Source organism: Sinohyriopsis cumingii, chromosome 9 (assembly GCF_028554795.1).
Source record: "Sinohyriopsis cumingii isolate HCF-2022 chromosome 9, ASM2855479v2, whole genome shotgun sequence".
Lineage (NCBI taxonomy): Eukaryota > Metazoa > Mollusca > Bivalvia > Unionida > Unionidae > Sinohyriopsis > Sinohyriopsis cumingii.
The window spans coordinates 2,887,544-2,954,930 of NC_142969.1; the positions used below are offsets into that span (position 1 = coordinate 2,887,544).

The 67,387-nt window shown below is 38.3% G+C and overlaps 1 protein-coding gene across 1 annotated transcript; it reads left to right on the forward strand.

Moving 5' to 3' along the window:
• The first annotated feature begins 15,420 nt into the window (after positions 1–15,420).
• On the forward strand, positions 15,421–59,799 carry LOC149791178 (FAST kinase domain-containing protein 4-like). Its single transcript, XM_089969628.1, has 9 exons — positions 15,421–15,556; positions 22,270–22,420; positions 32,240–32,373; positions 40,836–41,944; positions 47,238–47,368; positions 49,366–49,483; positions 50,326–50,404; positions 54,802–54,919; positions 57,932–59,799. Exons 2-9 carry the CDS (start codon positions 22,313–22,315, stop codon positions 58,043–58,045), a joined length of 1,911 nt encoding a protein of 636 aa, XP_089825754.1. The 5' UTR covers positions 15,421–15,556; positions 22,270–22,312; the 3' UTR covers positions 58,046–59,799.
• The last annotated feature ends 7,588 nt before the right edge of the window (positions 59,800–67,387 follow it).

Here is a 67,387-nt window from a genome sequence, read left to right on the forward strand (position 1 = left end):
TATCTCCTAAACCGTGTCCTCGCTGTCAAGCAACCCCTCGGTACACTGAATACATGACTTACGAGTCGTGAGAGAACCGTTTTCGAAAATGGAGTTTCACCGTGACTTTTCCTTTGGTGAATGGAATATTTTGTCCCAGATCTCCTTTTATAGCAATGTTGACCGTGTCCAAATACGACTTGCTGACAGGCAGATAGTGAGGATGTACAAATTCGCGGTGAACGTGGTGTTTCCACCTTCCTCGTCAGCGTTCGTGGCAGAATCCACTTTGAAAGGAATGACACGCAGTAACGGCACAGAGGTGTGTCCTACCACGTTATACTCCACCACATCGGAGTACACAAACATCAAATTCAGTCCTTGGTTCAGTTCTACCGGGGCACGAAATAACTTGCTAAAAGACTCCTTGTCGTAAATGATTGGTAATTCGTTTTTCTTGAGCATGGCCATTCTCATGTCCATGTCTCCGCCCAACATGTCAACAATTCAGGACAAAATAAAATGGACACGATTTTACTCCCGTCAAATTTCATCAAGAAGCGACGAGCTGCTTTGTGGTATTCCATGGTGACACCTTTTTTGACACTTTCCAAAGCTTTCAGAAACACGACATTAAACCTGGAGGCTATGGTGCTCACCAAATGTTGACCACTAAAATAATAGTCTGGGGAAACGAACAAGTGATAGGTGGTGTACTTTTGATTTTGTGTACCAGGGGTTTTGATGTTATATTTGCCATGGGTATCCAAGTACAGTTGCATTTGCTCGTCATAAACTTCCACATCAAAAACGTTTTGATTGGGAAGGACATTGAGGACTTGGGTCGGGTGAATGATTTCTACTAAAGCCACTTCCCAATGGGCTTCATGATCTCATGGGATGGTCTGAGGTAATTTGGCCGTGAAACAGCACAACGTGTTGTTGGGAAACACCTCCATGGAACTGTCACTGGGTAAGGTTAAGTAAAATTGGTTTTGATGACTCATAATTCCAGAGTTCTGTGGCTGTCCGAGGGGTTACTGGACGTCAGAGGCGTGTCTCCGCCCAAAATAGGGTTGTTGTTGTTATTGGAGTGGTGACTGACACTGGCACTGGACACAAGGTTCCCGTGGTTCCCGTTGGAAGAGAATTTCAGGGAGGGATTGGGAAGCAGGTAACCGATGCAGCTGCTCAATAAAATGGTCCACAATTGTTTGTCTCCTTGTTGCAAACTTAAATTGGCGATGGCTGCCCCGATGACACAATACACCACGAAGATTTGGCAGAAAAAGACGATTTGCGTTTTAGGCACACGTCCTCCACACCACACCCACAAAGGTTGTTTTTGTAAATCTTGCAGAGAAGAACTAGGTGAAGGAGTGGTCGACGTAGCTGCGTCTGTGTGAAAGAGCATGATGGTCATTTCTTTTTATAGTCGATGACTTGCGAAGCGTCGATCCAAGAATCAAAACTGGGTGGATATCCTTTCCAACGTACTTTGACTTCTTTGACACGTCGTTTACCCACTTTACGAGTTCTGCGTTGGAGAATGCTTTCGATGTCGTACACGTCTTCGTTTTTGGTGACACGTTGTAACTCGGGCAAATAAAACGTTCCTTTGAGCACTTCTCCGTTCATGTCTTCCAATTTATAGACGGCAGGATGACGGCCATGCACTCGTCCAGTGACACAAAACAATTCGTTCGTCCAGTTAGGTAAGTAACCTTTGTCGAAAGTGCATTTGGTTTTGCCAATGCGTACCCAATCTCCTACGGTCACCACTCCACTTTTCTTGGGGGCAGCCCTCGTCGGGGACGTACCAAACAGGCGCTCAAACACCAGCACTTCGTTCTAGGGAGTCACTTCTTACAGGGCACGTCCGATGCTTCGATGGTAAGATTGGTTGTACGCTTGCACCAGGTGCGGTAAGATGTCGATGTACTTCAGAGTGTGGTGATGCGTAAAATATTTCCACATACGTTCTTTCAAAGTGCGTTGAAAACGTTCCACGATGCTGGCTTTGGTTTCGGGATTCTCGGTGGTAAAAAAATGAATGTCACGTTTCTTTAATTCTGTTTGGAAAGCTTGGTTCAGAAATTCGGTGCCTTTGTCCGTTTGCCATCGGAGAGGGTGACGACCACTTTGTTTCAACACTCGTTGCAGGGCTCGCACTAACTCGCTGCTCGATTTGGAAGTCAAGGGCACGACCCAGGCAAATTTGGAAAAGACGTCGATGACACAAAACAAATAGTTGTAGCCGCGATTGTAGCTGGCCAAATGAGAGACATCGGCTAAATAGGCTTGCCATTGATGATCGATGCCTTCCACTCGGGTGCGACTTCTGGCAAACTTGCGTCGAATGGGTTTGTGTAAAGTGTAGGTAGCTTGTTCTTGTAACCATCGTTGCACTTGAGGTAAACGGAGACTTTTCAGTTGAGTTTTGGCAGCACGATACAATTTTAGAAATCCTGCGTAACCTGCAGGATGCGAGGGATCGTAGTAAATGCTGGCTAACACTTTTTCCATTTTGTGTTTGTGTGTTAATAAGGCACCCACTCTTGGAAGATGCTACTCTTTTTCTCTTGGGGTACTTTCTTGGATTGCAATGCTTTGCGTGTGCGACCAGCAATAGGTGTCGCAGAGGAGATGTCGGAACAGGGGATATCGGTTCTTCTTTCACTTCTGTCTTCACTTCTGTCTTCACTTTCTTTTTCTCTTGTGATGAAGAAGGGGTGGTCATCATCTTTTTAATCCATCCAATTCTGGAGGTAGGTGGTGTTGTTAACTTGCGTACTTTTTCTGTTGGAGTTTGAAACCCTTCTTCTTCTGCTCCTTTTTCTGTCTTGGTCACTGGTAGTGGTGGTGGTGGTACTGGTGATGGTGCTGGACTTTTCATGAAGGTCTTAAAATCTTTCAGAGTGGGTAGAGCGGTTTCGTCTAAAGCTTTCTGGTGAAAGAGTTGTAGTCGTTGCAAGAGTTGACCGTACTTTTGCGATTTTCTGTTTCGGACAAATCTTGGCGTTCCATCAAGGACTGCGATTCGGGTTGTAACTGGGACATTTCGCTCAAATGGGGATTAGGAGGTAAATGCGGGGTGCGTTGTTCTTGCCAACGATGGTATTCCATCCATCGTTTGTAAGGCACTAAAGCTAGTTTTCGTCCTTCCATGGGGTTGTCAAGGGTCGATCCTGAGATCTTGGGACTTCAGAGGGCCTTTTTTATCTTGCTCCCATCAGTCCTCCCAACATGGTTCCCAAGACTCCTTTCAGCAATGGGCCTAACAAGAGGGGTAAATGCCTCCACGTTGGACCAACATCTTCTTCTTTTGACGAAGGGGGATTTTCTTTTGAACCATTTGGCGAAGAACGTGACGATGTTTGCATAAGCATTGTTTCTAGTGTTTGGAAAAAGGGATCGTGCCTTTCAATACGTTCAAACAACATTCGCACACGGTATCGATGACCTCTTTGGAAGCTGATTGAATGAGTTTTTTTCGTAGAGGTGGAGAAGCTTTGGACAGGACAGATAACATGTCCCCATGTTTGACTAAACGTGGACGCAGTCCTTTCCTTTTCTTTCCTTGGGGTTGTTTAGAAGAGGGATGTTTTCTGGAGGGTGACATCTTCAGGAGCACCAAAACACTGATACCCTACTTGGTCACACACCTTTTTTATACTGGAACGCGTCGCCACTGATTGTCTTTACGTCGTATCAACTTGAGGACAGGCATGACACGTCGTGCAGGGGTACGTAACGGACTAAATCGAGCCAGTTCGTGCTTGGACAAATCCAGTAAACTTTGTAACATGTCCGATCTTTCTTGGACTTTGATTTTGGGAGAAGGTACTTTGTGAGGAGCGGCCACTGCCACTAAATTGGAGGGTCCTGCCACTGGAGAAGTTCTTGGGGTCATCAACGGAGAAGTTCTTGGTGCGATCAACGTCTCCAAGTACTCTTCAGTTCTTGGTGACATCACTAGAGAAGTGAATGAACCTGAGGCTACCGGAGACGCGGTCACCGCCGTGGCAGGTCGTGGCTTGCGAGTGTAAGGTTGCGTCCTGGCCGAAGTGCCTCTCTTGCGACTAGTTTTCTTCTGTGGACTTTTCATTTTCTGGGGGCTTTTTCTCTGTTTCTTTTTCTGGGGGCTTCTTTTCTTTTTCCGGGGTGGTGACTGGTAAGAGGAGGGTCCCGCCACTGGAGAAGTTCTTGAAGACACGGGTCTCCTTGGGGACCTGGTCTTTTTCTTCTTCTTGGAGCTTCGTTTGACTTTTTTCTTGGGGAGAACTTTGGGGGCATTAGGATCCCATCTTAAGAGAGAGCGAATGATGACCCCTCCTAGAGTACCGGTCCCTCCAGGTTTCAAAATGATTTGTTTTTTGGTTTGAGTGTCGATGTGAGGATCGGCCAGTTGGGTCAAAGCGACTTTGTTTCGATCAAAAAAGCGTTTGGTTTGATGAGGAATCTGAATGATCCCTTATAGTAATTGACGTGCTGTCACCGTGAACCATCGTAAGTCTTCTTTGAGACTAGCTTCTAAGACACGAGCCCGTATTTGTGGATTTTTTTCTCGACTGATGCCATACAAGGCACGAATCAATTTGACGGGAAGATGCGACTGAAGGGACGTCATGTTCACACTGTGTGAGACAGACGAAAAAGGGTCTGAGGTTTTTATAGATTTTTTTATGGGGAGTGAAATGAAGTCGAGGACGGAAACGTGTACAGGACAGGCCCTCCGTCTTGGCACCAGTGGTGAAACAAGTGGGTACGAAATCGCAAATCATCGGGGGTCGTAGGTTTCAAATCGACGAGTAAATAGGCGTGTGGAGTTTGAGTGGCACCGTCGTACGCCTGAGTTAGCCAAGGCGTTCCTAACTGTTTGGCTAAGACTTGCACTTGCGATTTATCTCGAGGGCTTTTAAACAAGACCACGTAATGCGCATTGAGACTGATGGTGCGATGGGGTTTACTTTGTTGAAACAAATTTTGAGCAATGTAAACGACACTGTCATTACGGTGATGCCCTTTGCGCGTGAACCACAGTTTAATTTCTTCTTCGTCTTCTCCTAACATATCGTCGAAAATGACCAAATGGGTTTGACGGGAGTCAGAGACGATGCCGTCGTCTTCTTTAGGAATGCCTTCCACAAACGCGATGGAATCGCCTTGACTTTCTCGCAAGAGGCTGTACGCCGATTGCCACTCTTTGTAACACCACACGATGCGTTGAGGTGGACGATCGATCAAATGATGTTTGTGTTCGATCAAACGTTTGATGAATTCGGTTTTGCCTGAACCGCTAGGTCCAGCAATGAGCATGTTAAAGGGATGGTGAAGATACAAAGCCTCCCAACTGGCACGATCTAAGTGTTCGTCGATGACTTTGACAGTGGAGGAAGAGGGAGCAGAGACAGTAGAGGTAGCCATAGTGTTAGGAATGTCACTTGTGACACGAAAACAGACAAGACAAGAGTTTATATACTTTTTCAGGACACGTTTATTGAATGTTTCGAATATGAACAACACGAAAGACAAAAATACATAAAAGCCAAATAGTTATGTACAGGAATAAAAAAGCACATGAAAACGATCAAAGTGGAATATAAACAAGTCTCTGTACAACATGTTTTGGGTAACCAAGATGTCCTAGGGACAGTGTGTAATGTTCTTACAGTCTCTACATGAGGTATTGTCACACAAGTGTCCTCCGGGAATGACCTTTCAGGAACGTCCATGACATTCCTGTCCTGAAGTGAGTGGTTGTTCTCGGTGACGGGCTCTTCTGGCACTGTCACTAACACAGGTTGAAAAGTAACTTTTTTCCTTGAACAACTCTTGTGCATACTGGGCCACTTCTTGGGTCCGAGCCTCAAAACCCCCCTTTTTCCAGTCACGAACATCTGTCCAATGGGGATGTAAGTCACAAGCTACACACACATCGTCATACACGTCTTCGGTAGCTAAAAGTTGACGAATCTTTTTTTCCTGTTGAGGTCGAGAAGTATCCAGATGAAAACGCAAGGCTTTAAGAAAAAGGAGTCTTTCGTGACCATTTAAGGCCATTGGGGTGGTAAGTACTGTTCGTAAAGAGTCCACAAGGAATCGGCTGGTAAACGAAATCCCAGAAAACAAGTCACTAAGACACACACCACTTGTCGACCCAAACTGAATGGATACAGTTCTTGTAATTATTGATGGTAATGATCCACGGTTTGAATATGGTCATTGAGTTCCTTCCACGGAATCTGTTCAATTACATGTGATAAAAGTCGTGGCATGGCAGCTTGTTTTTATACTCTCTTTGTTTCGGAAACAATACACATACTTTCTACCCAGAGATCTTCGTTCTCCAGTGGGGAATCTAAATCTTGCATACTGTAACCTAAACTTCAAAGTTTGTTTAGAAGTTTCCTCTTCCTCTAAGTAGATTCCACGTAAAATATGTTGGTAATCATTTAACTTGTCTTCCTCAATGCGTTGCACTAGGTGAATCTCGAAGTAACCAAAATGATCAACACGTGGATCATCGGGGGCCTGGAAGTATTGAACAAGGTCTGACCACTGAAACAATTTCTGACGAATCAGTTCTCTTATACCATTCAGGTACCAGTGGTTAAAGATATGGTGACGTAACGGATGCAGCTGTTCTTTACGTTTCACTTGTGTTTTGACCAGCTCTCGGTAAATGCGTTCTCTCAACTCCACAGGCAAAGCACGAATGTTCTCTTGTAAAGCATCCATGAATAGGTCAGTCCGTACAATTCACAATCTTCTCCTAGAGCAAAAGTAATCCACATAGTGAGTAATTTCTGACCACTGCCATTCAGGGTAACGTCCAAGAAGGTCACTGAACTCTTTTGATGTAAACGGTCTAGAGTAATATAATAGGACGAATGCACACTTGACCCAAAGAAATCTAACACTCTGGTTGACTTTTTTTCACTTTCCTCTTATGAATTTCTCGACACAAAAGTTCTACAGTGACCCATTGAGATTTCACTCTGGCAAACCCCTGCCAAACTTCCCTGTAAATCTTCTCTTGCAGTTCTTTAGGTAATGATTCAATATCGTTTTTGAAATGAAGTTTAAATACTGGTCTCGGTGATGTCCAACATTTGACTCCTAACCAATCTGGTTTCTTCTTCGTCAACGACATGGTAAGTTACTTCAATGTCTCGGTCCCACTAAGGGTAAGTAATGACAATTCGGTGACCATCGAGCATGTTCTACATAGGCCGAATCTTGCGGTTCCCAGTGGTGAAGTGACACACCGCAACTGAAGCACTTGACTTTATCCCCTTCGCCCATGTAGAGCAATCCGGCTCTGGCTAATTCTTCGGAGGTTGGTCCTCCCAGATACTTAGGCCATTTTCTTTTGAACGATTGAAGACGATTTTCAAAGTCGCAGTATTCCGACAAACGCACAACAAACGAATATTCGTCTTTCACAGGTTCGTTTTTATGAGGGTTGGGTGACATGGACAGGAGTTTGCTCAGCGCTGGATGACATCCGTAGGGGGGGCAGACGTGAAGGTGAACATCCACCTTTAAAATGAAACCCAGTAAAGTGTCCAAGAGGACGAGCGGCATCGCTTTCGCATCCCTCAGGTTTGGCACGCACAGCATCACTTTCCATGATAGGGGTAGTGAGAACAAAGTTCCCATGATGCTTTACGGCATCGCTAAGGTCACAGCGTACAGCATCGTTCCCATCGCAAGGGTCACAATCGCATTCCACTTCAGAAGTCCCACACTTGAAGTGTACCTGTCTGAACCTGTTTTGTGTTTCTCTGAAAGTATTCATCTTGTTCGCTTGGTCTTGGTAGTCACAATGAACTATCGATCTTGCCTAGGGTCCCTTTTTATATACAGACCAATACCGACGTGTCCATAAGGTAAGGTGAAATGATTGGGAAGTCGCACTCGCTTCTGGTACAAGATTTGACAGACTTTTTCCAAGGGTCAACTGATGATGTGGTGAGTGGGTAAACGTACAATCTTGTTGGATTGATAGGTGATCACTTTAAAGTGTTCATCTTCTCTAGATGCAAGGCTTCTTTCAATACCCCAAAGTTGACCACACTACTGGTACGATAATTCAGAGTCAATCCTTTCACTTTACACTTCGTGTGCACTTCTCCTTGTTTGTCCCGGTATTCGTAGCCGTAATTTTTTGGACCGCCACTGACGAAACTTAGAATCTTGTCGTCGGGATGCTCGTCTGTCCAGGCTCCCAAACGGTCTCCTTCGATGTCAGGGTGATGTTGACTCGGGTGATGGATGTAAATGCAACTGTCCGTGTCAAAGTACAGAACACGTTCCCCTAACAGTTCTAAAGCTTCGTACAATTTTAAGCGAGCATGAGCTGTCACGTAAGCCGCAATGATGACATTTCCAAAGGGGTCGTCTTCTACAAAGTCCAGATCTTCTTCGTAATTGACCAAGATCAAATTCTCTCGAACGACGTCCACGTGTTTCATGAATTTGGTTTTGTAGTGAATCATCTGGAAATAGAGGAAAGGTTCTGTCAAATATTCCGTCTTGGGTAAACACGGTCGTTGTGCCATTTTACCCCATAAGCAATTTAACATCACTTTGGCAAACGATCGCCTGCCTTCGTTTTTCTCGATGTGGTCTAAAGTGATGCCTTCTTGTTCCCAGTATTTCTCTTTGAATTTTATTTGGTCTTCAGGAGTTGGACACCAGGACGGATAGCAACTGGCTTCTTGCTTCAGTTTCAAAAAGGTATCCACGTAGTCTGCGAAAATGCCTTTCTGACTTGGGTCACCCTTGTGGTATTGTTGTGTCTTGGGAAAGTGGCAAATTTCGTACACTTCTAACAGTTGGTATCCCATGTCCAGAGCTTTGAACAATTCTACGCTGACCCACGTCCCCGTCAAGGCCCGTTCTTCCTGGGTGTGATGACAAAGTTGATCCTGGTTGCACGTTTCGGCACAAGTACGGCACAAAGGAAACATCAGTTTGCCTTGACAATGGTGAGGTAAGACGGGATGGTACAAGTCCGGGGGAGGCGAAACTTTGCACTTGATGAAGCCTTCGTATTGTCGAATGTTTTTCAGATCGATGTGTTCCGTGAACAATTGCGGGTGCCCTACAGGAAAGCGACAATATTTGCACACGTAGGGATACAGCGAACACACGTCCAAGTATTTGATTTCTTCTCCTTTCTCTTCGTCGACTTGGTATAGCAAACAGGTGGCATTGATCCTTCCACCGTACAAACTATCCCTCGCGTTCAGGGGGTCCATGAACTGGTAACTTTCCACGAGGCGTTTAATTCGGGATTAGTTTTCAAACGGTGATCGTCTTCGTGTTCCCACATTTCCACCACTTGGTATCCTTCCTGTTCTAACTTTAGGCGTCGCTGACAAGTGGCCTGGTACAAGTCTTCCATGGTTCGTTGTAAAAACTGATTTTTAGTGCCACGGTCAGGGTAACAGACGGGACATCCGTGAAATAAGCAACCGTTAAACTCGTACACGATCTTGGGGTTTTCTAAGTCCCAGCCATCGACCGAATGCGTTCCAATGGTCTTTTAGCCCCCTCAGTTGCGGGCATGCTGAATCCATTTGTCTTCCTTGTCACACAAGTAATGTAACCAGCGTAGGGCTTTGACCGAGTACTGACGTTTGACATAGTTGGTCGTTTGAGGACTGATGACAGCCACGGTGTTTTCAGGCATGAATCGTTGTCGGTACACTGAGGAACACGCTTTGGCAATGGTGCAAGCTTCTTTCAAAAATGTTTACGTCGGAACGACAATACTTTAACATTTCTTCCTGAAAGTCAAAAGGGTTCGAGGCATGGGTCTGGTACCAAGCGTAGAAAGCGTCTCGTTGTTGGGTACGCATGTTGTCGGGGTCGTAATAGTGAGCCTCAGGCAAATGGGGTAGAACGGCGTGTTGATTGGCTTCCGTATTGAAAAAGTGTGGAAAGTACCCTTTAGCTATTTCTGTCATTCCAAACGTTTTAGGCATTCGACTCAAAGGCATGGCCAAGTAACTCATCGAATCTTTAAACTGTACTTGTCCCACTTGCAACAAAATGATTTTGGCTCCGTTCAAAGTGACTTTAGGACGTTCGGTGCCATGTTCCGTATAGTATCTCAAAAGAAACTGTCCATCGTATCCGGAGAAATTGTGAGCCATCACCGTGGCATGACGATGACAATCTCCGTAACGTTCGATGTCCTCTTGGCTCCACGTCTTGTCTATGGGGTCTAAGACCCATCGGGCGAAATCGGCTAGCTTGTTCGGTCCCCGAAAGATTTTTTTACGCCCTCCAGGAATCTTACTGCAGTGAGGGCAATGACTGAAGATAGGTTCTTGAATGCACTTTTCGCACGCTCGATGAGCCACGCAGAAATTAGGAATGTGAATCCCGGTCTCTTGCATGCATTCGAAATCGAAAAAGATGAAATTGCCTTTCTTCTTGTGACCATCGTCTTTCTCTGGTGGGGGATGGTATTTTTGCACGTAGCACTGGTGTTCCAAGTCCACGATGTGGTGACAAATGTGACATTGTTTCTTTCCTGAACATACGTGTGCCTTGGCACTATTGGTACGTATGCCTTGTCCACAGGTAGGGCACAATCTCAGCAGTTGAAAGCACATTTCTGCTGTGAACCTTGCGTCTTCAGATGTTGTTGGTAACATGCAGGGCTGACAAACGTGCGCAGACAAGCAGGACAATGCATTGGTTCTTGCCCTTCGCTCAGACAGGGTGGAGAAGCCAAACATCCTGAGCATTTCGATCCGCAATGCTTGTGTTGCTCTCGATTGTTATAACCATAGTCACATTTCTCACAGTAATAACCGTATCCCAGGAATCCGGTGATACTGGTAATGGTATCGAAATGGTCATCGTGATGATAGACATGAATGTATTTTCCGTCCTTAAAATCTTTCCCTCGAAACAACAGAGGCCCACGCATTTCTTGAGGGTGCACTTTCAAGGTGTAGCGTGGAGCTAGGACATCTTGCAATGTTTGCATCTCAGGAATGCCACAGGGTGTGTCTGTGGACAGGCCGGCTTGTCGAAACTGGAGTTCTGCTTCACTTCGTTGTTTGGCTGGGTCGGATCGTTGAATAGTTTTCCAGGCTCTTTTCCATTCTACCGTGTCGTTCTTGTTGGCATAGGTTCGTCCCACCACGATAGCCCTGGCTAAACACATCTGATCTTGAGGGTTGTGAATTTGGACGAGGTTCTTTTTGGTGCTGCGAAGGTCGTTCACCAATAAAACCTTATTGCGTTGTCCGATCCCTTGAGGAGGAGAGACGTGGGTCATGTCCAGTGTGGCTTTTCCATCGGTGATGTCAAACTGGTCATTGGATTCTTGCACGTGGTGAGTGTTGTCCATGACTTTGGAAGCAGTCAATTCTGCAGGGCTGCTAAACTCGATCCAAACAGGGGATTTCAAACCGTCGTGTTGTATGGAAAGTCTCAAGCGATCGTCTTCTTTGGGTTGACATTGTCGCTTGAGTGTGGTGAGCAAAGAATCCCACACCCCGGTGATGAACCCTTCTGCTTTCTCTAACGGTACTTCAGCCTTGAAATCTTTAAACTTCACCGTGTATTTGTAAGCCGTGGTTCTAAATTTTCTAGAGGAGCGCTTTTCCGTCTCTCGAATGGAATAGTACTTTTCAGGGTTGACTAAGGGTGGTGAACTTTGTTTAGAGGGTTTGGCTTCTGGTTCACTCATGTCCTCTTCAAAATCACTGGCATGAATTTGTGCCAAGACTTCAGCCTTGGTACGAGGCGATAGATCACGTTTCTGCCTCTTACTTTCTTCTTATTTCTTCTCAAATGAATTGGATCGTTTCATCTTCAGTGCAAAACGTCAAATGACTAAAGTTTAAACACCACAGACTAATTTATAGTTATGGCAGACCAGCGTATATAAAAGGGTGTGTGTCTTGTCCTTTCACTATTCATTTCACTCTCAAACCGAGCACAACGAAGGAAGAGACTACACAAATCGAACATTTCATCAGAGCTTTGCGAGGGGTCATTAGAAAATTCTCTTCAGACCAGCCGACGGGCTACTCTCCTTCCTTGCGAGATAAAGGTCAAGATATTTGCTATATCTGTCAGAAGAAAGGGCATTGGTCTTCAGAGTGTCCAGACCGTCAAAAAAGAAAAAAAGGGGCTAGAAAAGACAAAAGTCAAGATACCTGTTATTATTGTCAGGAAAAAGTACATTGGTCTCCAGATTGCCCAAAAAAGAAACAAGAGGAGTCAGAAGAAAAGAGGGATTCTTCAGAACAAGAGAGGGATTCTTCAGAGGAAGAAAGCAGCCAGGTAAAGAAAAAGAAACAGGAGAAGAAAAGAAGAAGGGAAGAAAGTGAGGAGGAAGAGGAGGAAAAGAATGTGACGGTGAAGAAATTTAAAAAACAGAGAGACTAAACAATGAGACAAAAGAAGTGTATGAACTTTTTAACGTACTCTGTTGTGAATTGTGAATTGGATTGTAAATATTTGTAAAAGAATAAATTAGGTATAAAAGGTAAGTGTCTTTGGGTTTTGATTTTAAAATAAGAACGTACACTCACACACTCATACACAGACACGTACTATCGGGGTAAAATGTTGTTTTGTTTTTTTTTGAGTTATTGGCAATTGAAAGTCTATCTCTTTTCGAGAAATGTGGGTGGCCCTGAAAAGGGCCTTTTTTGGTGTAGGGGTGAGTTTAAGCAATCAACTTTAACTGCCTTAAGCCTTTGCCACGACCAAGGCCTACATCTGGACTGCCTACTGTTGATGATGATGATGATGATTGGGTTGAAGTCACTAAGGGTGGCACGGTAGGCTTGGTCACAGGGTTGGCGTGTTTAGCTCGGGAAGGTCGTATTCTCTTCGGTCGTAATAAAGAAGTCTGATACATTTGTTTCAGACTTCTTAACTCCGCTAAAATGTCTAACAATACCGTGACCGTTTGATTTTCACAATCTTGTTTCTTTGCTGCTTCTTCTTGTTGTTTTTTTTCTTACCTCTTCTTCTTGCTGTTGTTGCTGTAGGAGAAAAGCTTGTTCCGCTTCCTTTTGCTGTTGCATAAATTTCTCCAATTCTTCTTTCTGTCTCTGTCTAAAATTCTCCACGTGCGGTAATGAAGAAGGAGACGAAGGTTCCGGAACAAATTCTTGCGAGGTAAGAAAATCCACAAAATCCCAATTCACCTCTTCTGAAAGTAAGTCCGGGTTCCCTTGGGTGGTCTCCACTGCTGGTGCACCCCAATTGATCTTTTTCTGAGTTTCCGTCATGTTGAATAACTGTCGCATAGATTGACTGCACACAGGCGCTAGCGAATCTATATAGACCACGTGACGTCACAGACTGCTCTCTTCGGATTGGATGCGGGCTGACTGAATTTTGTAACGCGTGTTTGGATTGGTCAACAAACTCAATCCGTTTCAATCCTACCTCTACCTATAAATAAGTGCAGTTCACTGCATTGATTCACCTGTTCTCGGCGCCTCAACATGTGGACCGACGTACACTCTTCCACCCTTGTGTTAACGATGATGTTCCGGACGGACATACCCATGTATGTCCGATCCAACTGGACAGTTGTCCATAGGACAGACACCAGTCTGTGGATACGTAGGATCTACTTAGAAAGACAAGGATGCCTCAAAAGAGTCCTGATTTACGGTCCTACAGTGAGACGCAGCCTAAGGACAAGAAGACCAATGCGGTGCCCCTTATGTTAATGGATACATTAACATAAACCCAAAGGCCCTTTTCAGGGCCACTCCAATCTCTCGAAAAGAGATAGACTTTCAATTGTCCACCCTTTTTTTTATTTTTTTTTATTTTTTTAAAATAGGGTCCCGACCCTGTTCCATTTTCCCTTGTCGCTCAACAGTCCCAAAATATATTTCCCATGTTAATTTCCCCTTGTCGCTCAACAGTCCCAAAATAAATTTCCCACGTTAATTTCCCTTGTCGCTATATAGTCCCAGGGGTTTTCGTAATGTTAAATTTCCCATTGTCGCTATATGGTCCCAGGGGGTTTTGTAATGCTAATTCCCATTGTTGCCAAATCGTCCCCATTCACTACTTAGGTGACATACCCTGTAGTTTTTAGAAAAAAATATAAAGGGATGACGATCCCCCCCACCCCCCAAGATTATGTGCGTTACTATCTGCATAAACGTCAGTATAATGTGACTTGGTGGGACATCATGCTACTTGTCTGCAGCATGATATGATGACCCAGTGCTAGACATCACTATAAACTGCCACAGTGCAGACATCGTAGCGATATGACTGAACAATTATTAAGCTACGTCAAAAATCCAAATCACATCTGCATAAACGCGTCTATTGCAAATATTTTCGTATTTGTTTGAACTGAACTCGAAACATCGATTTCGATTAAAGAGAAACCAGCGTTACCTTCTGCATAAACTGGCCTTTTCAAACGTTTTATAAGCTCCATATTAAACAGCAACGAATCTGAGTACGGTCATCTTTCCATCGCATCATTTATGGTAGTTATAATACATTTAAACAGTTTCAAAGTGCGCATGCGTACATTGTAGTTACGCAAGATTTGTTGTTCTTGAATTGCGCGTAAAAAAAAAAGATAGCGTTAACGTGTGCAGTGAAACTTTAACTGTAATAAGTCAAGTCATATTTGATTAGGCAAATAAATATAATTAAAATTTTAAAAAAAATGTGTTTCCAGTTGGCGGAATGTCCTTGTTTCTCATTGCCGACCCTAGACTTTTCCCCAATGGTATAAAATTTGTGTTTAAAAAAATCAGTTTGCCGAAATTGATTTGCGTATATATACTCTTACTATTGTCTGTAAACCACCCCACCCCCCACCGATTTCAATAACGAAAACATTTAGTGTGATAAACGTGCACAGAACTAAGTCAACCGAATCACTGATTTTTAATTTCTAACCTGACTGACCAGAATGGAACTAATACTGGCATCCCCTGCACCTTTCAGGCTTAACGGACTTGCCAAACAAACAAACGGGTTGGTATAGTCAGACTACAATTGAGGCAGTTTTGCCTAGTACTTTGAAGTGCTGGAAATATTATTTAATTAATAGTTAATGTCTATAAAAAAATGGGGAAAAAAAAACAAAAAACAAACGCCTAACCTAATTTTAAAATCTGTGAAATATGAAACACACATCACAACTTTTTTTCAGTCAAAAACAATATTTTATTTCAGAAGCCATTTTTAATACCAATTTGTGTCTATATGCTTTTCTTACTATTATTTAATACCGAGTTAAATATTACTTTCATCCATCATGAAATTGTTTGTTTTCATTTAGAACTAACTGCAAGGTCACAAGTTAACCTCTTGTTTACTGGCATTTAATACAGAGCCGGAAAAGGTTACTTGTACGTACAGGCTCTGCTAAGCAAATGGCGGCGCTGGTGAAACTGTTTATTGGCGTATTACTATAGACTGGTTTCAGTTTGTACTTACCTACTTCATTCAAGTATAGGAACCAGGCAACCGGTAGAAAGTTCCGGTCGCATGTGGGGAAAGGTCAAGCTTGCAATTACAACAAACTGTTTATTTTTCGGTAATATTATGATTGTGTTATGTACATACTGCATTCATATAAAACTTTCCATGCATTAGAAAGTAATATATATACATAACCGTCAGTTTTAAAGAGATAAATACCTTTGTTGACTCCTAGGTTTCAAGGTGTTACATGTTTTCGTTTTCGCTCCCTAAAGGAACAAGTTTTGTTCTCTGCCTTTTTTTTTTCTTCCAACATGACTGGCTGAGAACAAGTTCATGAAGACACGTTTCATGCTGGAGGATCCACTTTGTAATTCAGTCCGATTATCGCGCCGGCTTGCTACTAATTAATAAATTTGGACTTTCCCTTTTATCAAGACGGTAACATTTATATAATTCCACTTCTATTCAACCATCGCGTTAAATTGATTAGAACTTTTTTGGTATTAATCCCTGTCAGAAATGACTCGCATTTTAATTGCTCATGTGCGGACAAATGCACCACCTCATGGCAAGAACCATATTTCGTAATGATACAGCAGGGCCTTTATCACTGTAAACTGACTTAGGTGTAGGGCCGTTGCTTGTGTAGATTTTGTTTATTTTCCTATCTTCTTTCACATACAGTTTAAATTGCTGATATATGTGTGGAAAGTAGCGTCACCAAGAACAATGCATCTTAACTGTATTGTCAGATTATTAGGGATAAGCTTCACAACACATTTTCATTTGACTATCATCACCATACAGTTTTGATGCAGAATATCATTGGCAACTTCGAACATTATTTGAACCTGCTTCTATGGATTTTATACACATAATTGTGATGAAGAGCACTCCAAAGTCATGTGAATTTTATCAGATTCCTACATCTCTGCTGCTTGATTGCTTAGATTTGATATTGCCTTCACTAAATGATGTTATTATTTCCCATCATTTTTCAAAACTGCTGTTGTAAAGCCTCTGTTGAAGAAACAGATACTTGAACATAGCAGCTTATGAACTTCAGCCCAGTTTCTAAACTCCCATTCTTGTTAAAAACTTAGAAAAAGTTGTTCTATCCCAATTTGTATCTAATCTGAATCAGATAGTCTTTGTAGCAGTGTATGATCCGCATATCGCATAGTACTGAAACTGTCCTTCCAAGAGGAGTTAACGGACAGAGGTCGTACTAGGATTTTAAAGCTAGGAGTCCAGGACTCCTAACTTGGTACAAATCAGAGTCTCACCAGCAAAAGTTTCTGTTCCCTCCCAGAAACATGCTGAAGTGGCTAATGTCCATTAAAATGCCAGGAATAAAACAGACACAGAACTTTGTCAGTTTTATTTATTTGTAATCATTTATTATTCTATAAAAAATATGTATTAAAATTGATATGTACAAATATCATATTCTTTAAATGCAATATAGTTTACTTTTGTCTATGTTGCATTTCACAAAATTGTCTGATGCTTGGCTTTGGATTGTACTCCTCCACACTAGGTCCCTCTTCCTTGACTCGTGTCATTTGTTTTAAGGTCTCATGTTTTATTCTGGATCTTCCCTTAGTCTTGATTTTGTTCTGCACTCTGAAGCCTCTCTTGCATGCCATGGATGTTACTGTTGATACCAACACAATCACAGTTAGGACTGCAGAGTCTGGAAATCTCTGTACTCTTGAAGTAGAGTTGTACAGGCTGCTGTCAGTGCACAGTTCAATGATTTTATGACTACCTAGCAAGTAGGTGGTCTCAAGATGTTTCATGCCTAGAAAATGCTTAACTTTGCAGATTAGATGAACTAGTAGTTGCCATTGAGTTTAATTTTAAACATTATTTACACCATTGGCATATAGCTCTTGTTTGTCAATCAGAATGAATTTTGTCAATACAAGGTAAGTTTTTATTCCAAACACTAAGCCATGCATCATGCGCTTTCTTACACTTGGCTACTGTCACATCCAAACTATCAGTTCTAGCAACTTTAGCAGAGCTCTGAATCTCATTAAAATCTTCATCTGTTTTCTGTTTAACCCAAAAATACTTATCCAGATTTGAACACAGCATTTTGTCCAAGTCTCGACGTGCCTTGATTTTGAGGTCGCGTGCAATATTTGTATGGCTTCAATCAGAAATGAACACAGTAACAGGGGGCATGCTGGACTTCACCACTGTCGCAAAGTGTGATTTTTTTGGACTAATTAGAGACAAAATTTGTCATTTGGAGATATTTTTGGTGGCAACATTTTTGGCTGATAAAAACTATATACAGTCTTGGCTTTGTTGTGAAGAAATTCAAAAGCATCATGACAGGTCTTTGCAAACTTGGATATAAATATGCACCGGAATCTTTTGTTACATAAACAATTCTTGTTTCAAATTGACAAACCCACCCCAACAGTGCATTGTTATATCATAATCTGCTTATGCTGATGTCTGGCCTTGGTACTGTATGCTGTAATATAACCAAAATAGCCATGCAACTGACTAGCTACAATCGACCACCTCTGAACGCAAGAAGGGGAAATGACCAGATGACAGCAATTTAACCCTTTACCTCATAGAGCATATTCACAAAGTGCAGCACGCTATAAATAGAACACATGTTACCTAGTCGACAGCATACACATAGGCCTGCCTGTGAACTGTTAAGCAATGTAGTGTATGTTACGTTTAACAGCAACCATTTTACATTTTTGCTACACATCTATTATATGTGGAAAAATTTAAGAGTAAAGTCCGATTGTTATAGCTGTGTAATTATTTTTCATGGAAGAATTTTGTATGTGCTTTAAAATCAAGAGAGAACTCGTTCACCGTCATGTCAGTGAGGCTGCATGACCAACTGTAGCTGCCATTTCCCATACTTGAAATTTACATGTTTTTCGTCTGCGTCTACATCACTAAGTAATCTGAATTTGATAATCAATAAAAAGTAATTGCTGCCTACATAAATATCAGAGCCTTTACCTAAGTTATTGAATCTTTCATAGTTGTGATTCTAATCATGAAAACATCGTAAGTACTGAATGAAATCCTGTCTGTGAACTGTTAATCAATGTAGTGTATGTTATGTTTAACAGCATTTTCAACCATTTTACATTTTTGGTACACATATATTATATGTGGAAAAATTTAAGAGTAAAGTCCAATTGTTATAGCTGTGTAATTATTTTTCACGGAAGACTTTTTTATGTGCTTTAAAATCGAGAGAGAACTCGTTCACCATTATGTCAGTGAGGCCGCGTGACCAACCGTAGCTGCCATTTGCGATACTCGAAATTTACAAGGTTTTCGTGTGCGTCTACATGACTAAGTCATCTGAATTTGATAAATTATAAAAACTAATTGCTGCCTACATCAATATCAGAGACTTTACTTAATTTGTTGAATCTTTCATGGTTGTGATTCTAATTGTGAAAACTTCATACATCCTGAATGAAATCCGCGGCCGCCATTTTGGAGAGTGGAGATTAAGACCCAGTTACTTTAAATAGCAGATATCGACCAGTGCATGAATAGCGACCACGTGATCTGACGTAATTGTCATTCTCAGAAATGAATGTGGTATCTTATTATAGGGGGGTTTTCCACAAAGGTGGCGCTACGAAAACCAGCTCAAAATGGCTGATGTTTACAGCAGGCGTCAAAAGGCGCATCCATGCGAATCTTGTAGAGGCATCAAAAGGCGCATCCATGCGAATCTTGTAGAGGCGTCAAAAGGCGCTTCCATGCGAATGGAGTAGAGGCGTCCAAAAATGCTTGCATGAGGTAAAGGGTTAAAAAATAAATGTAACAGAAAAAAATAAGGTTCCTGCAACTTCAAAGAAAACTGATTAGCTTTCAAGCACCGATATATTCCAGGCAAATAAAAAAAAATCTGTTTCAGTGTTCTACAATTATTTTGATGTTGCCACAGCAATAACAAATGGGTATTTGTTTGGGTATCTGTTTGGTCCTTCAAAGAGAGCTTTTAGTGGCGCCTTCAGTAACACATGCACCTTCATCAATATCACGGAATTAAACTCTTTTATTTATTGAATACATGCACTCGGGTTTCGTTTTTTTTGTGTTTAACGATACCCGAGGGTGATTAATGTATATTGTGTTGTATTTCGAAATAGTGAGTTCGGTTCATCCTATGCCGCACGTGCGAATTGCTCTCGATGGGACGAACTGATAGCCTATAATGCACAGAATGTCTGTGGTGTATAAATATCACACCGTACGTAAATTTCTTTACAATACGGATAAGTCTTGTCAGCCAGCAGTCTGCTTCAAGGACTTGCACATCTTCAGCTGTAGAGCTGTCGAGTGTCCAGAGGGTCTAATGTCGAGTGTTCGGAGGGTCTAATGTCCAGGGTGTCCAGAGGGTCTAATGTCCGGTGGTTCTAATGTTTCTAGTGTTCTAAGTGTTTTGAAGTGTTCTGAGTGTCCGGAGTCTGTAGCAGCTGTGGAGCTAAAACAGTGTACTGATGACGGAGCGTATCTCCGTACATGTAATTTGTTAGCTGTGGACTTGCACATCTTCAGCTGTAGAGCTGTCTAGTGTCGAGTGTCCAGAGGGTCTGATGTCCGGGGTGTCCAGAGGGTCTAATGTCCAGTGGGTCTAATGTTTGGAGTGTTCCGAGTGTTTTGAAGTGTTCCGAGTGACTGGAGTCTGTAGCAGCCGTGGAGCTAATACAGTGTACTGATGACAGAGTGTATCTCCGTACATGTAATTTGTTAGCCGTGGGCTGATTTTGGGAATCGTAAAACCCAGTGCATCTTTCGGGACTGTAAAGATAACTGTCTCTCTTCTTTATCACCATAATTTCGCTACCTGAGTGAATGCATTTTACTACATGAGTGAAATTTTACATCGTTTACTACCTGAGTAAACTATATCCATCATTGCATTGTCAAATCGTTGTGAACCATTCATCCCTTGTCTTTGTATTTGCTAAATTAATTTGTTTGTATTTTTCATCATTAAGTCTGTGCATTCTTATGTTAGTTAAATCCAACATTTTGATTATATATACACACACATATTCATAATTAATTGCTCATGCAAGTCATCCATTATTAAACATTGTATTAATATCATCGCCAAAAGTGTTCTGTTGTGAATCCGAAAATCCCACCCAGTTATCTTGTTAAAATCAAAACAAGCCAACGACCTTTGATCAAAGAAAGTCAGCAACAAACTTAAATAAAACTATTGTTTCATTTTTCATTGTGATTAGAACATATTTATTGTGCTGTGAAACTTTCCTGTTTGCAGCAAAAAAGTGTGTACAGAGGAATCCTGCGTGGGTTATTTTCTGCGTCCCAGATAAAAAAAATTGCATCCAAATACGTTTAATTTAGCACTTCTGAGATCTCTGAATGGGCTTCTATCTTCCTTTGGATAATGGATGGATTAGAGTTCTCACTCTCCTTGACTTTGTTTGTGGCATTTGACCCAATATAATATAGTATATTACTGCCTCCTGCATGTATTTGGTATTGATGATACATCCTTATTGTGGTTCATGTCTTACTAAGTAAACAGGAGACAAATTATCTCTGTAAATGGAAAACATTCCAGACCAGTTGATCTTTGTTTTGGTGTTCCACAAGGTTCTGTTCTTGGGCTCATTGTTTTCATTCCATACACTTAGCTGCTCTCAAAAACCTTAGGTTGATATCTGGTGTCCCGCTAGTTGTACACTGATGGCACTCAAATATACAAAACTAGCTCCCTAACTGAAGTTGAAGCTATCTTTCAAGGCATAGAGAGGTGCATTTGCGCTGACATGGATGACAAGTAACAAGCTGCAAATGAATGATGATAAAACTGATCACTTTCATTCACATCCTTTACCTCACACAGTAAGTATTAGTAATACCAATATTGTATTCACATGGGGAGAAACAATTCATCGATATGTTGATGGATTGATACTTTTTCTGAAATGATGCACATGAAAATACAAGAGACAGAGAATCGGTACAAAATGATACTTACCGTATGCATGTTATTTTAGTCTTCAGCAGTCATGAATAATTATTATTGGCTGCCTTATTATTCTGTAAAATTATAATCCATCTGAAACAGCAGTCACAGGCACTCATTTTTATTAGTAAAAATGATAAAGATTATATGAGTCTAGAATACCCACTCGCCGTATTCAAGTTATCTATTTGAATTATGACATATATTTCCCAGTATGCATATTTGCATTTAACATTGGCTGTAAGTGAAAATTTATTTTCAGGTAGAAACTTTTCTGAGTTCTGTCTATAGTATACACACATTAAAAACTATCATATTCATATTCAGTGTATTTTGGCAATATGCCTTAAAAAGAGAACAACAGAAGCTATACATTGTAATGAATTTTAACTGAGTAACTAGATTACAGTATTGTAATTGCAAGTTAGTACAAATACTTAATCAGCTACCCTTAATCAAGAATTTGTTTCTTTTTACTTTCTGACAGTTCATTATAAAATGGCAGTTAAAAAAATTATAACTTGTTTGAAACAACCCCAGCACCATGTACATGACAGAAAATGCACACATCTTTCAGATCATACTGTTCATCTTAATTTCTTGGTTGCTGATAAAACTTTACTGTTCATAGACAACACACTGAAGAATATGAATCAACTAAACCTTTATTTTCAGCCGAATCCACACAGGCCAGCATGCAAATGCATCCAGTTTTAGAAAGAGTTTTTTAAAAATAATGTAACCACTGACTTCATAGCTTCTTCTCTGGTGGCGTAGATTGATTGATTTAGTGCTGTTTGATCTTACAGGAAGTAACCTTTTTCTTATGGCTGTACTGTGAAGAAAAGGAGCATGATGATGTCAGTTCAGATCCCTAGAGGAATGCGGTGGATCTGTTTAACTACCCTCAGAGGATCCAGGTGTGTCCTACCACCATGTGGTCACATCGTAAAAGGAAAGGTATTGACTAATTGACAAATTATGTAAATAGACTGTTTTAACTAATGTAAAATATAAAACGGTTTGAATGCAAAAGTGAAATGCAGAATAATTTTCTTTATTATAAATATATATATGTATATGGTTTTCTTGTTTTCAATGCATATATAGTGGTTTTCTTTATTCGATACATGTAGAATGGCTTTCATTTCTTTGTACATGTAAAATGGTTTTCTTTCTGTTTGATGACAATTCTTAACATCCAGTTATCATGGCCTATTCATGGGTTGATTGGCATAGAATATTTCATCCTGGATGTCAAATAGTATGAATAAAAAATGATACTGCCCTGCATTAGGGAGAGTGGGATGCAACAAGATGGCATGTTGTGTCCAGTTGCCATTTTTTTAATTATAATTTATTGAATTTCCTTTTTTGGCTTGATTTTGAAGTAGACAGTGAGTGCTGACAGTTATGTCAGATATATTTAGACGCATTTCAGACTTAGCATTTTGCTTTTGTATAATTAGTTTTTCTTTTGTCTTAATACCTTCAATTGTTTTTGTTTAATTAGTTTTTCTTTTGTCTTAAATACCTCAATTGGTTTTGTATAATTAGTTTTTCGTTTGTCTTAAATAAAACTTTCACATTTTACTTTCTTCCATTAATTCTTCACTTAACTGATTTCTGTTTCCAATGTCTGTAGTTACCAAATTATTATGACTTGGTGACATAAAATTTGAAATTTTCCACTTAGATTTTCTAGTAGGTTGCCATATGACCACTAAAATTGTCATATAGGTTGTCATGAGGCCATTAAAATTGTCATATAGGTTGTCATATGGCCATTAAAGTTGTTATATAGGTTGTCATAAGGCACTAAAATTGTCATATAGGTTGTCATATGGCCATTAAAATTGTCATATAGGTTGTCATAAGACCACTAAAATTGTCATATAGGTTGTCATACAGCCATTAAAATTGTCATATAGGTTGTCATAAGGCACTAAAATTGTCATATAGGTTGTCATAAGGCCATTAAAATTTTCAAGTATTATAATTACCTCCCCTTTGTCACCACTGGATGCTGCTTATATACTTGATATTCTTCATCTAAAACTTTTTTTTCTTGACTTGATAGATTCAAAACCATATTGGTATACTTCTTGAAATTTGTTGGATTTTTCTGAAAAATATAATCCTCTATCTGAAAAGTCAGTATTGTTTACTGAATTATCTTTGCATAATGGATTGGTAACTTTATCTTTTCTTCTCATTTTCAGTTTTGCATACGTTTATATTATCATGGATATATTACCTTTCACTATATGTTTTTTTTTGTTGTTGCAATTTTATACCCAAATAACATTGCTCTATAGCAGTCACTTTTGAGATTCTTTTTTGTTTCAAAAGATCCAGCTTTTATGCTTTGTGCACAGTTTACACCTGTTTTACATGACTTTGTCATTTTCCATTGCCATTACAGTTGACTTAATTCACCAAATATTAACAGTTTGAGGTCATAGAAGACACTTACATGATCAGTGAATTAAATGTACTCATTGATCCTCTAGTGCCACTTTGCAACTTGAATCATACGAGAAGCCTGATCTCGCTTAGCTCCCATTTCCATGGCATGATAGAAACAAATAAAATTATGAAAGTGCTGTCAAAGAACAACCAAGCAGCCAACTAACATGTTTCTGCCTGCCTAATGGACGCAAGTTTCCCCGCATTCCATAGCAGGATCAGAATTCATACAAACCTATAGGGAATTCAGCTGTTGTTAATTTATGCCGTTAACACCTGGGAGTCCATTGTAACAGATTGGTCTGTATGTATTCCATTCCATTGTAACAGTTTGTGGCTTACTATGGGGATTGGCCTGGTTGGTCTGTATGTATTCCATTCCATTGTTACAGTTTGTGGCTTACTATGGGGATTGGCCTGGTTGGTCTGTATGTATCCCATTCCATTGTAACAGTTTTTGGCTTGCAATGGGGATTGGCCTGGTTGGTCTGTATGTATTCCATTCCATTGTAACAGTTTGTGGCTTGCTATGGGGATTGGCCTGGTTGGTCTGTATGTATTCCATTCCATTGTAACAGTTTTTGGCTTGCAATGGGGATTGGCCTGGTTGGTCTGTATGTATTCCATTCCATTGTAACAGTTTGTGGCTTGCTATGGGGATTGGCCTGGTTGGTCTGTATGTATTCCATTCCATTGTAACAGTTTGTGGCTTGCTATGGGGATTGGCCTGGTTGGTCTGTATGTATTCCATTCCATTGTAACAGTTTGTGGCTTGCAATGGGGATTGGCCTGGTTGGTCTGTATGTATTCCATTGCATTGTAAGAGTTTGTGGCTTGCAGTGGGGATTGGCTAGGTTGGTCTTGTATGTATTCCATTCCATTGTAACAGTTTGTGGCTTGCAATGGGGATTGGCCTGGTTGGTCTGTATGTACTCCATTCCATTGGTGGTCCTCTCATCAATCCATACTCCACTAATCAACTTGGTTAGCAAGTTTTTGTGTATCTTGTGGACTGGCATCCTTTGATGATGCTGCATTCTCCCTTCAGCTGAGTTTAGCTGACTGAATACCGAATAAATCAGATTTTTAAATTGACAGACAACTTTTTACCCTGTACTATGGATCATGATTGTTGGTTGTGTCTATACAATTGATATTTGAACAAAATGAAATTTGTTGATACATGTTCTGCAGCTGTATATTGCAGTTGTGGTTAGAACTTAATGTATTAGTAATTTTATTATATGCATTTGCTCTTTCATTAACAAATAATTCTAGACAAGATATGAAAACTACAGTTCTCTCCCTTTACATTCTTGAAAACTGAAAATCCAACTTTGGTAAATGCATTTTCATTTGTTCCACATGAGTACAAATGTAAGGAAGTGATGGATGCTTCATCTAAATGTATTGACAAATGTGAATGGAATGCTTCGTCTAAATGTATTGACAAATGTGAATGGAATGCTTCGTCTAAATGTATTGACAAATTTGAATGGAATGTTTCATCTAAATTTATTTTTGAAACCTTAAACATGACAAATGTGAATGGAATGCTTCATCTAAATTTATTTTTGGAACCTTAAACATGACAAATTTGAATGGAATACTTCATCAAAATTTATTTTTGAAACCTTAAGCATGACAAATGTGAATGGAATGCTTCATCAAAATTTATTTTTGAAACCTTAAGCATGACAAATGTGAATGGAATGCTTCATCTAAATTTATTTTTGAAACTTTAAACATGACAAATGTGAATGGAATGCTTCATCTAAATGTATTTTTGAAACCTTAAACATGACAAATTTGAATGGAATGCCTCATCTAAATTTATTTTTGAAACCTTAAACATGACAAATTTGAATGGAATGCTTCATCTAAATGTATTTTTGAAACCTTAAACATGACAAATTTGAATGGAATGCTTCATCTAAATGTATTTTTGAAACCTTAAACATGACAAATGTGAATGGAATGCTTCATCTAAATGTATTTTTGAAACCTTAAACATGACAAATTTGAATGGAATGCTTCATCTAAATGTATTTTTGAAACCTTAAACATGACAAATGTGAATGGAATGCTTCATCTAAATGTATTTTAAAAACCTTAAACATGACAAATGTGAATGGAATGCTTCATCTAAATGTATTTTTGAAACCTTAAACATGACAAATTTGAATGGAATGCTTCATCTAAATGTATTTTTGAAACCTTAAACATGACAAATGTGAATGGAATGCTTCATCTAAATGTATTTTTGAAACCTTAAACATGACAAATTTGAATGGAATGCTTCATCTAAATGTATTTTTGAAACCTTAAACATGACAAATGTGAATGGAATGCTTCATCTAAATGTATTTTTGAAACCTTAAACATGACAAATGTGAATGGAATGCAGATAAAGTTGAGACGAAATGAAAAAAAGGAATGCAGATAGGTTTCAGATCAAATGCAAACCTGAATGGAATGCAAATAGAGTTCAGATGAAATGCAAACCTAAACAGAATGCAAATAGATCTCAGATGAAATGGGAAAAAAAGGAATGTAAATAGAGTTCAGATGAACTGAAAAAAGAATGCAAAATGATTTCATATGAAATGAAAAAAGGAATGCAAATAGAGCTGAGATGAAATGAAAAGAAGGAATGCAAATAGATTTCAGATGAAATGAAAGAAAGGAATGCAGCTAGAGTTAAGATGAAATGCAAACCTGAATGGAATGCAGATAGATTTCAGATGAAATGAAAACATGAATGGAATGCAGATAGAGTTTAGATGAAATGAGAAAAGCAATGCAAATAGAGTTCAGACGAAATTCAAATATGAAAGGAATGCAAACAGAGTTCAGATGAAATGCAAATGAACTTCAGGGTTGATAAAATTATGTTTCATAGTCCATATCTGTGAAGACAGTGGGGAACCAAAATACCAGATCTTATCTTGGTCCAGGATATGCTTTGCTGGTGCTTTAGGTAACATGTATCCCAAGCAGATGCAATGTCCTAGCCATGTTATTACCAAGGAGTGATGAGATTACATGTTGAGTGGTTTCTGCAGCCAGCAACCATCTGATTTATGCTCATAATGGTCATCTGGTGTTTGATCTTTTCACTGCCAGGTGGGATGTAAGCTGTCCACATTTGTGTTGCTGGTACAGGACCCAGAGACCTCGGTTTTGGATGTTCTTTATTTGGGATGGGATCAGAGGATATACCTTCCACCTTTGGGAGAGTAGATTTAGGTCAGGACAGGGATCTGTCTTATTGATGAACTTTGATCTGAACTGGTCCTGGTTATTGGCATAGGTCTTAGGATGGAATGTGCCTTAAGTTTTTCCACGGCACAATTCCTTTTTGTATAAGAATTTTACCAGGATGTTACTGAAGGTACCGTCTTACAAGTTGTGCTTCATGATTGTCTTAGCCTCAGCTACCAGTGTAATTTAAATGCATACAGTTGACCCAAACTAACTTCAGTACTGATCACAGAGTTCAGTAGTTTAAATGACACAACCAGGATGCGTAGCCAATAACTCGTTCCAGAGAGTCAAGATTTTATGGGGTAGCTTATGCTTTCAGATACTTCCTGAAACATGCTGAAGGTGTTTGTTACAGCTGGCAAGGACATTTCTGCTCATTGTTAGAGGAAAATTAAGAAAGAACTCTGTAGGTTTTTGCATTGTTGCCTCAAGTGGATGATTCGCCAAGTGGCTTGTTAAATCTCACAGAGTCTGATACGAAAACATCAGTTCATGAGTTAAGAGCCATCTCATTCAAACATGAATGTGTGATTAGAGATGTCAGAGGGGCTGATGGCTGGCATACACAGATGAATTTCACACGCTTTTGTCTTCACGATTGAGCCTTGCAGAGAAGAGAATTGAACCAGGCGGGTTGGGTTGCAATTGCCCAGATATACACCAGACCTTGTTAAGGCCAGCACGGCTGAAACAGTTGCATTAGTTTTAAGTATATGCTTCATCAGTAAGGAAGCACCAGGCTTGAGTACTTACTTTTAGGTTTCTGGTTGATCATTATATCAAGTTACTATCATTTGGTTGTGCTGCCTTCCATTAGGAGAGTGGTTTATCTTTCACATGAGGAATGTTATTATAATGTTCTCTAAGGATAACCAAGGTTAAGGTTGACAGCTCATGGATTTTCTGGTTCTTTTATCTATTGAAAAAACTTCAATATGATCATGTTATGTATTTGATGGCATCATGACCATTTTAATTTAAAACTGAGAATACAGTAACATGATTAAGCTCTCTCACATCTCCTGACAAATGCAAGCATACTCATCTATTAGCTGGGTAGCTACTTAACAGTGACATGCTAGGTAATTACACTGCATTATAGGTAACTGTATTTTGTTAGTCTGTATTGCGTATAGATGGGAAAGGTTAATTTTGTTTCCTCTTTCAGGGAGAGTTGGTGTCTTCAGGGCTCAAAATTAGTGGTAGTCCGCTAGCCCAAGGCTAGCAAATTTCCTGTCGGACTAGTAACTTTAATAATGTTAATAGTCCGATGGGCTAAGTTTCGGTTATCAATAGTCAGCATTTGTTTACGCCATTCCCTAAGAAAAGACTTGACTTTGCAGATGTTCTGTAGAATCAAAGCAGTGGCCATTGTAAACACAGTCATAAAATATTAGCATGAGAAGATGAAGTCAATTTCTGCACTTAACAGCGCAAATTATGGTCCTGTAATTAACAACAGAAGTTTGATAATTGATCTTAAATAATCTGATAACGAATTAAATGAAAAAATTACATGATTTCACACTTTATTCCCTCAACCACAGTAACAAACTACAAAGCGGTATACCACACAAAAGAACACAGCAAAAACTATTCAAAAAAATTAGTTCGCATGTTTTTTTTTATTTTAAGGTTTTTTCTTTTGTTGCTTGCTACCCAAACGCTCCAACAGTCACAAACAGGAAACTACATATATTAAATTTCCATCAAAATAATTATAAGAATTAGATCAATTTAGTACGATTACGTTATTGACACATCCTTTCCATACAACTACTTTTTCTGTGATGATAAGAATAGTTTTTATATTTTTCCCTTATAAGAATGAACAAATAATTAAACAGACATGGAGATATCCAAGCAGAATGCCATACATTTGTTGGGAATTAAAATCTCTGAACATGGGTATTTGAAAATTTTCTGCCTTGTTATTAATTTCATCAATACATTGAGGCTCGATTAATTAGGAACAATTACCAAGCTTACGACTTATGATACCGTAATTGGAGCTGTTAAATACAAGGCGCCGAGTGTCAGATGGCTTCGTTTGATGGGAACACACCTTTTCCAAGCTGAAACTAACACTATCTTCTGATGCTAATATGTTATAACAGTTTACAATAGCCACTGCTTTGATCATGCAGAACATCCACTGAAGTTAAGTCTTTGTTAGGGAGAGGCCATTTAATTGTGGGAGGGGGCAAAGACATGTGTTTTAAAACGTGCTTCTTGCTCTGATTTTCTTATATAAAGGACACTGTGCCATTCCCTTTCTTGCTGTACGTAATTCGCGTCAGCTATACTATAACATTTTGTATTTCAAAACAAGACACAATTCCCTCCTTATAAGATGTGGCATTTGATAGAAGGTATTCAGCCACCAGAAAAAAAAGCAAAAGATGAACGAGAATGATTTCAGAAGAAATCGACAATAGACAGGGAAAGGCTGAATTATGACGAGGAAAGGAACGTTATGTGGTGTAACTGGTGTACGTAATTTGCAAAAACAAACACACAGAAAACATCCAGTTTTTTTGCGGGTTGTTCGAACATTAAAATTGAATCGGTAAATGTACATGAAAGCTGTGTGACATTGTTTTGTGAACAGGACTAGTAAAGATTTGGCAGGACTAGTCAATTTCTCAGTCCTTCTGGCTACAAAGAAATTTGTGTTAAATTCGAGCCCTGTTCTTTAGTTGGTGGTGGGTAATTTTATATGCTATGCTTATTGGGTATGTATTCTTGGAGAAATGTAAAATAAGAATGTCCGTTTTTTTGACTTTCTTGTCAAGTCATTGTTATTGTTCATTCTACTCATAGGATGGAAAATGACAGGCTTGCATTGTATCATCCTATATTTTGTGTGATATTTACAAAACTAGGCAGTATGTTTCATGCACCATGTCATTACAGAACTCTGAAGTATTCATCCATCTTCTGTCATTACAAAACTCAGCAGCATTCATCCATCATCTGTCATTAAAAAACTCTGAAGTATTCATTCACCGTCATTACAAAATTCAGAAACCGCTCCTGTAGCCTAGTGGTTAGAGCTTCTGCCTCAGATGCGGAAGGTCATGGGTTCAATCACTGGCCGAGTCATACCAAAGACTTACAAAAATGGTACTAACAGTTGCCTTGCTTGGTACTCAGCATTATGAGGTTAGTGTTAGCTGGTTGGCCTGGTGTCAGGATAATGTGACTGGGTGTTACATCATGCTATGTCTGCAGCATGATGCCCCAGTGCTAGACATCACTATAAGCTGCCACACTGCAGACATCATAGCGATTTGAGTAAACAAATTGTTAAAGCTATGTTAAAAATCCAAATCACACATGCACACACACACAAAATTCAGAAGTATTCATCCATCATCTGTCATTACGAACTCAGCAGCATTGATCCACCATTTGTCATTACAAAACTCAGCATTATTCATCCACCATCTTACATTTTAAAACTCAGCAGCATTGATCCACCATTTGTCATTACAAAACTCAGCATTATTCATCCACCATCTTACATTTTAAAACTCAGCAGCATTCACCCACCATCTGTCATTAAAAACTCAGCAGGGGCCCTGAGTGGTCTAAAATGCTCTCCATTACATATCTCACCTCTGTCTGAGTGGGTTTGAGTCTCGGATTCAACCAGTGTGGATATGTGAGAAAGCTTGCCAGTAGCTTCTCATGGCTCAGTGGTTCTTTCCAGGAGTTTTCTCAGGTTCTTCCTTGACCATTAATACTGGCCGCCATGTATAGCCTATCATGTGCTGAAAAATGGCGTTAAACCCTGCAACAACAACATCAACAAACTCAGCAGCAGCATTTATCCACCATCTGTTATTACAAAACTAAGCGGTATTCATCCACTATCTGTCATTTTAAATCTCAGTAGCATTCATCCACCATCTTCATTACAAATCTCAGCAGCATTCATCCACCATCTGTCATTTTAAAACAAAGCAGTATTCATCCACCATCTGTCATTTTAAAACAAAGCAGTATTCATCCATCATCTGTCATTACAAAACTTAGCAGTATTCATCCATCATCTGTCATTACAAAACTCAGCATTATTCATTCATCTGTCATTACAAAACTCAGTAGTATTCATCCACCATCTGTCATTATGAAACTCATCAACATTGATCCACCTTCTGTTATTACAAAACTCAGCAGTAATTAAACACCATATGTCATTACAAAATTCTGCAGCATTTATCCACCATCTTCATTTCAGAACTCAGCAGTATTCATCCATCATCTGTCATTTCAAAACTGAATAGCAATCATCCACCATCTCTCATTTTAAAATAAAGCAATATTCATCCATCATCTGTCATTATAAAACTAAGTATTGATCCACCATCTGTCTTTACAAAACTCTGCAGTATTCATCCACCGTCTGTCATTACAGAACTAAGCAGTATTCATCCACCATCTGTCATTAAAAAACTCGGCAGTATTCATCCACCATCTGTCATTACAAAACTAAGCAATATTGATCCACCATCTGTCATTACAAAACTCGGCATTATTCATCCACCATCTGTCATTAAAAAACTCAGGAGTATTCATCCATCATCTGTCATTACAAAGCTTGGCAGTATTCATCTACCATCTGTCATTACAAAGCTTGTCAGTATTCATCCATCATCTGTCATTACAAAACTCAGCAGCATTCATTCACCATCTTTCATTACAAAACTCAGCAGCATTCATTCACCATCCATCATTACTATGTCTGGCATCTTAATGTAGCAACTGCATTGCTTCAGAAAAATGTTTCCCCACACAAACTGACAGCATGTGGTGTTTGAAACCACTTGGAGCATGTAAAAATCTAATTGAGTTTTTTTATGCACCTTCTCCAAAAATGTGCAGACGCTTAAATTTAGAATAGATTTAGAGACTTTCTGGGTATTGGACACTGCGCTGTGTTACTTACTGACTCATTTTTTATTTGGTTTTAGTATCTCAGTCAATCTTGACATATCAACAATGATCAAAACATTTTCTAAATTTATATTTTTCCAGATTTGCTATTCTTTTCCACGAGCTATCCCAGCAAACTTTATACCTTCCATATGGGGTCCCAGAGGATTGAAAACCGAGGTGTTCTGGTCAAAAGATGGCATCACTCAAGAGGAAAAAGAGGAGATTGGTCAAATGTAAGTATCAGAGTGTGTGGGGCCTGGTTAACACAATAGTAAATCACTTACTTTGGACCTCTGCATTAACAGGTTTGATCACAGCTGGCTCCTTGTGCTGGGTAGGCGGTTGCTGTCTGAGGTCATTAATTTTCTATAGTTTCTCTGTTTCCTCCACTTGTAAATAGCTGAGAAGACCAACAACTGAACTAACTCATTAAACTCGGGAGGTTTTTGTCGTTTTGGCCTGAAATGTGAGTAGGAAAATCATTTTGGGGGACTATTTCTGAATACATCCTAATACATCGACTTCCAAGAGATGTCCTGTTAACCTAATGCCTAGTTGTGTTAGAAACATTGTGTTTCATTGGCTATTTCACTTGCGCAAGAGCAGAATGGTAAAAGTTGGAGTTTTTTTTTTTTTTGTTGCTTAATGGACCCATCATTTGCATATCAAGACCACTCTTTATTCCAAATGCCCATCTTATCCTACTTTTTGCAAAGGTTTGCCTGTCTGTGTGCAGTTCAGACTAGTCTGCCTTAGATCTGAGACCAAAATGTCTAAAATCCAGACACAAAATCGGATTCTGACCACAGGTGAATTTAGGGTGGAAAAAAATCGGGTCCAAACATTAGGCTTTTCTCTCTCTATTTTATAGTGCAACTAGAACGTCCAGATTATTTGGTATCATTGTAGAGCTACACCTGTCTACCTTTCTATAATGCCACCCACTTTACTGTATCCATGGTTCCCACGCTACCAGGAAATCGGGGGAAAAGTCGAGAGAAATGATAATTTTATTACGGACTCTGAAAAGTCATTGCATTTTGCAGATATTAATAAAAGTCAGGAATAAACCCGGGAATTTTCCTCCACAACTTGACACCCGAAACAATTATGCAATTGAGTCGTAACTAAACTGATCGTGAGTTAAATTTATCGAGTTCTAACCAGAATATTAGGTGGTTGCAGTATGGATCATTTGGGGGCTTGCCATAAATATATTTTTTGAGACAATCCAAACGCTGTGGATTAGATTAGATATGTCTGGTTGACCTTTTGTTTTACAGACAGTTCGATATCATTTCTGTTTTCTTTTTTTATTATATAGAAGGTGTGAAAACCAGTCTAGAATCACAAGAGGCCAACATGGTGGAATTTAAGCATAGCTGCTTTACGGATGGGCAAACAAACTTAAACGTTGTTAAGTTGAGTTATACCTGCATGAAATCGATATGAAAATTATTTATTTTTTCTCAGAAATTGCGAGTATTGAAATCGTTTTGTTAATCTGCTGAAAGACGATAAAACTAATGCATTGATGAAATTTGAGCTGGTACTAGTGATTTCAACTGCTAGTCGCACGAGCACACATAATTTCACAACCATCATTTTCAAATATTGTAGAAATATTACATGAAAGTCGTTTACTTTTTGTAATAAAAATACAAATTCCGGAGTTGTATCACGTGACTACTATGTTGATATGTGCTCTCTCACGCAGGGAGCATACAAAGCAGGAACCAGAATACTCAGCATGATGAATCAGACTGGCCAAGTTTCTTGTAGTTCTCAAAATAAATATGTTGAGAATTATATGTTCTTTTTGGTTTTGACAAAAAGGTATCAGACTTTCATTTAATATCATTGAAATTTTGTACAATGACATTGAAAAGGAGTTTGTTGTTGATATTACTTGACTATTGGACTTCCGATAACGTGTGAGAGTTGTGAAGTCATGTGACTATTAAAGCAAATGGCGAGTACCGGCCACAGGCACATAATTCCGGGGTAAACTAATCATGTGTACACTGACCAATTATCATGTTAATTGGTGAGTGTACACATGATTAGTTTACCCTGGAATCAAATGCCTGTCGTACCGGGTCAGGTTTCATCTATGCAGAGTTTTGCCTAGTCTGTCAGCGGATTAAAGACATAATGATTATAATACTTGCCATTTTCGAGAAAATAAATAATTTTCCTATCTATTTTATGCAGGTGTAAGTTGATATAACATAGCTTAAACTTGCTAGGCCTGCTGGTAAGCTATCTTACGGTGGTGGCAGAATCCAGATGTTTGATATGTAATTGCTCTGAACCCACGCTCCATCCTAAATGTCCAGATGTGAAAAATGGGGTTGGAATATTTGGAGGATACACGGATTCAAAAATTTTGACTCTCTGAGTTGAACTTTGGTGTGAAACTATTACACAGTGACATGTAGCTTGAAACATTGATTTCAGATCTTAAATAGAATGCAGGAGAAATGGGAAATTGTTGTCCCTTTTGTTATATGTTAAGAAATGATAAGAGCCCATGTATCAATACAGGTTTGGGGACTGGTTTATTGAACTACAAGAAGACAAGTTGATTTTACAGAAAATTCCATCCTTGTTTATACAACTATATAATTTTGAAGGTCTTTTGTCAAAATTTAAATCAATCCTTTTATAAATGTCTTTAAATGATGGAATTTTTATCCAAATCATCTTAAGGAGTTTAGGTTGGTTGAAAAATCTTATTTGAGATTTTATTGGCACACATAAATTCAGGGTTAAACATTTTTTGTTACAAGATAAGATTCTAATACTTTGCATTTATTTGGGTTTTTTTTTCATTCTGTGATAGGAAATGTTTACTTTGTATAACATGCACATATATTGCTCTAGAATTCTTTAGAATTAAAGGTTTGAAAGGAAACAAAATAGTTTATGCTCATTATGTTGTTTCCATGTAGGAACATAATGCAGGTAAGCAAAGTAACGTTAGAATTTGTATTCTGTACATTGAAATGGCTTTAAATACCAATTTATAGGAATATAGTCAGACTTGTTTTGTGTGACTCATTTTGTGGTTTTGTACATGATCATCGTTTCTGACATATATTTTGGAGAGTCTTGAAAGAGAAGCATCTTCAGATACTGGAAAAAAACCTGGTAAAGACCTGGAAATTTATATTTAGAAAAGTGTGGGAACCATTTGTATCAGATGACTTTGACGCTACAGAGCTCGGCAGTAGGCTACTACCTCCTGATGCATAAATGCAGTAGGCTACTACCTCCTGATGCATAAATGCAGTGCCAGGACTTAACGAGTTAAACTTTTTACCTTGTGCTTTAGTTTTGAAAAAATGTTTAGGTCCCACTACAAAGAGTGTTGGAATAGGTAATGATACCTTATCCATGCATTCATCATTCTGTCATTTAGAAAATTTGACTGAACTGCAAAACCCCAAATCAGATATGAGAGATGCATACTTCTGTATCATTGAGAAAGAAAGAGAGAGGGAGATTTTTATTAGTCTAATCCTACTCAGTCAGAAGTTTCAAATGTGTTGCTATGGATACTTTCTCATTGCTTGAACTATGTCTTCAAAATTTTTTTTACAGCATAGGGTTTTATGTGACAGGAGAGGGTGATACTTTTCATTGGTGTCAGTTGAATATCATGCATTAGTTGTAATGAAACATCTTAGCCGTAATTTTTGTGAAGCATTTAATACAGATCTTTCAGTCCCCCAGCTATATTTAATTTGTGTTGTGTGTTGGCTTCTGTCAATGATTATAGCTTGTTAGGGTCATTTTGTGAACAATTACATATACAATTTTTTCTGTGATTGTAGATTATATTTTAAGATAATTACCACTTGTAGGTAAACATGTTTAATTGGATGTGAGTTTAGAACATTGGTTTTCCCTTTGGTAATTTGTAGTCTACCTGATGTTTGCCATGTTCTTTACTAAAACTTAAGTGAAAGACTTGACCTTGTGTATAAGTTAGAATGTTCTGGAAATGACCTCTTGACTGTCATCCTGGTTCTCTTGTTGTCTCTTAGGTTTTTATAGTAAGAATTTTTGCATCAGAATTATTTATTCCTATCTTAACATCAGTGGTGCAATTGGTCTCTTTGTTGTGTTCAGTTAAAATTTGAGCAAATTTATTTAAATTATTCGTTGGAATTACAAAGTGCTGATTAATACCTTCAGATTAAATCACTATTTTAGGATTATTGTGAATTCATTTAGAGACATTTTGAATTATATCATTGTGATACATGAAGATTGCCAGCACATCAACTATTCCAGGTTATTTGTAAATCAGCACATTCAAGATTGGAATTCATTCAGAATACTGTACTTTTGGAACTGTGATAGAACTTTAGGACTATTTAGGATTAAATTCACAATACTGCAGATATGCCCATCATTGTGAATTGGGTGTAAATGTCCCAAATTGCAGAGCTTGTTCATTAATCATACCATTAAAAGTTGAGATTTTTCCTTTAACCACCCCCCACCCCCCCATTGTTTTAAGTTGTAAGTCATAATATGAAAGTATTTTCAGCCCTTTCAACTTTTTTATGGTGATTTTTGTTTCTGGTAAAATAAATTCTCTGGTAATTTCCTTTTGAATTATGCATTTCAGGTTTGTAACCCAAGTGCTTTCTGTCCATTCCAGTCCTTTGTGGTAATTTATAATGCGTTTTCAGTGTCAAAGTTATAACCTGAGAGTGTTTTCTGTCCTTTCCAGTCCTTTCATGTAATTTGTGACAGTTTCCATTTTAGGTACATAGCTTGCTATATTTCAGGACAGTTCATTTCAGTCCTCAGTCTTTTCGGGCAAATTGTGTCATATGATCAGTTTTGCACTATCACCTGGAACACTTCATTTTGCTTGATTGTATTTTCTTCATGATATACTGTCTTCTTTCTTTCTTTTTTGTTAGATTTATACAACATTTGTTTTTACTGTGCAAACTATCATTGGTATTGTTTCTATAAACCTTTCATGTACGTCTTGTCTTCAAAATGTTGGACAGTGGTTAAAAGAATACAAAGAGCTGTGTGCTGTAAATAGTGTTGTATAACCATACATGGACATGTTTTGTCATGTTTTTAAATGATTTCAGCATTTTCTGGGTTCACTTGGAATTTTTCTTTGCTGTTGTAAGTGCCCTGAATTATTCAATAGGATCACAAACTTTCTTTCTACTTTCCATTCATCCCATTAGCATTCCATACCCTAGATAAAGATCACATTAGTATTTATCCATACGTCCATTCATCCCTATAGCATTCCATTCATCCCTGTAGCATTCCATTCATCTCTGTAGCATTCCATTCATCCCTATAGCATTCCATTCATCCCTGTAGCATTCCATTTATCCCTATAGCATTCCATTCATCCCTGTAGCATTCCATTCATCCCTATAGCATTCCATTCATCCCTGTAGCATTCCATTCATCCCTGTAGCATTCCATTCATCTCTGTAGCATTCCATTCATCCCTGTAGCATTCCATTCATCCCTGTAGCATTCCATTCATCCCTGTAGCATTCCATTCATCCCTATAGCATTCCATTCATCCCTGTAGCATTCCATTTATCCCTATAGCATTCCATTCATCTCTGTAGCATTCCATCATCCCTATAGTATCCCTGTAGCATTCCATTCATCCCTGTAGCATTCCATTCATCCCTGTAGCATTCCATTCATCCCTATAGCATTCCATTTATCCCTATAGCAATCCATGCCCTAGATAAAGATCACATTAGTATTTGTCCATACGTCCATTCATCCCTATAGCATTCCATACCCTAGATAAAGATCACATTAGTGTTTGTCCATACGTCCATTCATCCCTATATCATTCCATACCCTAGATAAAGATCACATAAGTAATTGTCCATACGTCCATTCATCCCTATAGCATTCCATTCATCCCTGTAGCATTCCATTCATCCCTATAGCATTCCATTCATCCCTATAGTATCCCTGTAGTATTCCATTCATCCCTGTAGCATTCCATTCATCCCTATAGCATTCCATTTATCCCTGTAGCAATCCATGCCCTAGATAAAGATCACATTAGTATTTGTCCATACGTCCATTCATCCCTATAGCATTCCATACCCTAGATAAAGATCACATTAGTGTTTGTCCATACGTCCATTCATCCTTATGGCATTCCATTCATCCCTATAGCATTCCATACCCTAGATAAAGATCACATTAGTATTTGTCCATACGTCCATTCATCCCTATAGCATTCCATACCCTAGATAAAGATCACATAAGTAATTGTCCATACGTCCATTCATCCCTATAGCATTCCATTCATCCCTATAGCATTCCATTTATCCCTATAGCAATCCATGCCCTAGATAAAGATCACATTAGTGTTTGTCCATACGTCCATTCATCCCTATAGCATTCCATACCCTAGATAAAGATCACATTAGTGTTTGTCCATACGTCCATTCATCCCTATAGCATTCCATACCCTAGATAAAGATCACATTAGTATTTGTCCCTATGTCAATTCATCCCTATAGCATTCCATTCATCCCTATAGCATTCCATACCCTAGATAAAGATCACATTAGTATTTGTCCATACATCCATTCATCCCTGTAGCATTCCATTCATCCCTATAGCATTCCTTACCCTAGATAAAGATCACATTAGTATTTGTCCATACGTCCATTCATCCTTATAGCATTCCATTCATCCCTATAGCATTCCATTTATCCCTATGGCATTCCATACCCTAGATAAAGATCACATTTGTATTTGTCCATATGTCCAATGATCCCTATAGCATTCCATTCATCACTATATCATTCCATTCATCCCTATAGCATTCCATTCATCCCTATAGCATTCCATTTATCCCTATGGCATTCCATACCCTAGATAAAGATCACATTTGTATTTGTCCATATGTCCAATGATCCCTATAGCATTCCATTCATCACTATATCATTCCATTCATCCCTATAGTGTTCCATTCATCCCTATAGCATTCCATTCATTGCTATAGCATTCCATTCATCCCTGTAGCATTCCATTCATCCCTATAGCATTCCATACCCTAGATAAAGATCACATTTGTATTTGTCCATATGTCCAATGATCCCTATAGCATTCCATTCATCACTATATCATTCCATTCATCCCTATAGCATTCCATTCATCCCTATAGCATTCCATTTATCCCTATGGCATTCCATACCCTAGATAAAGATCACATTTGTATTTGTCCATATGTCCAATGATCCCTATAGCATTCCATTCATCACTATATCATTCCATTCATCCCTATAGTGTTCCATTCATCCCTATAGCATTCCATTCATTGCTATAGCATTCCATTCATCCCTGTAGCATTCCATTCATCCCTATAGCATTCCATACCCTAGATAAAGATTGCATTAGTATTTGTCCATACGTCCATTCATCCCTATAGCATTCCATTCATCCCTATAGCATTCCATTTATCCCTATGGCATTCCATACCCTAGATAAAGATCACATTTGTATTTGTCCATATGTCCAATGATCCCTATAGCATTCCATTCATCACTATATCATTCCATTCATCCCTATAGCATTCCATTCATCCCTATAGCATTCCATTCATCCCTGTAGCATTCCATACCCTAGATATAGATCACATTAGTGTTTGTCCATACGTCCATTCATCCCTATAGCATTCCATACCCTAGATAAAGATCACATAAGTAATTGTCCATACGTCCATCCTTATGGCATTCCATTCATCCCTATAGCATTCCATTCATCCCTATAGCATTCCATACCCTAGATAAAGATCACATAAGTAATTGTCCATACGTCCATCCTTTTGGCATTCCATTCATCCCTATAGCATTCTATTCATCCCTATAGCATTCCATTCATCCCTATAGCATTCCATTCATCCCTGTAGCATTCCATACCCTAGATAATGCTCAATGTTAAAAATGTTTATTTCCCATTATTGGCTAAGAAAAATGGAAGTCTTATAATTTGATATCTAAACAATTCCTGTGTCTAACTTCCTTTTCTAATTCGGTGTACAAAACCAGACAGGAATCGTAGGTATGTCAAAATTTTCTTAATCATTCCCATGTCAGCGGCGCAAGCTAGGTTGGCTGATCATAGGGATCCCTCTGGATGAGCCCCAAGCAGAAATAATGATTTTAAGTTAATTTCTAAAAATAGCTATATGATATATATCATAATTTATAAATACAGCTAGATATATAATTCTATATCATGATACATGTACAAAACTAAAACCCATACATATGGAGGCTCTGTGCTCTATGTCTTTCACATTATAGCTGTATACTCTCCCATTATAGCTCTGTACTCTCCCATTATAGCTCTGTACTCTCCCATTATAGCTCTATACTCTCCCATTATAGCTCTGTACTCTCCCATTATAGCTGTATACTCTCTCATTATAGCTGTTTACTCTCCCATTATAGCTCTATACTCTCCCATTATAGCTCTGTACTCTCCCATTATAGCTCTGTACTCTCCCATTATCGCTCTATGCTCTCCCATTATAGCTGTTTTCCCTTTCCTATTATAGCTCTATACTTTCCCATTATAGCTGTATACTCTGTATGTTAGTGTGTCAATACATTTGCTGTAGTAACATATTAACATAAAGTTGAAATGTGCTTTTCAGTGATCCTGAGGAGTTGGTCAGACAAGCGGATAGTGTGGGAGCTGTTCTGGCAGTAGTGTCCAGCTATCAAACATGTGAAACCAGCATCAGCTGCTTGCATAAGCTGAGATCACTGAAACGACCTTCATCGACAATTTCAGCTGAGTTGTTAGAGGATAAAAGATTCAAAATTCTTTGTGATCTGATAATGGAAAAAGTTGGTTTCCTGAGTGATGAGGCAGCTCTGATCTGTGTAGGTAGCATGCTTGAGATATTTAAGTTGGATCTGCCATTACTAGAATGCCTGGAAAACCACCTTGAAACCAGATTAATTAGGATGCCTATATCTCAAACTATCCAGATGTTGACATTGCACCATGAACACCAAGAAACTGAATTACGGAAAAGAGCCTTCCAACAGGCTGTTGAGGTTTGTAGGAAAAGATGGGTTGAAATCTCACCCAGCAGTGTCACCATGCTAATGGCCATTTGCAAGGAGGACTCTTCTTTTTTGTCAAAGCTTGAGGAAAGAGCTCTTGATGTTATAGAATCCTTGAAAGCAAATGATTTATACTTTATATTGTACCAACAGGCTTTACAAAAGCATCGTAACACTCCTCTGATAAAAGCCATTGTATATCATCTCACAAAAGATAATGATCACAATTTTAACATAGTAAAATTAAGAAACTTGTTTTATGCGTGCTGTATGCTAAGCATTTATGATGTCAACTTTTTGACCAAGTTAACTATGAGCCTTAGGAACCAGATTGCTGCGGTTCCAAATTATGTTATTCCAGCCTCGGTCATATCTTCTTTTGGTGTACTTAGATGGTACGACTATGACATGTTGAATGTGTTGCTCTCTAGAATTGAGCATGAATTGCACATTATGCCAGACAAGGACATCGCTGCAGTTTTGAGGACATTGTCGTGTTTGAATTACCCCTGTGTAGAACGGCTTGGTTTAGTACAGAAATGCATGCATGAAATTGAGAGCTTGAAGTATGAAAATCCAACAGTGTGGTTAGAGATGGTGTGGTGCCTTGCTGTACTGGAACAAGCTGATGCTGACATAATCACCTCTGTCCTGGAACCCAGCTTCATTCAGGATGTGATCATGAAGAATGGTAGGTTTTTTTTTGTATATGAGGTAAGATTTTTGCCTCATTTGTATCCGCAATTTATGACAGATATTATTGTTGCTATCTTTTTTGTTGTTATTGTTGTTGGTACCCATGACCATAAGATTTAGGTATTAATAGTGCCTTGTGAAAGGTTGAGGCATACATCGTTATCACATTTTCATTGTCATGGCAGTGATATGCAGCAATGTCAACAATGATATGCAGCAATGTCAACAATGATATGCAGCAACGTCAACAATGATATGCAGCAATGTCAACAACTTTTTGGTGAATTCCAGTGAATTTTTTTCTAATTTTTGGAAGTATTGTATTGTTCATTATTGTGTTTTGATTTTTATTAGACTAAGTGTCATTCAACTTCACCTGAGAAATATTTGGGCTGTGTACTTACCAGCTGTTATACTTCTAAGTCATTTTCATAATGCAGTTTACATTATATGTGTGGGGGGTGGGTGGCGGGTGTGTGTGTGTGTGTTATATTCACATATTTGTTCATCTTCATTACTGAGATGAAACCATGTGCAAGAAGTGTAAAAGATTTGAAGCTGTGAAGGATGGACAGGAGACATATACATATGCTCATCGGTATAATGTGTCTCCATGTTGGTACAAAAATAAGCATGCTCCAATGCATCATAGCAAAATTTTTAACCTACACCTCACATTTATGTCATTCATCAGTCACATGTCAGGATGCATTCCAAACCCTCACGCAAATACAGAAACAGCACCAGATCTTACTCTGTCTGAAAATAGAGTAGAATTGCTGATTAGTCTTGTATGTGGTTGTTGATATGAGCAGCTGTGACAGAATATAAACTTTCCATGAATAAAATTCAAGCTTCATTGAGGGGCCCTGAGTGACTGAGTGCTTTAAATCACTCTCCATCATGGATCACTGCCATCTAACCTCTGTCTGCGTGGGTTCATGTCTCGGGCTCGGCCAGTGTGGATATGTGAGCTGGTAGCTTCTTGTGGGTGGGTACTTCATTCCGGGGTTTTCCTAGGTTCTTCCTCCACCATTAATACTGGCCGCCATGTATAGCCTATCTTGTGCTGAAAACATGGCGTTAAACCCTACAACAACAACAACAACAACAACTTCACTGAACGTTCGGTTGTGGCCACACAAGGTAATCTACAACTTGGGGTCTAGTTGTGACATATTCAGACCATGCTCGCTGACTTTATTGCCAGTGGAACCTTGCCTGTGTTATGATATGACAGACCATTCAATGTATGAGGTCACATCATGCACAATTTAAAATTTATGATAATCAGGGTTAGAAGCGGACCTCAAAAACATCGAAAAACCAAACCTTTCGGTTTGACTTTAGAAACCTAAAAACTGCATAAAAAACTGAAGAAAACCTTATTTTAAAAAATTGATAATTTGAGAAAATGATGACTCACTATACCCTGACCCCACAAAATGTTTTTCTGTGCACAGTGTTTTGTTAGGCTAGCTTTGTGGTAATAAAATGCACATTAATGACATCCTGTCAGTCATTGATCGAACTATAACATGATATTGTTAAAAGACATAGTTGGGTGTATGTTTTGATGTTTTGCTAGGCCAAAATGACACATTCATGTCTGTACTTTATCAGTGTGAAATGACACAGTTGGGTGTATGCATTATCAGTATGAAATGACATGGTTGTGTTGATGCTTTGCTAGTTTGAACTGAAATGCTCATTTCTGCTTTGGTAGTATAAGATGACATGTTTGTATGCTTTGCCAGTATGAAATGACATATTTATGTTTTTGTTTTGCCAGTATGAAATGACATATATGTGTCATTTGTTTGCCAGTATAAAATGACTTGTTTTGGATCTATTCTTTGCTAATATTTAAAGACACATCTGTGTCTTACTCTTATCACTTTGAAATGACACATTTGGGTCTATGATTTGTCACTATGAAATGACACATTTGCATCTACCAGGGTTCATACGGTCTTTGAAGGTCTTTGAGAGTTTGGGAAAAATGAGGTAGCATTTTCAAGGCCTTGAAAGTTTGGGAAAATCGAGCATATTACCCTGAGGTCTTTAAAAATCTTTGAAAATTGAAATAAACCCCAAAAATTTGTAATTTCTTTCCAGAATCACAAATAAAATTATCCGAGGTTGTTAGATTCGGAAGTAATCTAGTTATCCTGGTTTCATACTTTTGATGACCCGTTCAGTTTCATTGCCGCTGCAATAACAAAAGAGGCTTTGTTTGGCCATCCAAAGTTGGCCTCGGCGGCGACTTCAATAACACATGCACTCTTCATCAAAGCAAGACGGCTACACACTTCATCAAAGGAAGTCACAAATAAAATTGCCTAAGGTCGTTAGCTTCAGATGTAGCTGGTTTTCCTGGCTTCTTTCTTTTGACGAATCGTTCAATTTGATTGGACGAGTCCATCAGCTTTGGCCAATCAAAATGTTCATTACACTAATTCACTCTACGTAGAAAGTGTGCGAAAGTATTACGCTCGAGGATTCCAAATTTGTTCAGTCGATTTACATCTTCAGTGTTTAAAAATGCCAGGTCTTTGCTCTTTCAACGATATCTGGCTTGAACAAGAGAAATACAAGGAATGGCTGCAAAAGGATAAATTATGTAAACGAAAGGCGTTTTGTACATTGTGTAAAAAGACGATCAACTTGGCTTCAATGGGAGAAGGAGTCCTACAAGTCATGCCAAAGGTAAGTTGCAAATTAGTAACTACATACTGTTCATTTAGTGGAACAAAGATGCAGAAGTATAAGCTATTGGTAGTTTTGGGCAAAATAATGGTAACTCGTTACTTTTCGGGTATAAAATAAGATATTGTGTAGTTTGATGATTTGGGAGATATGGCAAAAGAGGGCCCGTTTAAATTTATTCTGTCGATTTATTTAACACGTTTGAGGGACAAAAATCATTTTCAAAAATTTTGTTCTACATAATAATGTTCCTTGGTTTAATATAGAAACATCCATTGTAATAAATTCAATTCACGGATAAACAGTTTCAAAGTACGCATGCGTACACTATAGTAGAGTTAAGCAAAAGTTTTTGTTCTTGAACTGCGAGTAAAAAAAAAATAGCGATAACGTGTGCTGTGAAGCTTTAACTGTAGGAAGTCAAGTCATTTGATTAGGCAGATAAAAAAAAGAACGAAAAAATTTGTTTCCAGTTGACGGAATGTCCCTGTTTCTCATTGCCGACCCTCGACCTTTTTCCCCAGTGGTATAAAAAAAATTTTTTTTTTAAAATCACATTGCCGAAATTGATTTGTGTATCTATAGTCTGACTATACATCCCCATTTGTTTCACTTTTTCAGAAGTCATTTTTTAAATGGTAATTTGTGTCTAAATAGCGTGGATGAAGTTATCCAATCGGACAATCATCCCTTGAAATGCTTCAATAGAACAGATGACAGCCTTGATGAAGTGTTTTATTCTGTCTTTTCTAAAAGAAAGGAATATGTTGAACTTTGGAATGTTCTCCAGAAAATGTTGTTGTTGTCACATGGGCAGGCAACAGTGGAGAGAGGATTTTCTGTCAACAAACAGGTATCTGTTGAGAACCGCAGCAGAGAAAGCCTCAGAGCTCAAAGGCTAATCATTGACACAATGAGAAAAGCAGGTGGACCTTTGGAAATCGTCATTAGCAATGAAATGATGACATATGCCTCCTCTGCAAGACATAAGTACCATGTCTATCTGGATAAGAAGAAAGCAGAGGAGAAGGATGAGAAGAAAAACCAAAAAGGAAAGAAATGGGAGTTAGCCTTGGATGAAGTGGAAGAACTTAAAGCCAAAAAGCTGCGTCTTGAAGCTGACATTGCCAGTCTACATGCTTCCTCTGTACAGAAAGCAGAAGAGGCAGAGTTAAAAGGACTTATTGTGCTTGTCACAGAGTCAAATGCTCTTAGGAGAAGAGGAGAGGAAAAGATGACAGTGGTGGCATCTCTTTCCAAAATGATTGAAGAGAGAAAAAGCAAATATAATAATGCATTTAAAGCAGTGCTGATGTCTGTTAAGAGAACAATTTATTTTGTATTAAATCTGACACGTGTGTTACATATTTCTGAAAAAATAACAAATATTGACCTATCTTCCAGATCATTATAATGCTATTTTAGGAAATTAATTATAGTTTGACTTTAATCAGTAAACAATATTGTAGTATTTGGCATTCGTTGTTTTCTCATATAACCTGTATACACAATGTTAGCAAAAATAGGTCTTGGAAATCTCTGTTTGTGGTCTTTGAAAGTTTGGGAAAAGACTTTGAATTTATCATTCATAGTTCATTATGAACCCAGTCTACTCTTGTCACTATGAAATGACACATTTGGGTATATGTTTTGCCAGTATGAAATGACATATTTTTGTCTATGCTATGCCAGTATAATATGTCATAATGTTTCCATGCTTGTCCATATCAAATGTCATGTTTGTGTCTATGCTTTGCCCATATGAAATGATATGTTTGTGTCTATGCTTTGCCTATATCAAATGATATGTTTGTGTCTATGCTTTGCCCATATGAAATGATATGTTTGTGTCAATTCTTTGCCCATATGAAAGGACATGTTTGTGTTTATGCTTTGCCAGTATAAAATGACATGTTTGGATCTGAGCTTTGCCAGTATGAAATGTCACATTTGGGTCTTGCTTTGTCACTATGAAATGACACATTTGGCTTTACAGCTTGTCACAGTGAAATGACACATTTGACTTTACACATTGTCACAATGAAATGACACATTTGGCTTTACACATTGTCACAGTGAAATGACACATTTGGCTTTACAGCTTGTCACAGTGAAATGACACATTTGGCTTTACACATTGTCACAGTGAAATGACACATTTGACTTTACACATTGTCACAATGAAATGACACATTTGGCTTTACAGTTTGTCACAGTGAAATGACACATTTGGCTTTACACATTGTCACAGTGAAATGACACATTTGGCTTTACACATTGTCACAATGAAATGACACATTTGGCTTTACAGCTTGTCACAGTGAAATGACACATTTGGCTTTACACATTGTCACAGTGAAATGACACATTTGACTTTGCACATTGTCACAGTGAAATGACACATTTGGCTTTACACATTGTCACAGTGAAATGACACATTTGGCTTTACACATTGTCACAATGAAATGACACATTTGGCTTTACACCTTGTTACAATGTAATGACAAATTATGTCTTAGCTTTTCTCAGTTTTGTTCCTATTTATATGGGGGTAACCATGGGCAATTCTTTCCTTTAAGTATCAAGTTCCTATGACCTGGCAGTGTGCAATGTGCGGCTTCAGAATCTGTTTGGTGCTGCTAAGTTGGATCTGCCTGACTATACTGGACCGTCATTGCCAGACGATGTCGCTGAATGTTCAGATGCTTTGGTAAGAAACAGACAGCTTTATAACTTGACTTTTAGGAACACCTGTTATACACTTTAAAATTGTTTATTATTTTTGTTTTATAGAAAAGAGCTATATACTACGAATCAGTTTAAATTCATTGGTATACAGTTTTGTAATTTGGTTATTTATATGGGTTTAGAAGTTCATGGATTTTGTCAGTTTTGTGCATAACAACATGATACAATACTGAAAGATATATAATTATATATATATATATATATATATATATATATATATATATATATATATATATATATATATAAAATACACCACCTATTGGGACCACATGTTCTTGAGTTGATATGACAGCCTATTGGGACCACAATAGTTTGAAATGCAGTGTATCCCCCAGGGGTGTAAAATTGAGGGTAAAAAATAAAACCTTGGTGTCAGAACTGGGGGTCAAATAAAAAATGTGGGGGTCAAAAATATACTGACAAATTTTCATCTGACTAGTACTTTTTCAGCTTGAAATAGGATATTGCAACTTGCACAACATACTCTCTCTCTCTCTCTCTCTCTCTCTCTCTCTCTCTCTAAACATATAAACCAACATGCACAATTAAGAAACAAATGCATAGTCCATTCAAAGAATAATTTTATTAGTTCATTTTTATTTTAAAATCGTACTTTTAACAGTCTCCTTATAATCTTTTTGAAGCAATATTACAGACCAACATATTACATACAAGCCAATACAAAAAGCCTAATAAATCTTTCTAACCGAGTGGCAGTCAATTTACTGCCTGTCATAAAATGTGTACTATCATCAGTTTCTTTGTACTTCGTCCTAGAACAAATTTATCAAAACATCAAGGAGGGTAATGATTCATCTTGTTTCTAATAAGTTACACTTGAACTTTAAGGTCTTTCTTTTATTGCAGCAAAGTTAAAAACCAACAAAATCTGCAATGACCCCTTGACTGTGAAATCCAAATAAACGCATTTGTCTCGGCAAGTTTACTGATTTCTTTGTTGTGAAAGATAGTCTTGGGTTATAATGTGTTCTCCAGATATCTTTTGGTGAATGAGGGCAGATTTGTTCAAATTCTTAAACCCTATCACGAAAGGATTATTCACTTTTGCAGTCTTCGCAATCACGCGATCGTAAGTCACACCGGTAATCCTAATGTATGAATACCGTATTCCAGTCAAGGGCATTATTTTCTCCATTTTTAATTAAAGTTAGATCCACAGTTACTCTTTTGTGTTCTGCTTCTTTCACTTTCTTCTTTTTTAGTTTTAATCTGAAGATCACTTTCTAGTGCAACAAGCATTGAGGTTAAACAGCAAGATGACATCTTGCTGAGCTCGATGGAAATAGCAAGAGAGCTAGCGAGATTAGGGGAAGCTACTCCGTCATAACATTGCCTATGCTAGTCTGGTTCCATATTTCGTATGTTCCCTGTGTTCCACTCCGCTATACGAATAGAGGAGCCCAACACAGGGAGTAAAGAAAGTGGGGAACCAGTCAATGCATATGCTCAAAGTATACACGATGCCACCCTTCGTCCAACGCATTGGATATTAAAAAAATCCTGATCACATTATGCAAATCCCTTGCGTAAAAAAAATGCACGGCAACAAAATGTGTGCGTCAGTTTTCTCCAGCTTGCATCCCTGATGCACAAATGTGCGTAAAGGGAAACACTGGAAATGATTGACTACTGGAACCACAATAGTAAATGGCTTAGGGGAGAACATTGTGCATCTCTAACTAACAATGCCCTCTGATTCACCCAAGATTATTTAGATGTTATCTTATCTGCCCAGCAGTCCGACTACACAACAGTACGGGGGACTTCTCATATTTTTTTATTTTATAGATGCTGGTTTAAATTTAAATTTAGCAAATACTTTTCCTTTTGAGAACTACAGAATCATGTCATGCTATTATCTCAGTTAAAAATTATTTATGAAATAATGCAGCTTTGATTGCTTATTTAGTACTTTCAAATTTATATTGTATATTTTAGCTTGTAAGGAGATCAAACCGCACTGCAGCAGGTTCTGTGATGTCAATTTTAAAGAATATGGCCCCTGTCAAATCTTGCATGCAGATGGATGCTGTTGTACCTTATGGTTATGTTGTTGGTAAGGACCTTAATTTTTCCATTCATGACAAATAACCAGCTATAGACAGTGTAGCAATGGTTTCCTCTTCTGACAATCATATACTCATTATTCCCACTATGAAAACAAAGTCATATAGACAGGGTTATTTTGCATACCAGGGCCCAGCAATGTGGAATGAATTGCCCACTGAACTTAGACACAGTGATCACATTCAAGAGGGCTCTCAAAAATCACTTACTTCAACTGCAAGAACAAACTTAAAGACCTAATAATGTTTCCTATCTGAAATATTCTCAGGATGTTTTTTATTTTTTAATGTTTTTCTAATTTCATGGTGTTTGTTTTTGTAATAATATTGTTATTTTTTTTTTTTTTTATCTTATAGGTGTTGTCTAAATGTTGTAAAGCGCTTAGAGCTTCTAAAGATTAGGGAGGGCTTGGTAGTGGAATGGAGGGTATGTGGTTGGGTTCCATGTGTTACAAAAATGTCACTCTATAAGACATTAATAATCCTTATGTTCCACTCTATCACCAGTCCTGTTATGGTATATATCCTTGTGGTGGTAATGTATCTCTTATTGCATGCATTTCTAAAAATTAGCACCATTTCTGTCCTTTTGTCACTTTTGATTCAAATACATACACACAAAGAATGAAGTTTTAAAAAGTCTGTGATTAAAACAAGCCATAGCAATGCATTTGTTTTTCTCTTGTCACCAAACTCCATTCTACTGAATTAACTGGAGAATATATGTAATTTGTTTTAGATATTTTGCTGCTTGGAAGATTGTTAGATATAATCTAATCAATGCTCATGATAAAATTTGCAAATGTCTGAAATGTTTCTTTACATATTTCAGATGCTGTGTTATATTTAAACAAAAAGGGGAAGCCAGTAGCCAGAGAAACGGCTCACAAGAACATTCAAGAACATATGAAGTAATATTCCATGTTTTGTTTGATTCTTAGTTGTATTTTTTTCTTCCCCAAACGACTGCTACAGTCGACCCAATGAGTTCATTGTGTTCCCTTAAGTGTGCATACAGACCCTGCAACAGGTAATTTTATCGGTGAAAATAGAATGGAATGCAGACAAAATGATGAATGCATTTTAAAGTAACTGAAAAGTACAGAGGCAGAATGCATGGATTTGAAAGTCAACTATTTCAGTGGTGCTGCTAAATTTTCACATGATATCGTAGCATCTGATTCTTGACAGTGATGACAGCTTTTAATCCCATACAAGCCATCAAGGCACATACAAACAACTGCAGCCATTGAATGTGATGACATCACAGTGGTTTTATTGGTAGTCTTTATTTCAAGGAAATGAAATAATAAATAAAATTTCTGGGACAAATCCTGTTCATCTATATTTTTACATTTATTTCGATTACAATTCTATGTTAGTATTGCATTTGCTGTTTTGTCAGTGCACTTTTAACATGCCAAGATACAAGAGCTATAGTTATCTCCCTTTAACATTTTTGAAAATCGAAAATCTGACTTCATTAATTAGATTTCACACCAAGCAAGCAAAATGAATGGAAACGATGGATGGAATTGATAATTACTGGCTGTTATTGCCAATAATAATTATTAAGATGACAATAACCAATAAGACCACAAATTAGTTTGGTATTGGTTTAGTTGACAATGAAGGAATAAGTTGTTGCAATAAAGCACAAAATGTCGTTTTCAAGATACTGAGGTTAGACAGAAAATTGAAAGCAGTACAACTAAAAAACAAGGAGAGTTCACTGATCATTTAAGAGAATTTGATGTCAGAAAGATTCAAATGAACATCATCAGTTATGCATTTTGTAGCAATGGAAATGAAATGGATAGGAATGATAATTAAGTCCAGATGTTTGTACACTTATTTTATTCACCAAGTTATTGAATGGTTCTCATAGTTATTTTAAACAAGGAGGGGACCACTGAATAAATTGTTTTTTGTTTTATATGGTCTTGGCATATTTATTTTCAGCTCAAGATTATCACTGGCGTTATTTATGAAAGTTCCAAAACTATTACAAGAATAATAATAGTCAGTCTGTCAGTAACAGAGTCAAAATATTGAATAAAGAAATTATTGGAAAGTTCTTGATTCAAGACAAAACCAACATAATTTGTGTGCCAGAAACAACAACAGTGATAACAGAAGTAACAACAATGGCAGTAATCGCAATAACACTAACAAGAAAGGCAGATGCTGCATTTGCCCAGAAAACTTAAACGTAGGGCACTTGTATCACTTTTTCCCATGTATAAATTTATCATATAAACGTATAATCTTCAGTTGTGTTAACTCTTGTTAGCAGAAGTTTAGCCTTTCAGGAGGGCAGTCATTATGTGTTTGCTGTGTAATGTCTGTACAGGGTTGGATGCAGTGTAATGTCTGTAGAGGGTTGGATGCAGTGTAATGTCTGTAGAGGGTTGGATGTAGTGTAATGTCTGTAGAGGGTTGGATGTAGTGTAATGTCTGTAGAGGGTTGGATGCAGTGTAATGTCTGTAGAGGGTTGGATGCAGTGTAATGTCTGTAGAGGGTTGGATGTAGTGTAATGTCTGTAGAGGGTTGGATGTAGTGTAATGTCTGTAGAGGGTTGGATGCAGTGTAATGTCTGTAGAGGTTTGGATGCAGTGTAATGTCTTTAGAGGGTTGGATGCAGTGTACTGTCTGTAGTGGGTTGGATGCAGTGTACTGTCTGTAGAGGGTTGGATGCAGTGTACTGTCTGTAGAGGGTTGGATGCAGTGTAATGTCTGTAGAGGGTTGGATGTAGTGTAATGTCTGTAGAGGGTTGGATGTAGTGTAATGTCTGTAGAGGGTTGGATGCAGTGTAATGTCTGTAGAGCGTTGGATGCAGTGTAATGTCTGTAGAGGTTTGGATGCAGTGTAATGTTTGTAGAGGGTTGGATGTAGTGCAATATCTGTAGACGGTTGGATGCAGTGTAATGTCTGTAGTGGGTTGGATGCAGTGTAATCTCTGTACAGGGTTGGATTAAGTGTAATGTCTTTAGAGCGTTGGATGCAGTGTAATGTCTGTAGAGGGTTGGATGCAGTGTAATGTCTGTTCAGGGTTGGATGCAGTGTAATGTCTGTACAGGGTTGGATGCAGTGTAATGTCTTTAGAGGGTTGGATGCAGTGTAACGTCTGTAGTGGGTTGGATGCAGTGTAATGTCTGTAGAGGGATGGATGCAGTGGAATGTCTGTAGACTGTTGGATGCAGTGTAATGTCTGTAGAGGGTTGGATGCAGTGTAATGTCTGTACAGGGTTGGATGCAGTGGAATGTCTGTACAGGGCTGGATGCAGTGTAATGTCTGTAGAGGTTTGGATGCAGTGTAATGTCTGTAGAGGGTTGGATACAGTGTAATGTCTGTACAGGGTTGGATGCAGTGTAATGTCTGTACAGGGTTGGATGCATTGGAATCTCTGTACAGGGTTGGATTCAGTGTAATGTCTGTAGTGGGTTGGATGCGGTGGAATGTCTGTACAGGGTTGAATGCAGTGTAATGTCTGTTCAGGGTTGGATGCAGTGTAATGTCTGTTCAGGGTTGGATGCAGTGTAATGTCTGTAGAGGGATGGATGCAGTGGAATGTCTGTAGAGGTTTGGATGCAGTGTAATGTCTTAGAGGGTTGGATGCAGTGTACTGTCTGTAGTGGGTTGGATGCAGTGTACTGTCTGTAGAGGTTTGGATGCAGTGTAATGTCTTTAGAGGGTTGGATGCAGTGTACTGTCTGTAGTGGGTTGGATGCAGTGTACTGTCTGTAGAGGGTTGGATGCAGTGTACTGTCTGTAGAGGGTTGGATGCAGTGTACTGTCTGTAGTGGGTTGGATGCAGTGTACTGTCTGTAGTGGGTTGGATGCAGTGTAATCTCTGTTCAGGGTTGGATTCAGTGTAATCTCTGTTCAGGGTTGGATTCAGTGTAATGTCTGTAGTGGGTTGGATGCAGTGTAATGTCTGTAGAGGGTTGGATGCAGTGTAATGTCTGTAGAGGTTTGGATGCAGTGTAATGTCTGTACAGGGTTGGATGCAGTGTAATGTCTGTACAGGGTTGGATGCAGTGGAATCTCTGTACGGGGTTGGATTCGGTGTAATGTCTGTAGCGGGTTGGATGCAGTGGAATGCCTGTACAGGGTTGGATGCAGTGTAATGTCTGTTCAGGGTTGGATGCAGTGTAATGTCTGTTCAGGGTTGGATGCAGTGTAATGTCTATAGAGGGATGGATGCAGTGGAATGTCTGTAGAGGTTTGGATGCAGTGTAATGTCTGTAGAGGGTTGGATGCAGTGTAATGTCTTTAGAGGGTTGGATGCAGTGTACTGTCTAGTGGGTTGGATGCAGTGTACTGTATTTAGAGGGTTGGATGCAGTGGAATGTCTGTAGTGGGTTGGATGCAGTGTAATCTCTGTACAGGGTTGGATTCAGTGTAATGTCTGTAGTGGGTTGGATGCAGTGTAATGTCTGTAGAGGGTTGGATGCAGTGTAATGTGTTTAGAGGGTAGGATGCAGTGTACTGTCTAGTGGGTTGGATGCAGTGTAATATATGTAGTGGGTTGGATGCAGTGTAATGTCTGTAGATGTTTCTGTGCAGTGTAATGTTTGTAGAGGGATGGATACAGTGGAATGTCTGTTCAGGGTTGGATGCAGTGTAATGTCTGTACAGGGTTTGCATGCAGTTTAATGTCTGTAGATGTTTGGATGCAGTGTAATGTATGTAGTGGGTTGGATGCAGCTTAATGTCTGTACAGGGTTTGGATGCAGTTTAATGTCTGTACAGGGTTGGATGCAGTGGAATGTCTGTACAGGGTTTGGATGCAGTTTAATGTCTGTACAGGGTTTGGATGCAGTTTAATGTCTGTACAGGGTTGGATGCAGTGTAATGTCTGTTCAGGGTTGGATTCAGTGTAATGTCTGTACTGGGTTTGGATCCAGTTTAATGTCTGTACAGGGTTGGATTTCCTCATACTTTTACCCATTCTCATTTTATTAATGTGATTGGATAATGTAGTTGACAGAGAAAAGAAATGTTTTAGTAAATTACATTTTACTGAAAATTCTTACCTGATTACATTACTATCAATTCCCCCCCACCTGACTTTATCTGTAACAGGTGGATGTTGCACTGTGAAGTTGGGTGTAATTGGTCACACCACTACTGGTGAAAGTTGGTCAGTACTCTGCGTACATCATCATAACGCCATTGGTAGGTGGGACATTGCAGAATCCTACTGTAACAAAATTTATATTTGAAGCAAAACTTTGGTGGTCACTACCTTTCTGGTATCAGATCCATTACACACAAGCTGATACATCTTTTTCTCTTCCAGAACTGCTATCAAAGTGTTGGAGTTTCATGACATGACAATTGGTGAATCTCCACAGCCTCTTGGGTTCCATGTCATGTGTGCAAGACATCTCAGCAAGTTGGGATTCAAAGTTATTACAGTAAGAGAGTTATAAAAATATGTCAGATACTGTTGACATCTGTGTTATGTTGCAAAACATGTTGGACATAGGAATCACTTTCCTGGAGTGTATTGTCATCATTGTTGATGTTAAACAGAGATAATTTGCATCGTAAACCTTCCTTGATGTTTGTCAGAGATATTTTGCAGTGTAAACCTTCCTTGATCTTAAATAGAGATATTTTGCAGTGTAAACCTTCCTTGATCTTAAATAGAGATATTTTGCAGTGTAAACCTTCCTTGATCTTAAATAGAGATATTTTGCAGCATAAACCTTCCTTGATCTTAGAGATATTCCTTCCTTGATCTTAAATAGAGATATTTTGCAGTGTAAACCTTCCTTGATCTTAAATAGAGATATTTTGCAGCATAAACCTTCCTTGATCTTAAATAGAGATATTTTGCAGTGTAAACCTTCATTGATCTTAAATAGAGATATTTTACAGGGTAAACTTTGCTTGATTAAGTTACTTTTGTACTGTCTTAAGCTTTCACTGTCTTGTTGAGACATTTTAAATATTCTTCAGGAATTTTCCATTGAAATATTTTATATTGTCCCTTTTCTCATTGCCAATCCCCACACATTTTTCCCCTATGCTGAAAAAAAATGACAAAAAAATCAAACTATATATATATATATATATATATATATATATATATATATATATATATATATATATAATGTTTAAAAAGAAAAAAACAAAAAACCACCTGCCTACCCTAATTTTGAAACCAGTGCACTAGGAAGCACACATAATTGGAGGGGGTGGGGGGCTTTATAACACTGTCCATGGAATTAGTATATATCACCTTATAGTAAAGTACAATATATATATATATATATATATATATATATATATATATATATATATATAAGTATTTCCTTGTTACAACACTATATGGGAGCTTCATGGCAGTATGCTTCATTATAGCGTGACTCCCTTATAAAGAATTGTGTGTGTATGTGTATCGTAAAGATTGTTTATTACATTAATGGATAAACTATTTTCTCAGAATGTTTAAGTGCTATTATTTACCCAGCCAAATTGCTAATTACTGTGTTTTTCAAAGGCTTAGCTATAACTTTCTTTTCTGGCAGCATTAATTGGTTATTGTTTTTCATTCTGTTTGGTCCACCTGAGAAAATTTGCTCAGTTGTTATACTTTTATTGCCTGACATGCCAAAACCAGATTACCAATGGCAGTCATTAAAATAAAATCTACCTATCGACAAAGGTGTCGGATAAGAAAAGCATGTTAATCACTTCAGTATGTGACAGTGAAAGGTATTGATGATGGGGAGTGCAGTATTTGGATTAGGAATGATTGACTTTCATATATTGCAGTAATAACAGTATATTAAATAAATTCAGAATTTATTATAATGTTCAGAATTTGAAATTTTTCAATTCCCAAAAACCAATTTTATTCATAGTATTGGGTAAAATGCTGTATGATTATACATGTCTAATATGGTTTCTATGCTTTTGTTTTTATAGGGTGTTATTTGCTGTGTGAGTTGGCAACTGACAGTTTATACTATGATAAACTCAGATAAAAACAATGTTAATTCATAATTAAAATATGTATAATGAAAAAAAAAAGGCACAATTCAAATCCTTTATCTTTACATGCTAATCCTTGGCGAGGAAAAGGTTTAATCCATGTGTACAAAAAATATTTACTTCAAACAGATAAATAATAAATCATATATAACATGATAAAAATTCAATGAGCATATGTACAAAATGATTTATTTACCCCAAAGGTCTTTTAACAACAGTTACTGCTTCAAGTTTTCATATGTTGCAGTTTAGCTTTACACAAAAAAAAATAAACAAAGTGAGTGCTTTATTTGGGTTAGGATTGACTGAATTCTATATGTTGCAATGAAGGACATTGCCTGGATTGAGTGCTTTATTTGGGTTAGGATTGACTGAGTTCTGTATGTTGCAATGAAAGACATTGCCCGGATTGAGTGCTTTATTTGGGTTAGGATTGACTGAATTCTATATGTTGCAATGAAATACATTGCCCAGAGTGAGTGCTTTATTTTGGTTAGGATTGACTGAGTTCTATACGTTGCAATGTAAGACATTGCCCGGATTGAGTGCTTTATTTTGGTTAGGATTGACTGACTTCTATATGTTGCAATGTAAGACATTGTCTAGAGTGAGTGCTTTATTTGGGTTAGGATTGATTGACTTCCATATGTTGCAATGAAAGACATTGCCCAGAATGAGTGGTTTTTTTGGTTAGGATTGACTGATGTCATCCATATGTTGCAGATAAACCAGATTTTCTAACTTTTATGCTAGAATATTTATGATTTGTATAGTATGATTTTCATTACTTGAGCCCTTTGACCCTATTTTTGATTCCCTGTTAGGGTCTCAGTATAAGATTATTGTTCCGTATAAATTTAAATTTAACCCTATTGTAGATTCCCAATTAGGGTCTCGGTATAAGATGATAGTTCTGTCTTAGTTCATATTATATGGGTGTTTTTTTAACCCTATTTTGGATTCACTGTTAGGATCTTTGTATAAGCTGATAGTTCTGTATGAATTTAAATTATTGGTGGCCTTAAGTCTTGTTTTAAATTCCCTATTGTGGTTTTAGTTTAAGCTGATTTTTCAGTACGAATTTATATTATATAGGCCCCTTAACCCTATTTCAGATTCCCTATTGTGGTTTTTGTGTAGGATGATTGTTTAGTATGAATTTATATTATATGGGCCCCTTAACCCTATTTCAGATTCCTTATTGTGTTTTTTGTGTATAATCATTGTTTACTTTGAATTGATATTATATGGGTCCTTCTACCCTATTTCAGATTCCCTATTGTGGTTTTTGTATAAGATGATTGTTTACTATGAATTTATATTATATGGGTCCTTCTACCCTGTTTCAGATTCTCTATTGTGGTTTTTGTGTATAATCATTGTTTACTATGAATTTATATTATATGGGTCCTTCTACCCTATTTCAGATTCCCTACTTTGAATGGTCCCATTGTAAGACAACAGTGGAGGGTATCCAGTATCTGGAACAGAAGATGATGAAGGCAGTAGTATCAGACACTTCACCAATTACTGTATCATAGAAAAGATATATGACCTTGACCTGTATTCTCTCTGGAACTGTACTTGTATGTGGGGTAAAAGCCATCAGATGATATCAGGGTCAAAATCAGTACAGTTGCCTACCAGTAAAAGAAGCTTGTAATACAGATTGAATTAAATAAACCTGAGAAGGCACTTTATTAAACTCTAAGCATTAAGACATCAGTTTTACCTTGTTGTGAGTCCTGATTAATTATTTTCCTTTTATTTAATGTAACATAACATTATGCAGCAGCTCTCTGGACTACCTGATATCAGGGCATATTAGGCATGCCACATTCAGTTAGTTCTAGGAGTACAAGCACAAGATTGGACTACCTGATATCAGGGCATATTAGGCGTGCCACATTCAGTTAGTTCTAGGAGTACAGGCACAAGATTGGACTGCCTGGTATATCAGTGCATGATAGGCTGTACCCTGAATTCAGTTAGTTATCGGACTCCAGGCACAAGATTGGACTAAATGATATCAGTGCATGATAGTCTAAGACCCAGCATTAAGGACTCCAGTCACTGTATTGGTCTTCTTCTGAATATAATGCCTAGAAACTGATCAGCAGTATGTAATGTTAGGATACCATGAAAGGAATGAAAGTTTAGAAAGTTTTAATAAATTTGAGATTCTGTTAATCTTTGAATTTGACAGCATGTTTAAATTTTCAGACCTTAAGCTTGATTATGAGTTTTATGCTTAAACATTTTAGAGGAAAACAGGTCTTGTCTATTTATAGCCTGATTTGCTTATGCATAGAGGCATTCAATAGTTTTGTCATTAACATTTTCATTGCTTAAAGTCATTGAATACTTTCGCCATTAATAGTTTGATTAGATAAGCCATCCAGATGGTGTTGTCATAAACAGCACTTTAAGAATACTTGCAAATTACATTATTCTGTTCTGTTTTTATATGCTTTCTTATGGAGAATAACACAGAAAGAGAGAGTAAAGAAATATTTCAGCTACTCAAATAAATGTTGATAAAAGTTGTTGTTGTAGGGTTCATTGCCATTTTTCAGCACAGGGTAGGCTATCCATGGCAGCCAGTATAAATAGTGGTGGAAGAACCCAGAGAACCCCAGAAATTTGAATTTCCTCTACACATATAGAAATTTGAATTTCCACTTAACATAGAAATTTAAATTTCCTTTATACATGTAGAATTTTGAATTTCCTCTACACCTATAAATTTGAATTTTCTTTACACATATAGAAATTTGAATTTCCACTTATCATATAAATTTAAATTTTCTTTATACATACATAATTTTGAATTTCCTCTACACAATCTGCACACATAGAAATTTTAATTCTTTTACACTTATAAAAATTTTGAATTTACAGATTTTGCACATGTAGAAATGTAAATTTCCTCCACCATCATTTTAAATACAAATAAAATCCTATAACGGAATGCAATTTCAGCCATTGATCGGAAAAATATTGGATGCCATATTTGAATTTTAATTATTGATTGTCAACACAGATTGGCCAGATTGGTGGCTTTAAGAATGACTGTATAGTGATTATCAGTTACCATTTTTGAAGAATGTATTATAATAAAAGTGCTAGAATGGAATCTTGATGAATTTACAAAGGTACAGTTTGCATGAATGGATTTATGAAGTGTAAATATTCCCATCTATTCTGGAGTTTGTTATAAATTACTGAATAAATGCGTGATAATTGGAATTTGTAAATAATTGTTGTTTATTGATAAAATAAATAATAAGCTGTATTTTTCCTTTGTGTTGAACTTCTCTTAATCCTTTTACGGAAAAAACAAGAATGCTTCCATAACTTTCCGTTTGTTAAATGTTTTAATTTTACTTCACAGTTGCATATTTTGACATTCTAAATTAAACCTTCACATATAAAAATAAACTGCTAGGAAAAAGGTGGGTCATTAACATTTACCTTATGATCATTAATAGCCCTCTGTTCATATTTGAAGCCATATATATTTTTAAATCCACCATGTAGCTTGCATGGACCAGCACATGGCTATTAACCTTACTAGGCATGGACCAGGACATGGTTATTAGCTCTACTAGGCATGGACCAGGACATGGTTATTAACCCAACTAGGCATGGACCAGGACATGGTTATTAGCCCTACATGGCATGGATTAGGACATGGTTATTAACCCTACTAGGCATGGATCAGGACATGGTTATTAACCCTACTAGGCATGGACCAGGACATGGTTATTAACCCTACTAGGCATGGATCAGGACATGGTTATTAACTTTACTAGGCATGGATCAGGACATGGTTATTAGCCCTACTGGGCATGGACCAGGACATGGTTATTAGCCCTACTAGGCATGGACCAGGACATGGTTATTAACCCTACTAGGCATGGACCAGGACATGGTTATTAGCCCTACTAGTCATGGACCAGGACATGGTTATTAACCCTACTAGTAATGGACCAGGACATGGTTATTAACCCTACTAGGCATGGATCAGGACATGGTTATTAGCCCTACTAGGCATGGACCAGGACATGGTTATTAACCCTACTAGGCATGGATCAGGACATGGTTATTAACCCTGCTAGGCATGGATCAGGACATGGTCATGAGCCCTACTAGGCATGGATCAGGACATGGTTATTAACCCTACTAGCCATGGATCAGGACATGGTTATTAACCCTGCTAGGCATGGATCAGGACATGGTTATTAGCCCTACTAGGCATGGATCAGGACATGGTTATTAACCCAACTAGGCATGGACCAGGACATGGTTATTAGCCCTACATGGCATGGAATAGGACATGGTTATTAACACAACTAGGCATGGACCAGGACATGGTTATTAACCCTACTAGGCATGGACCAGGACATGGTTATTAGCCCTACATGGCATGGATTAGGACATGGTTATTAACCCAACTAGGCATGGATCAGGACACGGTTATTAACCCTACTTGACACGGACCAAGACATGGTTATTAACCCAACCTGGCATGGATCAGGACATGGTTATGAGCCCTACTAGGCATGGATCAGGACATGGTTATTAACGCAACTAGGCATGGACCAGGACATGGTTATTAGCCCTACATGGCATGGATTGGGACATGGTTATTAACCCAACTAGGCATGGATCAGGACATGGTTATTAGCCCTACTAGGCATGGATCAGGACATGGTTATTAACCCAACTAGGCATGGACCAGGACACATCTATCAACCCTACTAGGCATGGATCGGGACATGGTTATGAGCCCTATTAGGCAAGGATCAGGACATGCTTATTAGCCCTACTAGTCATGGACAAGGACATGGTTATGAGCCCTACTCGGCATGGAGCAGGACATGGTTATTAGCCCTACTAGACATGGAACAGGACATGGTTATGAGCCCTAAATGGCATGGAACAGGACATGGTTATTAACCCTACTAGGCATGGATCAGGACATGGTTATTAACCCTACTAGGCATGGATCAGGACATGCTTGTTAGCCCTACTAGTCATGGACAAGGACATGGCTATGAGCCCTAAATGACATAGATGAGGACATGGTTATTAGCCCTACATGGCATGGACCAGGACATAGTTATGAGCCATACTAGGCATGGATTCGGACATGATTGTTAGCCCTTTTAGGCATGGATCAGGACATGGTTACTAGCCCTACTAGGCATGGATCAGGACATGGTTATTAACCTAACTAGGCATGGATCAGGGCATGGTTATTAACCCTACTAGGCATGGGTCAGTACATGGTTATGAGCCCTACTAGGCATGGATCAGGACATGATTATTAGCCCTACTAGACATGGATCAGGACATGGTTATTAACCCAACTAGGCATGGACCAGGACATGGTTATTGGCCCTACTTGACATGGATCAGGACATGGTTATTAACCCTGCTAATCATGGACCAGGTCATGGTTATTAACCCTGCTAGGCATGGATTAGGACATGGTTATTAGCCCTGCTAGGCATGGATTAGGACATGGTTATTAGCCCTAAATGGCATGGATTAGGACATGGTTAGTAACCCAACTAGACATGGATCAGGACATGGTTATTGGCCCTACTAGACATGGATCAGGTCATGGTTATTAGCCCTACTTGACATGGACCAAGACATGGTTATGAGCCCTACTAGGCATGGATCAGGACATGTTTATGAGCCCTACTAGGCATGGACCAGGACATGTTATTAGCCCTAAATGGCATGGATCAGGACATGGTTATTAGCCCTAAATGGCATGGATTAGGACATGGTTATTAGCCCAACTAGGCATGGATCAGGACATGGTTATTAGCCCTACTAGGCATGGATCAGGACATGGTTATTAACCCAACTAGGCTTGGACCAGGACATGGTTATTAGCCCTACTAGGCATGGATTAGGACATGGTTATTAACCCAACTAGGCTTGGACCAGGACATGGTTATTAGCCCTATTAGGCATGGATTAGGACATGGTTATTAACCTAACTAGGCATGGATCAGGGCATGGTTATTAACCCTACTAGGCATGGGTCAGTACATGGTTATGAGCCCTACTAGGCATGGATCAGGACATGATTATTAGCCCTACTAGACATGGATCAGGACATGGTTATTAACCCAACTAGGCATGGACCAGGACATGGTTATTGGCCCTACTTGACATGGATCAGGACATGGTTATTAACCCTGCTAATCATGGACCAGGTCATGGTTATTAACCCTGCTAGGCATGGATTAGGACATGGTTATTAGCCCTGCTAGGCATGGATTAGGACATGGTTATTAGCCCTAAATGGCATGGATTAGGACATGGTTAGTAACCCAACTAGACATGGATCAGGACATGGTTATTGGCCCTACTAGACATGGATCAGGTCATGGTTATTAGCCCTACTTGACATGGACAAGGACATGGTTATTAGCCCTACTAGACATGGATCAGGTCATGATTATTAGCTCTACATGGCATGGATTAGGACATGGTTATTAACCCTACTAGACATGGATCAGGACATGGTTATTAACCCAACTAGGCATGGACCAGGACATGGTTATTGGCCCTACTTGACATGGATCAGGTCATGGTTATTAACCCTACTAGTCATGGACCAGGTCATGGTTATTAACCCTACTAGGCATGGACCAGGACATGATTATTAGCCCTACTAGGAATGGATCAGGACATGGTTATTAGCCCTACTAGTCATGGACCAGGTCATGGTTATTAACCCTGCTAGGCATGGACCAGGTCATGGTTATTAACCCTGCTAGGCATGGACCAGGACATGGTTATTAGCCCTACTAGGCATGGATTAGGACATGGTTAATAGCCCTAAATGGCATGGATTAGGACATGGTTAGTAACCCAACTAGGCATGGATCAGGACATGGTTATTAGCCCTAAATGATATGGATTAGGACATGGTTATTAGCCCTACTAGGCATGAAACTGGACATGGTTATTAGCCCAACTAGGCATGGATCAGGACATGGTTATTAGCCCTAAATGGCATGGATTAGGACATGGTTATTAGCCCTAAATGATATGGATTAGGACATGGTTATTAGCCCAACTAGGCATGGATCAGGACATGGTTATTAGCCCTACAAGACATGGATCAGCACATGGTTATTAGCCCTAAATGGCATATATTATGACATGGTTATTAAACTTCTGGTTTGACAAACATACAGAAATTTTGTTTCCACAAAACCATTTCTTATGTCTGGTTAGTCCAAGATGAAAATGGTCTGCAATATGTTTGCCACAGCATTCACCTTTCTTTAAAATCTTGTTTTCACAACTTCTGAACATGTCTTGCTGACATGGGATTTTTTGTAAAAGATTTCTTATCATGTCTGATTGGTTCTAATTGAAAATGGTGCCTGTCTGACATCCATTATGGCAGCCACAGTGGCCATCATAAAGATAATGTTATCACTGTACTTCATTAATGGACGGTGGTGGACACAGAGTTTGCACTGAAAGACTTTGTATGATGTTTAGTTGGATACAATGAAAATAGTGCCCTTTTGACATGTAGTACATCCATCATAGTGACAATCATAAATATATTGTTATTGCAACTTTTCCTGGATATACGGTCATAATGAAATTGGGTTTTCACCCAAACAAATTTCTTATACTGTCTGGCTGGTCTTAAAAAGGAGTGTTGTCTTCGCAGTTCTAAATTAAAGTTGTGCTATCTGTTCATTCCTAAATTAAAGTGGTACTGTGTGGTCAGACCTAAATTAAAGTGGTACTGTGTGGTCAGTCCTAAATTAATGTGGTACCGTGTGGTCATGACTAAATTAAAGTGGTACTGTGCAGTTGGTCCTCACTTTAAAAATCATTCCGATCAGATATCCTGTATGGTATCCATGAAATTGATCTTGAAATCATGCCAGTCAGATATCCAGTATGGTATCCATGAAATTAATCTTAAAATCATGCCAATCAGATATCCAGTATGGTAGCCGTGAAATTAGTCTTGAAATCATGCCAGTCAGATATCCAGTATGGTAGCCATGAAATTAATCTTAAAAATCTTTAATCATTTTCTTCTGAACAGATAGTTATATCGACATGGTGTTTTCCCTGATAATGTCCATTCTAGCATGAAAATGGTACCTGCCAGACATGACCCTGGAAACCAATATATCCGCCTTGATAGTCATCTTAAAATGGTGCCTGCCAGTCATGACCCTGGAAACCAGTATATCCACCTTAATAGTCATCTTAAAATGGTGCCTGCCAGACATGACCCTGGAAACCAATATATCCACCTTGATAGTCATCTTAAAATGGTGCCTGCCAGACATGACCCTGGAAACCAATATATCCAACTTGATAGTCATCTTAAAATGGTGCCTGCCAGACATGACCCTGGAAACCAATATAACCACCTTGATAGTCATCTTAAAAATCTTATCATTAATCATTCAGATGGTATGGGTTTTTCACTAAATAACTCAAATGATATCCAGTTTTTCTTTTAAATGGAAATGGTATTACTTTGTCATCCAATATGGCCACCAACAGTCATTTTGAAAAAAACACATTGCTACTTCTATTGAAAGGATGGTCATGATGATGTGGGGTTTTGACTTCTTACAATATTTAGTCTGTTTTCAATGAAAATGATGCCATTCAGATGTCAATATGTAGAGGTGTTGCCAGGGTGTGAAAATGTGCAAATCCTGCAAAATTTGTACGAATTTGTTTACTTGGAGAGCAACAAGGTGAGAGAACTCCAGCAAATTAGTTTAAAGTTGTGTATATAAAAATGTACTCTGCACAGTATAACATTTTTATTGAACTATTAACCCATAAAGTGCTTGTCACAGTTTAAGTCACGCCACTCATAGTGGTATTGTAAGGCTTGTTGCAGTGTTTGTCTCTTTTCCAGTAAGCAATTGTTTACACAGCATTTGTCAGCTTGACATAAATGGTTGTTAAACTAAATTTGATTGGCATGTTGGGCCTGGCAACAAATTTGATTGGCTTGTTGGGCCTGGCAACAAATTTGATTGGCTTGTTGGGTCTGGCAACAAATTTGATTGGCATGTTGGGCCTGGCAAAAAACATTCTGTAGTTGTTTGAACCTGACATAAAATAAGTTGTACAAATGTGTGTTTAAAATACAGGCTACCTAGAACACCAAAATGGCTGATTCCCGATGTGGTTCTTCTTAAAACAACTATTTGGTTCAACAAATACTGGCTGATGATAGTGATGATGACACTGAATAAAGAAATTACGAACTCTGTCAGATTATTGGAACATGGAATGTGTTAATGAAGATGATAGTCAGCGATTTTGACCCAAAAATATTGATGACCAGGAGAATGATAGATGGATGAAAGCAGATGGCATGCAGGTCAACAACACTTCAAGTAGTTTTTCAAAGTTAAATGTAGAAAAGGCAGAATGCCAAGCCTAATTAAAATACAGACAATTTAAAAGTTCAGTGCAGTTTTCATTTCTTTTCTCAAACATTTTATCCCTATGAGCTCTTATGCTACAAAACCATATAGCTATATAAAATTTATGATAAATGAGAATCTAAAATGAAATTAAAAATAAAATGATCAAAATATATCTGTCTTAAAAAGAACAGTATGGCATTGTTGGACTTAAAACCCAGATATATCATTATGGAGTAGTTACGAAATCTGACACAATAAAGAGCACTGGTTTAGGAATTTCAAAGTGAAACATTTGGCAGAGCTTATTTTAGTGAAAACTCTTATTTTGGAACCAATGTATCGAAAAGACAATACCTGTGAGATGTGGAAATTGTACATAGCAATGATTAAGAACAATTTCCCAACTTGTTCAAGCTGTCTAAGTTAGTTATGTATATGTCCCATCAGACGGCAGAGTTTAAAGGGTTCTCCACACAGAACAGTATTCATACACAGATAAGGCACGGTTGAAATTTGTAAACAATTAACATATTAAAGTTTATACAGCTAGAGGTAACATCTTTTAAAGATTTTGATTTCAGTAGAGGTCTGACAGTGGAGAAGGAAGAAAGACCAATAGTGAAGTGCTAGGTAAAAATTGAACTATGGTAGTTTCCTCCAACCCCTCTTTTTTTCTTTTTCTCTCTTATTTTTCTAGCAGTGGGTGAGCAACCCCCCATTAAATAACATCCTGATAATATGGCAGCCACTGGAGTTGTCTTGGAAATCTTTTAGCACTATTTTTTTTGTAAAACTGGTTGCATCTACAAGGGGTTTTCACTAAAAATCTTGTGATGTCTGCTTATTACTAAATAAAAAATCTGCTGATCTGACAAATCTTGTTACTGCTACCTCATCTAGACAAATTACCATAACAAAATGGCTTTTTAGTTAAAGTTTGGTCAAGTTAAGTTTGTCCTAAGTTGGTATGATCTGGATATGACATAAAGTAAACCAGCATCCTGGTCATCTAGATGTGACGTACAGTAAAGCCAGCATCCTGGCCATCTGGATGTGACATACAGTATAGCCAACATCCTGGCCATCTGGATGTGACGTGCAGTATAGCCAGCATCCTGGCCATGTGAATAATTTTTATTTGGGTACTTCTGTTGTCATAGTCACATGAGGTTATCACCAAAGTAAACATTAATTGATTTCTTTTCTTAATGAAAATGGTGTAGATTTGACCACCTACTTGTCTGCACTTTTATTAACGAGCTATGGAAAGCAAACCTAATTGATCCTGAGATCAGGTCAAAGGTCATTGCTGGCATTTTGTATTTCATTGAGCTGATGAGCAAACATACTTTTGGACAGAATGTATTTAGTTGCATCCAATGAACAAGTTGATAGTTGGCACTCTGTCTGATGTCGATT

Coding starts and splice junctions, on each gene's coding strand:
- LOC149791178 (XM_089969628.1), top strand. CDS start 22,313: ATGATGATGTCAGTTCAGATCCCTAGAGGAATGCGGTGGATCTGTTTA. Junction 32,374..40,835: donor AAAGAGGAGATTGGTCAAAT/GTAAGTATCAGA, acceptor TGTGCTTTTCAG/TGATCCTGAGGAGTTGGTCA. Junction 47,369..49,365: donor CTGAATGTTCAGATGCTTTG/GTAAGAAACAGA, acceptor TGTATATTTTAG/CTTGTAAGGAGATCAAACCG.